Source organism: Oncorhynchus nerka, linkage group LG18, assembly GCF_034236695.1.
Source record: "Oncorhynchus nerka isolate Pitt River linkage group LG18, Oner_Uvic_2.0, whole genome shotgun sequence".
In the NCBI taxonomy this organism is placed as follows: Eukaryota; Metazoa; Chordata; class Actinopteri; order Salmoniformes; family Salmonidae; genus Oncorhynchus; species Oncorhynchus nerka.
Genome location: NC_088413.1, coordinates 84,684,222 through 84,756,310, shown reverse-complemented (window position 1 = coordinate 84,756,310; position 72,089 = coordinate 84,684,222). Strand labels below are relative to the sequence as shown.

Genomic DNA, 72,089 nt, shown 5'->3' with positions numbered 1-72,089 from the left:
TCTGTTTAAACTGGTAGAGGGGGTTCTACTGTATCTCTGTTTAAACTGGTAGAGGGGGTTCTACTGTATCTCTGTTTAAACTGGTAGAGGGGGTTCTACTGTATCTCTGTTTAAACTGGTAGAGGGGTTCTACTGTATCTCTGTTTAAACTGGTAGAGGGGGTTCTACTGTACCTCTGTTTAAACTGGTAGAGGGTTCTACTGTATCTCTGTTTAAACTGGTAGAGGGGTTCTACTGTACTCTGTTTAAACTGTAGAGGGGTTCTACTTAAACTGGTAGAGGGGTTCTACTGTATCTCTGTTTAAACTGGTAGAGGGGTTCTACTGTACCTCTGTTTAAACTGGTAAACTGGTAGGGGGTTCTACTGTCTCTCTGTTTAAACTGGTAGAGGGGTTCTACTGTACCTCTGTTTAAACTGGTAGAGGGGTTCTACTGTACCTCTGTTTAAACTGGTTTCTACTGTATCTCTGTTTAAACTGGTAGAGGGGTTTTACTGTACCTCTGTTTAAACTGGTAGAGGGGGTTCTACTGTATCTCTGTTTAAACTGGTAGAGGGGGTTCTACTGTACCTATGTTTAAACTGGTAGAGGGGGTTCTACTGTACCTCTGTTTAAACTGGTAGAGGGGGTTCTACTGTACCTCTGTTTAAACTGGTAGAGGGGGTTCTACTGTACCTCTGTTTAAACTGGTAGAGGGGTTCTACTGTCTCTCTGTTTAAACTGGTAGAGGGGGTTCTACTGTATCTCTGTTTAAACTGGTAGAGGGGTTCTACTGTATCTCTGTTTAAACTGGTAGAGGGGTTCTACTGTACCTCTGTTTAAACTGGTAGAGGGGGTTCTACTCTACCTCTGTTTAAACTGTTAGAGTGGGTTCTACTGTACCTCTGTTTAAACTGGTAGAGGGGGTTCTACTGTATCTCTGTTTAAACTGGTAGAGGGGGTTCTACTGTATCTCTGTTTAAACTGGTAGAGGGGGTTCTACTGTATCTCTGTTTAAACTGGTAGAGGGGTTCTACTGTACCTCTGTTTAAACTGGTAGAGGGGTTCTACTGTACTCTGTTTAAACTGGTAGAGGGGTTCTACTGTACCTCTGTTTAAACTGTAGAGGGGTTCTACTGTATCTCTGTTTAAACTGGTAGAGGGGTTCTACTGTACCTCTGTTTAAACTGGTAGAGGGGTTCTACTGTACCTCTGTTTAAACTGGTAGAGGGGTTCTACTGTCTCTCTGTTTAAACTGGTAGAGGGGTTCTACTGTACCTCTGTTTAAACTGGTAGAGGGGTTCTACTGTCCTCTGTTTAAACTGGTAGAGGGGTTCTACTGTACCTCTGTTTAAACTGGTAGAGGGGTTCTACTGTCTCTCTGTTTAAACTGGTAGAGGGGTTCTACTGTATCTCTGTTTAAACTGGTAGAGGGGGTTCTACTGTACCTCTGTTTAAACTGGTAGAGGGGGTTCTACTGTCTCTCTGTTTAAACTGGTAGAGGGGGTTCTACTGTACTGGTAGAGGGGTTCTACTGTACCTCTGTTTAAACTGGTAGAGGGGGTTCTACTGTATCTCTGTTTAAACTGGTAGAGGGGGTTCTACTGTACCTCTGTTTAAACTGGTAGAGGGTTCTGTACCTAAACTGGTAGAGGGGTTCTACTGTATCTCTGTTTAAACTGGTAGAGGGGTTCTACTGTACCTCTGTTTAAACTGGTAGAGGGTTCTACTGTCTCTCTGTTTAAACTGGTAGAGGGGTTCTATTGTATCTCTGTTTAAACTGGTAGAGGGGGTTCTACTGTATCTCTGTTTAAACTGGTAGAGGGGTTCTACTGTACCTCTGTTTAAACTGGTAGAGGGGTTCTACTGTATCTCTGTTTAAACTGGTAGAGGGGGTTCTACTGTCCTCTGTTTAAACTGGTAGAGGGGTTCTACTGTACCTCTGTTTAAACTGGTAGAGGGGGTTCTACTGTATCTCTGTTTAAACTGGTAGAGGGGTTCTACTGTATCTCTGTTTAAACTGGTAGAGGGGTTCTACTGTACCTCTGTTTAAACTGGTAGAGGGAGTTCTACTGTATCTCTGTTTAAACTGGTAGAGGGGTTCTACTGTATCTCTGTTTAAACTGGTAGAGGGGTTCTACTGTATCTCTGTTTAAACTGGTAGAGGGGGTTCTGTTTAAACTGGTAGAGGGGTTCTACTGTTTAAACTGGTAGAGGGGTTCTACTGTCCTCTGTTTAAACTGGTAGAGGGGTTCTACTGTACCTCTGTTTAAACTGGTAGAGGGGTTCTACTGTTCTGTTTAAACTGGTATAGGGGGTTTTACTGTCTCTCTGTTTAAACTGGTAGAGGGGTTCTACTGTACCTCTGTTTAAACTGGTAGAGGGGTTCTACTGTACTCTGTTTAAACTGGTAGAGGGGGTTCTACTGTATCTCTGTTTAAACTGGTAGAGGGGGTTCTACTGTATCTCTGTTTAAACTGGTAGAGGGGGTTCTACTGTACCTCTGTTTAAACTGGTAGAGGGGGTTCTACTGTACCTCTGTTTAAACTGGTAGAGGGGGTTCTACTGTACCCATGTTTAAACTGGTAGAGGGGGTTCTACTGTATCTCTGTTTAAACTGGTAGAGGGGTTCTACTGTCTCTCTGTTTAAACTGGTAGAGGGGTTCTACTGTCTCTGTTTAAACTGGTAGAGGGGTTCTACTGTACCTCTGTTTAAACTGGTAGAGGGGTTCTACTGTTCTGTTTAAACTGGTAGAGGGGTTCTACTGTACTCTGTTTAAACTGGTAGAGGGGGTTCTACTGTATCTCTGTTTAAACTGGTAGAGGGGTTCTACTGTACCTCTGTTTAAACTGGTAGAGGGGGTTCTACTGTACCTCTGTTTAAACTGGTAGAGGGGTTCTACTGTCTCTCTGTTTAAACTGGTAGAGGGGTTTTACTGTCTCTCTGTTTATATTGGTAGAGGGGGTTCTACTGTACCTCTGTTTAAATTGGTAGAGGGGTTCTACTGTATCTCTGTTTAAACTGGTAGAGGGGGTTCTACTGTACCTCTGTTTAAACTGGTAGAGGGGTTCTACTGTATCTCTGTTTAAACTGGTAGAGGGGTTCTACTGTATCTCTGTTTAAACTGGTAGAGGGGTTCTACTGTACCTCTGTTTAAACTGGTAGAGGGGTTCTACTGTCTCTCTGTTTAAACTGGTTTCTACTGTACTCTGTTTAAAAACTGGTAGAGGGGGTTCTACTGTATCTCTGTTTAAACTGGTAGAGGGGTTCTACTGTACCTATGTTTAAACTGGTAGAGGGGTTCTACTGTCTCTGTTTAAACTGGTAGAGGGGTTCTACTGTATCTCTGTTTAAACTGGTAGAGGGGTTCTACTGTACCTCTGTTTAAACTGGTAGAGGGGTTCTACTGTCTCTCTGTTTAAACTGGTAGAGGGGTTCTACTGTATCTCTGTTTAAACTGGTAGAGGGGGTTCTACTGTACCTCTGTTTAAACTGGTAGAGGGGTCTGTTTAAACTGGTAGAGGGGGTTCTACTGTACTCTGTTTAAACTGGTAGAGGGGTTTTACTGTCTCTCTGTTTAAACTGGTAGAGGGGTTCTACTGTATCTCTGTTTAAACTGGTAGAGGGGTTCTACTGTACCTCTGTTTAAACTGGTAGAGGGGGTTCTACTGTACCTCTGTGTAAACTGGTAGAGGGGGTTCTACTGTACCTAAAACTGGTAGAGGGGGTCTACTGTCTCTCTGTTTAAACTGGTAGAGGGGGTTCTACTGTATCTCTGTTTAAACTGGTAGAGGGGGTTCTACTGTATCTCTGTTTAAACTGGTAGAGGGGTTCTACTGTACCTCTGTTTAAACTGGTAGAGGGGTTCTACTGTACCTCTGTTTAAACTGGTAGAGGGGTTCTACTGTACCTATGTTTAAACTGGTAGAGGGGGTTCTACTGTATCTCTGTTTAAACTGGTAAACTGTTTAAATTAGTAGAGGGGTTCTACTGTCTCTCTGTTTAAACTGGTTTATATTGGTAGAGGGGTTCTACTGTACCTCTGTTTAAACTGGTAGAGGGGTTCTACTGTACCTATGTTTAAACTGGTAGAGGGGGTTCTACTGTATCTCTGTTTAAACTGGTGGAGGGGTTCTACTGTATCTCTGTTTAAACTGGTAGAGGGGGTTCTACTGTCTCTCTGTTTAAACTGGTAGAGGGGGTTCTACTGTACCTCTGTTTAAACTGGTAGAGGGGTTCTACTGTACCTCTGTTTAAACTGGTAGAGGGGTTCTACTGTACCTCTGTTTAAACTGGTAGAGGGGTTCTACTGTACCTCTGTTTAAACTGGTAGAGGGGTTCTACTGTACCTCTGTTTAAACTGGTAGAGGGGTTCTACTGTCTCTCTGTTTAAACTGGTAGAGTGGGTTCTACTGTACTCTCTGTTTAAACTGGTAGAGGGGTTCTACTGTCTCTCTGTTTAAACTGGTAGAGGGGGTTCTACTGTACCTCTGTTTAAACTGGTAGAGGGGGTTCTACTGTCTCTCTGTTTAAACTGGTAGAGGGGTTCTACTGTACCTCTGTTTAAACTGGTAGAGGGGGTTCTACTGTACCTCTGTTTAAACTGGTAGAGGGGGTTCTACTGTACCTCTGTTTAAACTGGTAGAGGGGGTTCTACTGTACCTCTGTTTAAACTGGTAGAGGGTGTTCTACTGTACCTCTGTTTAAACTGGTAGAGGGGGTTCTACTGGTTCTCTGTTTAAATTGGTAGAGGGGTTCTACTGTACCTATGTTTTAACTGGTAGAGGGGGTTCTACTGTCTCTCTGTTTAAACTGGTAGAGGGGGTTATATTGTATCTCTGCTTAAACTGGTAGAGGGGTTCTACTGTATCTCTGTTTAAACTGGTAGAGGGGTTCTACTGTACCTCTGTTTAAACTGGTAGAGGGGTTCTACTGTATCTCTGTTTAAACTGGTAGAGGGGTTCTACTGTATCTCTGTTTAAACTGGTAGAGGGGTTCTACTGTACCTCTGTTTAAACTGGTAGAGGGGTTCTACTGTCTTTCTGTTTAAACTGGTAGAGGGTTTTACTGTCTCTCTGTTTATATTGGTAGAGGGGTTCTACTGTACCTCTGTTTAAACTTCTACTGTATCTCTGTTTAAACTGGTAGAGGGGGTTCTACTGTATCTCTGTTTAAACTGGTAGAGGGGGTTCTACTGTATCTCTGTTTAAACTGGTAGAGGGGGTTCTACTGTACCTCTGTTTAAACTGGTAGAGGGGGTTCTACTGTCTTTCTGTTTAAACTGGTAGAGGGGTTTTACTGTCTCTCTGTTTATATTGGTAGAGGGGGTTCTACTGTACCTCTGTTTAAATTGGTAGAGGGGTTCTACTGTCTTTCTGTTTAAACTGGTATAGGGGGGTTTTACTGTCTCTCTGTTTATATTGGTAGAGGGGGTTCTACTGTACCTCTGTTTAAACTGGTAGAGGGGGTTCTACTGTCTCTCTGTTTAAACTGGTAGAGGGGGTTCTACTGTATCTCTGTTTAAACTGGTAGAGGGGGTTCTACTGTACCTCTGTTTAAACTGGTAGAGGGGGTTCTACTGTCTTTCTGTTTAAACTGGTAGAGGGGTTTTACTGTATCTCTGTTTAAACTTGGTAGAGGGGGTTCTACTGTACCTCTGTTTAAATTGGTAGAGGGGTTCTACTGTACCTCTGTTTAAATTGGTAGAGGGAGTTCTACTGTATCTCTGTTTAAACTGGTAGAGGGGGTTTTACTGTCTCTCTGTTTAAACTGGTAGAGGGGGTTCTACTGTATCTCTGTTTAAACTGGTAGAGGGGGTTCTACTGTACCTATGTTTAAACTGGTAGAGGGGTTCTACTGTACCTCTGTTTAAACTGGTAGAGGGGGTTCTACTGTTCTGTTTAAACTGGTAGAGGGGGTTCTACTGTACTGTTTAAACTGGTAGAGGGGTTCTACTGTTCTCTGTTTAAACTGGTAGAGGGGGTTCTACTGTATCTCTGTTTAAACTGGTAGAGGGGGTTCTACTGTATCTCTGTTTAAACTGGTAGAGGGAGTTCTACTGTACCTCTGTTTAAACTGGTAGAGGGGGTTCTACTGTACCTCTGTTTAAACTGGTAGAGGGGGTTCTACTGTACCCTTGTTTAAACTGGTAGAGGGGGTTCTACTGTATCTCTGTTTAAACTGGTAGAGGGGGTTCTACCGTCTCTCTGTTTAAATTAGTAGAGGGGTTCTACTGTCTCTGTTTAAATTGGTAGAGGGGGTTCTACTGTACCTCTGTTTAAACTGGTAGAGGGGGTTCTACTGTCTTTCTGTTTAAACTGGTAGAGGGGTTTTACTGTCTCTCTGTTTATATTGGTAGAGGGGTTCTACTCTGTTTAAATTGGTAGAGGGGTTCTACTGTACCTCTGTTTAAATTGGTAGAGGGAGTTCTACTGTATCTCTGTTTAAACTGGTAGAGGGGGTTTTACTGTCTCTCTGTTTAAACTGGTAGAGGGGGTTCTACTGTATCTCTGTGTAAACTGGTAGAGGGGGTTCTACTGTACCTATGTTTAAACTGGTAGAGGGGTTCTACTGTACCTCTGTTTAAACTGGTAGAGGGGGTTCTACTGTACCTCTGTGTAAACTGGTAGAGGGGGTTCTACTGTACCTATGTTTAAACTGGTAGAGGGGGTTCTACTGTCTCTCTGTTTAAACTGGTAGAGGGGGTTCTACTGTATCTCTGTTTAAACTGGTAGAGGGGGTTCTACTGTATCTCTGTTTAAACTGGTAGAGGGGTTCTACTGTACCTCTGTTTAAACTGGTAGAGGGGTTCTACTGTACCTCTGTTTAAACTGGTAGAGGGGTTCTACTGTACCTCTGTTTAAACTGGTAGAGGGGGTTCTACTGTGTCTCTGTTTAAACTGGTAGAGGGGGTTCTACTGTTTAAATTAGTAGAGGGGTTCTCTGTTTTAAACTGGTAGAGGGGGTTCTACTGTACCTCTGTTTAAACTGGTAGAGGGGGTTCTACTGTCTTTCTGTTTAAACTGGTAGAGGGGTTTTACTGTCTCTCTGTTTATATTGGTAGAGGGGTTCTACTGTACCTTAAATTGGTAGAGGGGTTCTACTGTACCTGTTTAAATTGGTAGAGGGAGTTCTACTGTATCTCTGTTTAAACTGGTAGAGGGGTTTTACTGTCTCTCTGTTTAAACTGGTAGAGGGGGTTCTACTGTATCTCTGTGTAAACTGGTAAACTGTTTAAACTGTAGAGGGGGTTCTACTGTACCTCTGTTTAAACTGGTAGAGGGGGTTCTACTGTACCTCTGTTTAAACTGGTAGAGGGGGTTCTACTGTACCTATGTTTAAACTGGTAGAGGGGGTTCTACTGTCTCTCTGTTTAAACTGGTAGAGGGGGTTCTACTGTATCTCTGTTTAAACTGGTAGAGGGGGTTCTACTGTATCTCTGTTTAAACTGGTAGAGGGGTTCTACTGTACCTCTGTTTAAACTGGTAGAGGGGGTTCTACTGTACCTCTGTTTAAACTGGTAGAGGGGGTTCTACTGTACCTATGTTTAAACTGGTAGAGGGGGTTCTACTGTGTCTCTGTTTAAACTGGTAGAGGGGGTTCTACCGTCTCTCTGTTTAAATTAGTAGAGGGGTTCTACTGTCTCTGTTTAAATTGGTAGAGGGGGTTCTACTGTACCTCTGTTTAAACTGGTAGAGGGGGTTCTACTGTCTTTCTGTTTAAACTGGTAGAGGGGTTTTACTGTCTCTCTGTTTATATTGGTAGAGGGGGTTCTACTGTACCTCTGTTTAAATTGGTAGAGGGGTTCTACTGTACCTCTGTTTAAATTGGTAGAGGGAGTTCTACTGTATCTCTGTTTAAACTGGTAGAGGGGGTTTTACTGTCTCTCTGTTTAAACTGGTAGAGGGGGTTCTACTGTACCTCTGTTTAAACTGGTAGAGGGGGTTCTACTGTACCCTTGTTTAAACTGGTAGAGGGGGTTCTACTGTATCTCTGTTTAAACTGGTAGAGGGGGTTCTACCGTCTCTCTGTTTAAATTAGTAGAGGGGTTCTACTGTCTCTGTTTAAATTGGTAGAGGGGTTTTACTGTACCTCTGTTTATATTGGTAGAGGGGGTTCTATTGTACCTCTGTTTAAACTGGTAGAGGGGGTTCTACTGTACCTATGTTTAAACTGGTAGAGGGGGTTCTACTGTATCTCTGTTTAAACTGGTAGAGGGGGTTCTACTGTACCTCTGTTTAAACTGGTAGAGGGGGTTCTACTGTACCTCTGTTTAAACTGGTAGAGGGGGTTCTACTGTCTTTCTGTTTAAACTGGTAGAGGGGTTTTACTGTCTCTCTGTTTATATTGGTAGAGGGGGTTCTACTGTACCTCTGTTTAAATTGGTAGAGGGAGTTCTACTGTATCTCTGTTTAAACTGGTAGAGGGGGTTCTACTGTATCTCTGTTTAAACTGGTAGAGGGGGTTCTACTGTATCTCTGTTTAAACTGGTAGAGGGGGTTCTACTGTATCTCTGTTTAAACTGGTAGAGGGGGTTCTACTGTACCTCTGTGTAAACTGGTAGAGGGGGTTCTACTGTCTCTCTGTTTAAACTGGTAGAGGGGGTTCTACTGTATCTCTGTTTAAACTGGTAGAGGGGTTCTACTGTATCTCTGTTTAAACTGGTAGAGGGGGTTCTACTGTACCTATGTTTAAACTGGTAGAGGGGGTTCTACTGTCTCTCTGTTTAAACTGGTAGAGGGGGTTCTACTGTATCTCTGTTTAAACTGGTAGAGGGGGTTCTACTGTACCTCTGTTTAAACTGGTAGAGGGGGTTCTACTGTCTTTCTGTTTATATTGGTAGAGGGGTTCTACTGTACCTCTGTTTAAATTGGTAGAGGGGTTCTACTGTACCTCTGTTTAAATTGGTAGAGGGAGTTCTACTGTATCTCTGTTTAAACTGGTAGAGGGGGTTTTACTGTCTCTCTGTTTAAACTGGTAGAGGGGGTTCTACTGTATCTCTGTGTAAACTGGTAGAGGGGGTTCTACTGTACCTATGTTTAAACTGGTAGAGGGGGTTCTACTGTACCTCTGTGTAAACTGGTAGAGGGGGTTCTACTGTACCTATGTTTAAACTGGTAGAGGGGGTTCTACTGTCTCTCTGTTTAAACTGGTAGAGGGGGTTCTACTGTATCTCTGTTTAAACTGGTAGAGGGGGTTCTACTGTATCTCTGTTTAAACTGGTAGAGGGAGTTCTACTGTACCTCTGTTTAAACTGGTAGAGGGGGTTCTACTGTACCTCTGTTTAAACTGGTAGAGGGGGTTCTACTGTACCCTTGTTTAAACTGGTAGAGGGGGTTCTACTGTATCTCTGTTTAAACTGGTAGAGGGGGTTCTACCGTCTCTCTGTTTAAATTAGTAGAGGGGTTCTACTGTCTCTCTGTTTAAATTGGTAGAGGGGTTTTACTGTACCTCTGTTTAAACTGGTAGAGGGGGTTCTACTGTACCTCTGTTTAAACTGGTAGAGGGGGTTCTACTGTACCTCTGTTTAAACTGGTAGAGGGGGTTCTACTGTATCTCTGTTTAAACTGGTGGAGGGGTTCTACTGTCTCTCTGTTTAAACTGGTAGAGGGGGTTCTACTGTCTTTCTGTTTAAACGGGTAGAGGGGGTTCTACTGTACCTCTGTTTAAACTGGTAGAGGGGGTTCTACTGTACCTCTGTTTAAACTGGTAGAGGGGGTTCTACTTCTACCTCTGTTTAAACTGGTAGAGGGGTTCTACTGTACCTCTGTTTAAACTGGTAGAGGGGTTCTACTGTACCTCTGTTTAAACTGGTAGAGGGGGTTCTACTGTCTCTCTGTTTAAACTGGTAGAGTGGGTTCTGCTGTCTCTCTGTTTAAACTGGTAGAGGGGGTTCTACTGTCTCTCTGTTTAAACTGGTAGAGTGGGTTCTGCTGTAACTGGTAGAGGGGTTCTACTGTACTCTGTTTAAACTGGTAGAGGGGGTTCTACTGTACCTCTGTTTAAACTGGTAGAGTGGGTTCTGCTGTACCTCTGTTTAAACTGGTAGAGGGGGTTCTACTGTCTCTCTGTTTAAACTGGTAGAGGGGGTTCTACTGTACCTCTGTTTAAACTGGTAGAGTGGGTTCTGCTGTACCTCTGTTTAAACTGGTAGAGGGGGTTCTACTGGTTCTCTGTTTAAACTAGTAGAGGGTGTTCTGCTGTACCTCTGTTTAAACTGGTAGAGGGTGTTCTACTGTACCTCTGTTTAAACTGGTAGAGGGGGTTCTACTGGTTCTCTGTTTAAATTGGTAGAGGGGTTCTACTGTACCTCTGTTTAAACTGGTAGAGGGTGTTCTGCTGTACCTCTGTTTAAACTGGTAGAGGGGGTTCTGCTGTACCTCTGTTTAAACTGGTAGAGGGTGTTCTACTGTCTCTCTGTTTAAACTGGTAGAGGGGGTTCTGCTGTACCTATGTTTAAACTGGTAGAGGGTGTTCTACTGTATCTCTGTTTAAACTGGTGGAGGGGGTTCTACTGTCTCTCTGTTTAAACTGGTAGAGGGGGTTCTACTGTATCTCTGTTTAAACTGGTAGAACTGTACCTAGTTTAAACTGGTATAGGGGGTTCTACTGTACCTCTGTTTAAACTGGTAGAGGGGTTCTACTGTACCTCTGTTTAAACTGTTGGAGGGGTTCTACTGCATCTCTGTTTAAACTGGTAGAGGGGTTCTACTGTCTCTCTGTTTAAACTGGTAGAGGGGGTTCTACTGTATCTCTGTTTAAACTGGTAGAGGGGTTCTACTGTATCTCTGTTTAAACTGGTAGAGGGGTTCTACTGTACCTCTGTGTAAACTGGTAGAGGGGTTCTACTGTACCTATGTTTAAACTGGTAGAGGGGGTTCTACTGTACCTCTGTTTAAACTGGTAGAGGGGTTCTACTGTACCTATGTTTTAACTGGTAGAGGGGTTCTACTGTCTCTCTGTTTAAACTGGTAGAGGGGTTATATTGTATCTCTGCTTAAACTGGTAGAGGGGTTCTACTGTACCTCTGTTTAAACTGGTAGAGGGGTTCTACTGTATCTCTGTTTAAACTGGTAGAGGGGGTTCTACTGTCTCTCTGTTTAAACTGGTAGAGGGGGTTCTACTGTATCTCTGTTTAAACTGGTAGAGGGGTTCTACTGTATATCTGTTTAAACTGGTAGAGGGGTTCTACTGTATCTCTGTTTAAACTGGTGGAGGGGGTTCTACTGTACCTCTGTTTGGTAGAACTGTACCTATGTTTTAACTGGTAGAGGGGTTCTACTGTCTCTCTGTTTAAACTGGTAGAGGGGGTTCTACTGTATCTCTGTTTAAACTGGTAGAGGGGTTCTACTGTATCTCTGTTTAAACTGGTAGAGGGGTTCTACTGTATCTCTGTTTAAACTGGTAGAGGGGTTCTACTGTACCTCTGTTTAAACTGGTAGAGGGGTTCTACTGGTTCTCTGTTTAAACTGGTAGAGGGTGTTCTGCTGTACCTCTGTTTAAACTGGTAGAGGGTGTTCTACTGTACCTCTGTTTAAACTGGTAGAGGGGGTTCTACTGTTCTCTGTTTAAACTGGTAGAGGGGTTCTACTGTACCTCTGTTTAAACTGGTAGAGGGGTTCTACTGTACCTCTGTTTAAACTGGTAGAGGGGGTTCTACTGTACCTCTGTTTAAACTGGTAGAGGGTGTTCTACTGTCTCTCTGTTTAAACTGGTAGAGGGGGTTCTGCTGTACCTATGTTTAAACTGGTAGAGGGTGTTCTACTGTATCTCTGTTTAAACTGGTGGAGGGGGTTCTACTGTCTCTCTGTTTAAACTGGTAGAGGGGGTTCTACTGTATCTCTGTTTAAACTGGTAGAGGGGGTTATACTGTACCTATGTTTAAACTGGTATAGGGGGTTCTACTGTACCTATGTTTAAACTGGTAGAGGGGGTTCTACTGTACCTCTGTGTAAACTGTTGGAGGGGGTTCTACTGCATCTCTGTTTAAACTGGTAGAGGGGGTTCTACTGTCTCTCTGTTTAAACTGGTAGAGGGGGTTCTACTGTATCTCTGTTTAAACTGGTAGAGGGGGTTCTACTGTATCTCTGTTTAAACTGGTAGAGGGGTTCTACTGTACCTCTGTGTAAACTGGTAGAGGGGGTTCTACTGTACCTATGTTTAAACTGGTAGAGGGGGTTCTACTGTACCTCTGTGTAAACTGGTAGAGGGGGTTCTACTGTACCTATGTTTTAACTGGTAGAGGGGGTTCTACTGTCTCTCTGTTTAAACTGGTAGAGGGGGTTATATTGTATCTCTGCTTAAACTGGTAGAGGGGTTCTACTGTACCTCTGTTTAAACTGGTAGAGGGGGTTCTACTGTATCTCTGTTTAAACTGGTAGAGGGGGTTCTACTGTATCTCTGTTTAAACTGGTAGAGGGGGTTCTACTGTATCTCTGTTTAAACTGGTAGAGGGGGTTCTACTGTATATCTGTTTAAACTGGTAGAGGGGTTCTGTATCTCTGTTTAAACTGGTGGAGGGGGTTCTACTGTACCTCTGTTAAACTGGTAGAGGGGTTCTACTGTACCTATGTTTTAACTGGTAGAGGGGGTTCTACTGTCTCTCTGTTTAAACTGGTAGAGGGGTTCTATATGTATCTCTGCTTAAACTGGTAGAGGGGGTTCTACTGTATCTCTGTTTAAACTGGTAGAGGGGTTCTACTGTATCTCTGTTTAAACTGGTAGAGGGGTTCTACTGTACCTCTGTTTAAACTGGTAGAGGGGGTTCTACTGTCTCTCTGTTTAAACTGGTAGAGGGGGTTCTACTGTATCTCTGTTTAAACTGGTGGAGGGGTTCTACTGCATCTCTGTTTAAACTGGTAGAGGGGGTTCTACTGTCTCTCTGTTTAAACTGGTAGAGGGGGTTCTACTGTATCTCTGTTTAAACTGGTAGAGGGGGTTCTACTGTATCTCTGTTTAAACTGGTAGAGGGGGTTCTACTGTACCTCTGTGTAAACTGGTAGAGGGGGTTCTACTGTACCTCTGTGTAAACTGGTAGAGGGGGTTCTACTGTCCCTATGTTTTAACTGGTAGAGGGGGTTCTACTGTCTCTCTGTTTAAACTGGTAGAGGGGGTTATATTGTATCTCTGCTTAAACTGGTAGCGGGGGTTCTACTGTATCTCTGTTTAAACTGGTAGAGGGGGTTCTACTGTACCTCTGTTTAAACTGGTAGAGGGGGTTCTACTGTACCTCTGTTTAAACTGGTAGAGGGGGTTCTACTGTACCTCTGTTTAAACTGGTAGAGGGGTTTACTCTCTCTCTGTTTATATTGGTAGAGGGGTTCTACTGTACCTCTGTTTAAATTGGTAGAGGGGTTCTACTGTATCTCTGTTTAAACTGGTAGAGGGGGTTCTACTGTATCTCTGTTTAAACTGGTAGAGGGGGTTCTACTGTATCTCTGTTTAAACTGGTAGAGGGGGTTCTACTGTATCTCTGTTTAAACTGGTAGAGGGGGTTCTACTGTACCTCTGTTTAAACTGGTAGAGGGGTTCTACTGTATCTCTGTTTAAACTGGTAGAGGGGTTCCACTGTATCTCTGTTTAAACTGGTAGAGGGGTTCTACTGTATCTCTGTTTAAACTGGTAGAGGGGTTCTACTGTATCTCTGTTTAAACTGGTAGAGGGGGTTCTACTGTACCTATGTTTAAACTGGTAGAGGGGTTCTACTGTCTCTCTGTTTAAACTGGTAGAGGGGTTCTACTGTATCTCTGTTTAAACTGGTAGAGGGGGTTCTACTGTACCTCTGTTTAAACTGGTAGAGGGGGTTCTACTGTCTCTCTGTTTAAACTGGTAGAGGGGGTTCTACTGTCTCTCTGTTTATATTGGTAGAGGGGGTTCTACTGTACCTCTGTTTAAATTGGTAGAGGGGTTCTACTGTACCTCTGTTTAAATTGGTAGAGGGAGTTCTACTGTATCTCTGTTTAAACTGGTAGAGGGGGTTTTACTGTCTCTCTGTTTAAACTGGTAGAGGGGGTTCTACTGTATCTCTGTGTAAACTGGTAGAGGGGGTTCTACTGTACCTATGTTTAAACTGGTAGAGGGGGTTCTACTGTACCTCTGTGTAAACTGGTAGAGGGGGTTCTACTGTACCTATGTTTAAACTGGTAGAGGGGGTTCTACTGTCTCTCTGTTTAAACTGGTAGAGGGGGTTCTACTGTATCTCTGTTTAAACTGGTAGAGGGGGTTCTACTGTATCTCTGTTTAAACTGGTAGAGGGGTTCTACTGTACCTCTGTTTAAACTGGTAGAGGGGGTTCTACTGTACCTCTGTTTAAACTGGTAGAGGGGTTCTACTGTACCCTTGTTTAAACTGGTAGAGGGGGTTCTACTGTATCTCTGTTTAAACTGGTTTCTACTGTCTCTCTGTTTAAACTGGTAGAGGGGGTTCTACTGTATCTCTGTTTAAACTGGTAGAGGGGGTTATACTGTACCTATGTTTAAACTGGTAGAGGGGGTTCTACTGTACCTATGTTTAAACTGGTAGAGGGGGTTCTACTGGTTCTCTGTTTAAACTGGTAGAGTGGGTTCTGCTGTCTCTCTGTTTAAACTGGTAGAGGGGGTTCTACTGTCTCTCTGTTTAAACTGGTAGAGTGGGTTCTGCTGTACCTCTGTGTAAACTGGTAGAGGGGGTTCTACTGTCTCTCTGTTTAAACTGGTAGAGGGGGTTCTACTGTACCTCTGTTTAAACTGGTAGAGTGGGTTCTGCTGTACCTCTGTTTAAACTGGTAGAGGGGGTTCTACTGTCTCTCTGTTTAAACTGGTAGAGGGGTTCTACTGTACCTCTGTTTAAACTGGTAGAGGGGTTCTGCTGTACCTCTGTTTAAACTGGTAGAGGGGTTCTACTGTTCTCTGTTTAAACTGGTAGAGGGGTTCTGCTGTACCTCTGTTTAAACTGGTAGAGGGGGTTCTACTGTACCTCTGTTTAAACTGGTAGAGGGGTTCTACTGTTCTCTGTTTAAACTGGTAGAGGGGTTCTACTGTACCTCTGTTTAAACTGGTAGAGGGTGTTCTGCTGTACCTCTGTTTAAACTGGTAGAGGGGGTTCTGCTGTACCTCTGTTTAAACTGGTAGAGGGTGTTCTACTGTATCTCTGTTTAAACTGGTAGAGGGGGTTCTACTGTCTCTCTGTTTAAACTGGTAGAGGGGTTCTGCTGTACCTATGTTTAAACTGGTAGAGGGTTCTACTGTATCTCTGTTTAAACTGGTGGAGGGGGTTCTACTGTCTCTCTGTTTAAACTGGTAGAGGGGGTTCTACTGTATCTCTGTTTAAACTGGTAGAGGGGGTTATACTGTACCTATGTTTAAACTGGTATAGGGGGTTCTACTGTACCTATGTTTAAACTGGTAGAGGGGGTTCTACTGTACCTCTGTTTAAACTGGTGGAGGGGTTCTACTGCATCTCTGTTTAAACTGGTAGAGGGGTTCTACTGTCTCTCTGTTTAAACTGGTAGAGGGGGTTCTACTGTATCTCTGTTTAAACTGGTAGAGGGGGTTCTACTGTATCTCTGTTTAAACTGGTAGAGGGGGTTCTACTGTACCTCTGTTTAAACTGGTAGAGGGGTTCTACTGTACCTATGTTTAAACTGGTAGAGGGGGTTCTACTGTACCTCTGTGTAAACTGGTAAACTGTACCTATGTTTTAACTGGTAGAGGGGTTCTACTGTCTCTCTGTTTAAACTGGTAGAGGGGGTTATATTGTTCTCTGCTTAAACTGGTAGAGGGGTTCTACTGTATCTCTGTTTAAACTGGTAGAGGGGTTCTACTGTACCTCTGTTTAAACTGGTAGAGGGGTTCTACTGTATCTCTGTTTAAACTGGTGGAGAGGGGTTCTACTGCATCTCTGTTTAAACTGGTAGAGGGGTTCTACTGTCTCTCTGTTTAAACTGGTAGAGGGGGTTCTACTGTATCTCTGTTTAAACTGGTAGAGGGGTTCTACTGTATATCTGTTTAAACTGGTAGAGGGGTTCTACTGTACCTCTGTAAACTGGTAGAGGGGTTCTACTGTACCTCTGTGTAAACTGGTAGAGGGGTTCTACTGTCCCTATGTTTTAACTGGTAGAGGGGGTTCTACTGTCTCTCTGTTTAAACTGGTAGAGGGGTTATATTGTATCTCTGCTTAAACTGGTAGCGGGGTTCTACTGTATCTCTGTTTAAACTGGTAGAGGGGTTCTACTGTACCTCTGTTTAAACTGGTAGAGGGGTTCTACTGTACCTCTGTTTAAACTGGTAGAGGGGTTCTACTGTCTTTCTGTTTAAACTGGTAGAGGGTTTTACTCTCTCTCTGTTTATATTGGTTTCTACTGTACCTCTGTTTAAACTGGTAGAGGGAGTTCTACTGTATCTCTGTTTAAACTGGTAGAGGGGGTTCTACTGTATCTCTGTTTAAACTGGTAGAGGGGGTTCTACTGTATCTCTGTTTAAACTGGTAGAGGGGGTTCTACTGTATCTCTGTTTAAACTGGTAGAGGGGGTTCTACTGTACCTATGTTTAAACTGGTAGAGGGGGTTCTACTGTACCTCTGTTTAAACTGGTAGAGGGGGTTCTACTGTATCTCTGTTTAAACTGGTAGAGGGGGTTCTACTGTACCTCTGTTTAAACTGGTAGAGGGGGTTCTACTGTCTTTCTGTTTAAACTGGTAGAGGGGTTTTACTGTCTCTCTGTTTATATTGGTAGAGGGGTTCTACTGTACCTCTGTTTAAATTGGTAGAGGGAGTTCTACTGTACCTCTGTGTAAACTGGTAGAGGGGGTTCTACTGTACCTATGTTTAAACTGGTAGAGGGGGTTCTACTGTACCTCTGTGTAAACTGGTAGAGGGGGTTCTACTGTATCTATGTGTAAACTGGTAGAGGGGTTCTACTGTACCTGTTTAAACTGGTAGAGGGGTTCTACTGTACCTCTGTTTAAACTGGTAGAGGGGTTCTACTGTACCTATGTTTAAACTGGTAGAGGGGTTCTACTGTCTCTCTGTTTAAACTGGTAGAGGGGGTTCTACTGTATCTCTGTTTAAACTGGTAGAGGGGGTTCTACTGTATCTCTGTTTAAACTGGTAGAGGGAGTTCTACTGTACCTCTGTTTAAACTGGTAGAGGGGGTTCTACTGTATCTCTGTTTAAACTGGTAGAGGGGGTTCTACTGTACCTCTGTTTAAACTTTAGAGGGGGTTCTACTGTACCTCTGTTTAAACTGGTAGAGGGGTTCTACTGTACCTCTGTTTAAACTGGTAGAGGGGTTCTACTGTATCTCTGTTTAAACTGGTAGAGGGGTTATATTGTATCTCTGCTTAAACTGGTAGAGGGGTTCTACTGTATCTCTGTTTAAACTGGTAGAGGGGTTATATTGTATCTCTGTTAAACTGGTAGAGGGGGTTCTACTGTACCTATGTTTAAACTGGTAGAGGGGTTCTACTGTATCTCTGTTTAAACTGGTAGAGGGGGTTATATTGTATCTCTGCTTAAACTGGTAGAGGGGGTTCTACTGTATCTCTGTTTAAACTGGTAGAGGGGTTCTGGTAGAGGGGTTCTACTGTATCTCTGTTTAAACTGGTGGAGGGGGTTCTACTGCATCTCTGTTTAAACTGGTAGAGGGGGTTCTACTGTCTCTCTGTGTTCTACTGTATCTCTGTTTAAACTGGTGGAGGGGGTTCTACTGCATCTCTGTTTAAACTGGTAGAGGGGGTTCTACTGTCTCTCTGTTTAAACTGGTAGAGGGGGTTCTACTGTATCTCTGTTTAAACTGGTAGAGGGGGTTCTACTGTATCTCTGTTTAAACTGGTAGAGGGGGTTCTACTGTACCTCTCTGTAAACTTTTAGAGGGGGTTCTACTGTACCTCTGTGTAAACTGGTAGAGGGGGTTCTACTGTACCTATGTTTTAACTGGTAGAGGGGGTTCTACTGTCTCTCTGTTTAAACTGGTAGAGGGGGTTATATTGTATCTCTGCTTAAACTGGTAGAGGGGGTTCTACTGTATCTCTGTTTAAACTGGTAGAGGGGTTCTACTGTACCTCTGTTTAAACTGGTAGAGGGGGTTCTACTGTATCTCTGTTTAAACTGGTGGAGGGGTTCTACTGCATCTCTGTTTAAACTGGTAGAGGGGGTTCTACTGTCTCTCTGTTTAAACTTGTAGAGGGGTTCTACTGTATCTCTGTTTAAACTGGTAGAGGGGGTTCTACTGTATCTCTGTTTAAACTGGTAGAGGGGTTCTACTGTACTCTGTGTAAACTGGTAGAGGGGTTCTACTGCATCTCTGTTTAAACTGGTAGAGGGGTTCTACTGTCTCTCTGTGTAAACTGGTAGAGGGGGTTCTACTGTACCTATGTTTTAACTGGTAGAGGGGGTTCTACTGTCTCTCTGTTTAAACTGGTAGAGGGGATTATATTGTATCTCTGTTTAAACTGGTAGAGGGGGTTCTACTGTATCTCTGTTTAAACTGGTAGAGGGGTTCTACTGTACCTCTGTTTAAACTGGTAGAGGGGGTTCTACTGTATCTCTGTTTAAACTGGTGGAGGGGGTTCTACTGCATCTCTGTTTAAACTGGTAGAGGGGGTTCTACTGTCTCTCTGTTTAAACTGGTAGAGGGGGTTCTACTGTATCTCTGTTTAAACTGTTGGAGGGGGTTCTACTGCATCTCTGTTTAAACTGGTAGAGGGGGTTCTACTGTCTCTCTGTTTAAACTGGTAGAGGGGGTTCTACTGTATCTCTGTTTAAACTGGTAGAGGGGTTCTACTGTATCTCTGTTTAAACTGGTAGAGGGGTTCTACTGTACCTCTGTGTAAACTGGTAGAGGGGGTTCTACTGTACCTCTGTGTAAACTGGTAGAGGGGGTTCTACTGTACCTATGTTTTAACTGGTAGAGGGGGTTCTACTGTCTCTCTGTTTAAACTGGTAGAGGGGGTTATATTGTATCTCTGCTTAAACTGGTAGAGGGGGTTCTACTGTATCTCTGTTTAAACTGGTAGAGGGGTTCTACTGTACCTCTGTTTAAACTGGTAGAGGGGGTTCTACTGTATCTCTGTTTAAACTGGTGGAGGGGGTTCTACTGCATCTCTGTTTAAACTGGTAGAGGGGTTCTACTGTCTCTCTGTTTAAACTGGTAGAGGGGGTTCTACTGTATCTCTGTTTAAACTGGTAGAGGGGGTTCTACTGTATCTCTGTTTAAACTGGTAGAGGGGTTCTACTGTACCTCTGTTTAAACTGGTAGAGGGGGTTCTACTGTATCTCTGTTTAAACTGGTGGAGGGGTTCTACTGCATCTCTGTTTAAACTGGTAGAGGGGGTTCTACTGTCTCTCTGTTTAAACTGGTAGAGGGGGTTCTACTGTATCTCTGTTTAAACTGTTGGAGGGGGTTCTACTGCATCTCTGTTTAAACTGGTAGAGGGGGTTCTACTGTCTCTCTGTTTAAACTGGTAGAGGGGGTTCTACTGTATCTCTGTTTAAACTGGTAGAGGGGGTTCTACTGTATCTCTGTTTAAACTGGTAGAGGGGTTCTACTGTACCTCTGTTTAAACTGGTAGAGGGGGTTCTACTGTACCTCTGTGTAAACTGGTAGAGGGGGTTCTACTGTACCTATGTTTTAACTGGTAGAGGGGGTTCTACTGTCTCTCTGTTTAAACTGGTAGAGGGGGTTATATTGTATCTCTGCTTAAACTGGTAGAGGGGGTTCTACTGTATCTCTGTTTAAACTGGTAGAGGGGTTCTACTGTACCTCTGTTTAAACTGGTAGAGGGGGTTCTACTGTATCTCTGTTTAAACTGGTGGAGGGGGTTCTACTGCATCTCTGTTTAAACTGGTAGAGGGGGTTCTACTGTCTCTCTGTTTAAACTGGTAGAGGGGTTCTACTGTACCTCTGTTTAAACTGGTAGAGGGGGTTCTACTGTACCTCTGTTTAAACTGGTAGAGGGGTTCTACTGTACCTCTGTGTAAACTGGTAGAGGGGGTTCTACTGTATCTCTGTTTAAACTGGTAGAGGGGGTTCTACTGTCTCTCTGTTTAAACTGGTAGAGGGGGTTCTACTGTACCTCTGTGTAAACTGGTAGAGGGGGTTCTACTGTACCTATGTTTTAACTGGTAGAGGGGGTTCTACTGTCTCTCTGTTTAAACTGGTAGAGGGGGTTATATTGTATCTCTGCTTAAACTGGTAGAGGGGGTTCTACTGTATCTCTGTTTAAACTGGTAGAGGGGTTCTACTGTACCTCTGTTTAAACTGGTAGAGGGGGTTCTACTGTATCTCTGTTTAAACTGGTGGAGGGGGTTCTACTGCATCTCTGTTTAAACTGGTAGAGGGGGTTCTACTGTCTCTCTGTTTAAACTGGTAGAGGGGGTTCTACTGTATCTCTGTTTAAACTGGTAGAGGGGGTTCTACTGTATCTCTGTTTAAACTGGTAGAGGGGGTTCTACTGTACCTCTGTGTAAACTGGTAGAGGGGGTTCTACTGTCCCTATGTTTTAACTGGTAGAGGGGGTTCTACTGTCTCTCTGTTTAAACTGGTAGAGGGGGTTCTACTGTATCTCTGTTTAAACTGGTAGCGGGGGTTCTACTGTATCTCTGTTTAAATTAGTAGAGGGGGTTCTACTGTATCTCTGTTTAAACTGGTAGAGGGGGTTCTACTGTCTCTCTGTTTAAACTGGTAGCGGGGGTTCTACTGTATCTCTGTTTAAACTGGTAGCGGGGGTTCTACTGTATCTCTGTTTAAATTAGTAGAGGGGGTTCTACTGTCTCTCTGTTTAAACTGGTAGCGGGGGTTCTACTGTATCTCTGTTTAAATTAGTAGAGGGGTTCTACTGTCTCTCTGTTTAAATTGGTAGAGGGGTTTTACTGTACCTCTGTTTATATTGGTAGAGGGGGTTCTATTGTACCTCTGTTTAAACTGATAGAGGGGGTTCTACTGTACCTATGTTTAAACTGGTAGAGGGGGTTCTACTGTATCTCTGTTTAAACTGGTGGAGGGGGTTCTACTGTATCTCTGTTTAAACTGGTAGAGGGGTTCTACTGTTCTGTTTAAACTGGTAGAGGGGTTCTACTGTACCTCTGTTTAAACTGGTAGAGGGGGTTCTACTGTACCTCTGTTTAAACTGGTAGAGGGGTTCTACTGTATCTCTGTTTAAACTGGTAGAGGGGTTCTACTGTACCTCTGTTTAAACTGGTAGAGGGGGTTCTACTGTACCTCTGTTTAAACTGGTAGAGGGGTTCTACTGTACCTCTGTTTAAACTGGTAGAGGGGTTCTACTGTACCTCTGTTTAAACTGGTAGAGTGGGTTCTGCTGTCTCTCTGTTTAAACTGGTAGAGGGGGTTCTACTGTCTCTCTGTTTAAACTGGTAGAGTGGGTTCTGCTGTACCTCTGTGTACACTGGTAGAGGGGGTTCTACTGTCTCTCTGTTTAAACTGGTAGAGGGGGTTCTACTGTACCTCTGTTTAAACTGGCAGAGGGGTTCTACTGTACCTCTGTTTAAACTGGTAGAGGGGGTTCTACTGTCTCTCTGTTTAAACTGGTAGAGGGGGTTCTACTGTACCTCTGTTTAAACTGGTAGAGTGGGTTCTGCTGTACCTCTGTTTAAACTGGTAGAGGGGGTTCTACTGGTTCTCTGTTTAAACTAGTAGAGGGTGTTCTGCTGTACCTCTGTTTAAACTGGTAGAGGGGTTCTACTGTACCTCTGTTTAAACTGGTAGAGGGGGTTCTACTGTATCTCTGTTTAAACTGGTGGAGGGGGTTCTACTGCATCTCTGTTTAAACTGGTAGAGGGGGTTCTACTGTCTCTCTGTTTAAACTTGTAGAGGGGGTTCTACTGTATCTCTGTTTAAACTGTTGGAGGGGGTTCTACTGCATCTCTGTTTAAACTGGTAGAGGGGTTCTACTGTCTCTCTGTTTAAACTGGTAGAGGGGGTTCTACTGTATCTCTGTTTAAACTGGTAGAGGGGGTTCTACTGTATCTCTGTTTAAACTGGTAGATGGGGTTCTACTGTACCTCTGTGTAAACTGGTAGAGGGGGTTCTACTGTATCTCTGTTTAAACTGGTAGAGGGGGTTCTACTGTATCTCTGTTTAAACTGGTAGATGGGGTTCTACTGTACCTCTGTGTAAACTGGTAGAGGGGGTTCTACTGTCCCTATGTTTTAACTGGTAGAGGGGGTTCTACTGTACCTCTGTTTAAACTGGTAGAGGGGGTTCTACTGTACCTATGTTTAAACTGGTAGAGGGGGTTCTACTGTATCTCTGTTTAAACTGGTGGAGGGGTTCTACTGCATCTCTGTTTAAACTGGTAGAGGGGGTTCTACTGTCTCTCTGTTTAAACTGGTAGAGGGGTTCTACTGTATCTCTGTTTAAACTGGTAGAGGGGGTACTTCTGTTTAAACTGGTAGAGGGGGTTCTACTGTCTTTCTGTTTAAACTGGTAGAGGGGTTTTACTGTCTCTCTGTTTATATTGGTAGACGGGGTTCTACTGTACCTCTGTTTAAATTGGTAGAGGGAGTTCTACTGTATCTGTGTTTAAACTGGTAGAGGGGGTTCTACTGTACCTCTGTTTAAACTGGTAGAGGGGGTTCTACTGTCTCTCTGTTTAAATTGGTAGAGAGGTTGTACTGTCTCTCTGTTTAAATTGGTAGAGGGGTTCTACTGTACCTCTGTTTAAATGGTAGAGGGGGTTCTGCTGCACCTCTGTTTAAACTGGTAGAGGGGTTCTCTGTTTAAATGTAGAGGGGTTCTACTGTCTCTCTGTTTAAATTGGTAGAGGGGTTTTACTGTACCTCTGTTTATATTGGTAGAGGGGGTTCTATTGTACCTCTGTTTAAACTGGTAGAGGGGGTTCTACTGTACCTATGTTTAAACTGGTAGAGGGGGTTCTACTGTATCTCTGTTTAAACTGGTAGAGGGGGTTCTACTGTACCTCTCTGTAAACTGGTAGAGGGGGTTCTACTGTACCTCTGTGTAAACTGGTAGAGGGGTTCTACTGTACCTATGTTTTAACTGGTAGAGGGGGTTCTACTGTCTCTCTGTTTAAACTGGTAGAGGGGGTTATATTGTATCTCTGCTTAAACTGGTAGAGGGGGTTCTACTGTATCTCTGTTTAAACTGGTAGAGGGGTTCTACTGTACCTCTGTTTAAACTGGTAGAGGGGGTTCTACTGTATCTCTGTTTAAACTGGTGGAGGGGGTTCTACTGCATCTCTGTTTAAACTGGTAGAGGGGGTTCTACTGTCTCTCTGTTTAAACTGGTAGAGGGGGTTCTACTGTACCTCTGTGTAAACTGGTAGAGGGGGTTCTACTGTACCTCTCTGTAAACTGGTAGAGGGGGTTCTACTGTACCTCTGTGTAAACTGGTAGAGGGGGTTCTACTGCATCTCTGTTTAAACTGGTAGAGGGGGTTCTACTGTCTCTCTGTTTAAACTGGTAGAGGGGGTTCTACTGTACCTCTGTGTAAACTGGTAGAGGGGGTTCTACTGTACCTATGTTTTAACTGGTAGAGGGGGTTCTACTGTCTCTCTGTTTAAACTGGTAGAGGGGTTATATTGTATCTCTGCTTAAACTGGTAGAGGGGTTCTACTGTATCTCTGTTTAAACTGGTAGAGGGGTTCTACTGTACCTCTGTTTAAACTGGTAGAGGGGTTCTACTGTATCTCTGTTTAAACTGGTGGAGAGGTTCTACTGCATCTCTGTTTAAACTGGTAGAGGGGGTTCTACTGTCTCTCTGTTTAAACTGGTAGAGGGGGTTCTACTGTATCTCTGTTTAAACTGGTAGAGGGGGTTCTACTGTATCTCTGTTTAAACTGGTAGAGGGGGTTCTACTGTACCTCTGTGTAAACTGGTAGAGGGGGTTCTACTGTCCCTATGTTTTAACTGGTAGAGGGGGTTCTACTGTCTCTCTGTTTAAACTGGTAGAGGGGGTTCTACTGTATCTCTGTTTAAACTGGTAGAGGGGGTTCTACTGTACCTCTGTTTAAACTGGTAGAGGGGGTTCTACTGTACCTCTGTTTAAACTGGTAGAGGGGGTTCTACTTTACCTATGTTTAAACTGGTAGAGGGGGTTCTACTGTATCTCTGTTTAAACTGGTGGAGGGGGTTCTACTGCATCTCTGTTTAAACTGGTAGAGGGGGTTCTACTGTCTCTCTGTTTAAACTGGTAGAGGGGGTTCTACTGTATCTTTGTTTAAACTGGTAGAGGGGGTTCTACTGTACCTCTGTTTAAACTGGTAGAGGGGGTTCTACTGTCTTTCTGTTTAAACTGGTAGAGGGGTTTTACTGTCTCTCTGTTTATATTGGTAGAGGGGTTCTACTGTACCTCTGTTTAAATTGGTAGAGGGAGTTCTACTGTATCTCTGTTTAAACTGGTAGAGGGGGTTTCTACTGTCTCTCTGTTTAAACTGGTAGAGGGGGTTCTACTGTATCTCTGTTTAAATTAGTAGAGGGGTTCTACTGTCTCTCTGTTTAAATTGGTAGAGGGGTTTTACTGTACCTCTGTTTATATTGGTAGAGGGGGTTCTATTGTACCTCTGTTTAAACTGGTAGAGGGGGTTCTACTGTACCTATGTTTAAACTGGTAGAGGGGGTTCTACTGTATCTCTGTTTAAACTGGTGGAGGGGGTTCTACTGTATCTCTGTTTAAACTGGTAGAGGGGGTTCTACTGTCGTTCTGTTTAAACGGGTAGAGGGGGTTCTACTGTACCTCTGTTTAAACTGGTAGAGGGGGTTCTACTGTACCTCTGTTTAAACTGGTAGAGGGGGTTCTACTGTATCTCTGTTTAAACTGGTAGAGGGGGTTCTACTGTACCTCTGTTTAAACTGGTAGAGGGGGTTCTACTGTACCTCTGTTTAAACTGGTAGAGGGGTTCTACTGTACCTCTGTTTAAACTGGTAGAGGGGTTCTACTGTACCTCTGTTTAAACTGGTAGAGTGGGTTCTGCTGTCTCTCTGTTTAAACTGGTAGAGGGGGTTCTACTGTCTCTCTGTTTAAACTGGTAGAGTGGGTTCTGCTGTACCTCTGTGTACACTGGTAGAGGGGGTTCTACTGTCTCTCTGTTTAAACTGGTAGAGGGGGTTCTACTGTACCTCTGTTTAAACTGGCAGAGTGGGTTCTGTTGTACCTCTGTTTAAACTGGTAGAGGGGGTTCTACTGTCTCTCTGTTTAAACTGGTAGAGGGGGTTCTACTGTACCTCTGTTTAAACTGGTAGAGTGGGTTCTGCTGTACCTCTGTTTAAACTGGTAGAGGGGGTTCTACTGGTTCTCTGTTTAAACTAGTAGAGGGTGTTCTGCTGTACCTCTGTTTAAACTGGTAGAGGGGTTCTACTGTACCTCTGTTTAAACTGGTAGAGGGGGTTCTACTGTATCTCTGTTTAAACTGGTGGAGGGGGTTCTACTGCATCTCTGTTTAAACTGGTAGAGGGGGTTCTACTGTCTCTCTGTTTAAACTTGTAGAGGGGGTTCTACTGTATCTCTGTTTAAACTGTTGGAGGGGTTCTACTGCATCTCTGTTTAAACTGGTAGAGGGGGTTCTACTGTCTCTCTGTTTAAACTGGTAGAGGGGTTCTACTGTATCTCTGTTTAAACTGGTAGAGGGGTTCTACTGTATCTCTGTTTAAACTGGTAGATGGGGTTCTACTGTACCTCTGTGTAAACTGGTAGAGGGGGTTCTACTGTATCTCTGTTTAAACTGGTAGAGGGGGTTCTACTGTATCTCTGTTTAAACTGGTAGATGGGGTTCTACTGTACCTCTGTGTAAACTGGTAGAGGGGGTTCTACTGTCCCTATGTTTTAACTGGTAGAGGGGGTTCTACTGTACCTCTGTTTAAACTGGTAGAGGGGGTTCTACTTTACCTATGTTTAAACTGGTAGAGGGGGTTCTACTGTATCTCTGTTTAAACTGGTGGAGGGGGTTCTACTGCATCTCTGTTTAAACTGGTAGAGGGGGTTCTACTGTCTCTCTGTTTAAACTGGTAGAGGGGGTTCTACTGTATCTCTGTTTAAACTGGTAGAGGGGGTTCTACTGTACTTCTGTTTAAACTGGTAGAGGGGGTTCTACTGTCTTTCTGTTTAAACTGGTAGAGGGGTTTTACTGTCTCTCTGTTTATATTGGTAGACGGGGTTCTACTGTACCTCTGTTTAAATTGGTAGAGGGAGTTCTACTGTATCTGTGTTTAAACTGGTAGAGGGGGTTCTACTGTACCTCTGTTTAAACTGGTAGAGGGGGTTCTACTGTCTCTCTGTTTAAATTGGTAGAGAGGTTGTACTGTCTCTCTGTTTAAATTGGTAGAGGGGTTCTACTGTACCTCTGTTTAAATTGGTAGAGGGGGTTCTGCTGCACCTCTGTTTAAACTGGTAGAGGGGGTTCTACCGTCTCTCTGTTTAAATTAGTAGAGGGGTTCTACTGTCTCTCTGTTTAAATTGGTAGAGGGGTTTTACTGTACCTCTGTTTATATTGGTAGAGGGGGTTCTATTGTACCTCTGTTTAAACTGGTAGAGGGGGTTCTACTGTACCTATGTTTAAACTGGTAGAGGGGGTTCTACTGTATCTCTGTTTAAACTGGTGGAGGGGGTTCTACTGTATCTCTGTTTAAACTGGTAGAGGGGTTCTACTGTACCTCTGTTTAAACTGGTAGAGGGGGTTCTACTGTACCTCTGTTTAAACTGGTAGAGGGGGTTCTACTGTACCTCTGTTTAAACTGGTAGAGGGGTTCTACTGTACCTCTGTTTAAACTGGTAGAGGGGTTCTACTGTACCTCTGTTTAAACTGGTAGAGGGGGTTCTACTGTCTCTCTGTTTAAACTGGTAGAGTGGGTTCTGCTGTCTCTCTGTTTAAACTGGTAGAGGGGGTTCTACTGTCTCTCTGTTTAAACTGGTAGAGTGGGTTCTGCTGTACCTCTGTGTACACTGGTAGAGGGGGTTCTACTGTCTCTCTGTTTAAACTGGTAGAGGGGGTTCTACTGTACCTCTGTTTAAACTGGCAGAGTGGGTTCTGCTGTACCTCTGTTTAAACTGGTAGAGGGGGTTCTACTGTCTCTCTGTTTAAACTGGTAGAGGGGGTTCTACTGTACCTCTGTTTAAACTGGTAGAGTGGGTTCTGCTGTACCTCTGTTTAAACTGGTAGAGGGGGTTCTACTGGTTCTCTGTTTAAACTAGTAGAGGGTGTTCTGCTGTACCTCTGTTTAAACTGGTAGAGGGTGTTCTACTGTACCTCTGTTTAAACTGGTAGAGGGGGTTCTGCTGTACCTCTGTTTAAACTGGTAGAGGGTGTTCTACTGTATCTCTGTTTAAACTGGTAGAGGGGGTTCTACTGTACCTCTGTTTAAACTGGTAGAGGGGGTTCTACTGTACCTCTGTTTAAACTGGTAGAGGGGGTTCTACTGTACCTCTGTTTAAACTGGTAGAGGGGGTTCTACTGTACCTCTGTTTAAACTGGTAGAGGGTGTTCTACTGTACCTCTGTTTAAACTGGTAGAGGGTGTTCTACTGTACCTCTGTTTAAACTGGTAGAGGGGGTGCTGCTGTACCTCTGTTTAAACTGGTAGAGGGGGTTCTACTGTCTCTCTGTTTAAACTGGTAGAGGGGGTTCTACTGTACCTCTGTTTAAACTGGTAGAGTGGGTTCTGCTGTACCTCTGTTTAAACTGGTAGAGTGGGTTCTGCTGTACCTCTGTTTAAACTGGTAGAGGGTGTTCTGCTGTACCTCTGTTTAAACTGGTAGAGGGGGTTCTACTGTACCTCTGTTTAAACTGGTAGAGGGGGTTCTGCTGTACCTCTGTTTAAACTGGTAGAGGGTGTAGCCCAGCCACAGGGTTCCCAGCATCAGCAGCAGGCACAGGACTGGTCTCTCCCTGGTACACTGGATGAAGGAGTCAGGCAGAGGGAGAGAGCTCCCCATCTCTCCTCCCCGCCCCCGTCCCATTACCCCCCAGTAGGGTCACCCCCCCCTGCTCCTGTAGCCATAGCAATGCCTCCCCACTTCCATTGGTCAGCGTCGGGGCGTGGTAGTATTTATGAAAGACTGAAGGGTGGAGACACAACAGGGAGTAATTAATTATCAACACAACATATCAAATTGGATCATCTCCATGACACCTTGGGCATTGTAGCCTACTGAACGAAAATGGGATATAGTAACCTGAATGGTCTGTATGGTATATGTTCTGTATGGTCTGTATGGTATATGTTCTGAATGGTCTGTATGGTATATGTTCTGTATGGTCTGTATGGTATATAATCATCTGAATGGTCTGTATGGTATATGTTCTGTATGGTCTGTATGGTATATGTTCTGTATGGTCTGTATGGTATATGTTCTGTATGGTCTGTATGGTATATGTTCTGAATGGTCTGTATGGTATATGTTCTGTATGGTCTGTATGGTATATAATCATCTGAATGGTCTGTATGGTATATAATCATCTGAATGGTCTGTATGGTATATCATCATCTGAATGGTCTGTATGGTATATGTTCTGTATGGTCTGTATGGTATATGTTCTGTATGGTCTGTATGGTATATGTTCTGTATGGTCTGTATGGTATATGTTCTGTATGGTCTGTATGGTATATGTTCTGTATGGTCTGTATGGTATATAATCATCTGAATGGTCTGTATGGTATGTAATCATCTGAATGGTCTGTATGGTATATGTTCTGTATGGTATATGTTCTGTATGGTCTGTTGGTATATAATCATCTGAATGGTCTGTATGGTATATGTTCTGTATGGTCTGTATGGTATATGTTCTGTATGGTCTGTATGGTATATGTTCTGTATGGTCTGTATGGTATATAATCATCTGAATGGTCTGTATGGTATATAATCATCTGAATGGTCTGTATGGTATATGTTCTGTATGGTCTGTATGGTATATGTTCTGTATGGTCTGTATGGTATATAATCATCTGAATGGTCTGTATGGTATATAATCATCTGAATGGTCTGTATGGTATATGTTCTGTATGGTCTGTATGGTATATAATCATCTGAATGGTCTGTTGGTATGTAATCATCTGAATGGTCTGTATGGTATTTGTTCTGTATAGTCTGTATGGTATATGTTCTGTATGGTCTGTATGGTATATGTTCTGTATGGTCTGTATGGTATATGTTCTGTATGGTATATGTTCTGTATGGTATATGTTCTGTATGGTCTGTATGGTATATGTTCTGTATAGTCTGTATGGTATATGTTCTGTATGGTCTGTATGGTATATGTTCTGTATAGTCTGTATGGTATATGTTCTGTATGGTCTGTATGGTATATGTTCTGTATGGTATATGTTCTGTATGGTCTGTATGGTATATAATCATCTGTATGGTCTGTATGGTATTTGTTCTGTATGGTCTGTATGGTATATGTTCTGTATGGTCTGTATGGTATATGTTCTGTATGGTCTGTATGGTATATAATCATCTGAATGGTCTGTATGGTATATAATCATCTGAATGGTCTGTATGGTATATGTTCTGTATGGTCTGTATGGTATATGTTCTGTATGGTCTGTATGGTATATAATCATCTGAATGGTCTGTATGGTATATAATCATCTGAATGGTCTGTATGGTATATGTTCTGTATGGTCTGTATGGTATATGTTCTGTATGGTCTGTATGGTATATGTTCTGAATGGTCTGTATGGTATATGTTCTGTATAGTCTGTATGGTATATGTTCTGTATAGTCTGTATGGTATATGTTCTGTATGGTATATGTTCTGTATGGTATATGTTCTGTATGGTCTGTATGGTATATGTTCTGTATGGTATATGTTCTGAATGGTCTGTATGGTATATGTTCTGTATGGTCTGTATGGTATATGTTCTGTATAGTCTGTATGGTATATGTTCTGAATGGTCTGTATGGTATATGTTCTGAATGGTCTGTATGGTATATGGTCTGTATGGTATATGTTCTGTATGGTCTGTATGGTATATGTTCTGTATGGTCTGTATGGTATATGTTCTGTATGGTCTGTATGGTATATGTTCTGTATAGTCTGTATGGTATATGTTCTGAATGGTCTGTATGGTATTTGTTCTGTATGGTCTGTATGGTATATGTTCTGTATGGTATATGTTCTGAATGGTATATGTTCTGTATGGTCTGTGTGGTATATGTTCTGAATGGTCTGTATGGTATATGTTCTGAATGGTATATGTTCTGAATGGTCTGTATGGTATATGTTCTGAATGGTATATGGTCTGTATGGTCTGTATGGTATATGTTCTGTATGGTCTGTATGGTATTTGTTCTGTATGGTCTGTATGGTATATGTTCTGAATGGTCTGTATGGTATATGTTCTGTATGGTCTGTATGGTATATGTTCTGTATGGTCTGTATGGTATTTGTTCTGAATGGTCTGTATGGTATATGTTCTGAATGGTCTGTATGGTATATGTTCTGTATGGTATATGTTCTGTATGGTATATGTTCTGAATGGTCTGTATGGTATATGTTCTGAATGGTATATGTTCTGTATGGTATATGTTCTGTATGGTCTGTATGGTATATGTTCTGTATGGTATATGTTCTGAATGGTCTGTATGGTATTTGTTCTGTATGGTCTGTATGGTATATGGTCTGTATGGTATATGTTCTGTATGGTCTGTATGGTATATGTTCTGAATGGTCTGTATGGTATATGTTCTGAATGGTCTGTATGGTATATGTTCTGAATGGTCTGTATGGTATATGTTCTGAATGGTCTGTATGGTATATGTTCTGAATGGTCTGTATGGTATATGTTCTGAATGGTCTGTATGGTATATGTTCTGTATGGTAAATGTTCTGTATGGTCTGTATGGTATATGTTCTGAATAGTCTGTATGGTATATGTTCTGTATAGTCTGTATGGTATATGGTCTGTATGGTATATGTTCTGTATGGTCTGTTGGTATGTAATCATCTGAATGGTCTGTATGGTATATGTTCTGAATGGTCTGTATGGTATATGTTCTGTATGGTCTGTATGGTATATAATCATCTGAATGGTCTGTATGGTATATAATCATCTGAATGGTCTGTATGGTATATGTTCTGTATGGTCTGTATGGTATATGTTCTGTATGGTCTGTATGGTATATAATCATCTGAATGGTCTGTATGGTATATAATCATCTGAATGGTCTGTATGGTATATGTTCTGTATGGTCTGTATGGTATATGTTCTGTATGGTCTGTATGGTATATGTTCTGAATGGTCTGTATGGTATATGTTCTGTATAGTCTGTATGGTATATGTTCTGTATAGTCTGTATGGTATATGTTCTGTATGGTATATGTTCTGTATGGTATATGTTCTGAATGGTCTGTATGGTATATGGTCTGTATGGTATATGTTCTGTATGGTCTGTATGGTATATGTTCTGTATGGTCTGTATGGTATATGTTCTGAATGGTCTGTATGGTATTTGTTCTGTATGGTCTGTATGGTATATGTTCTGTATGGTATTTGTTCTGAATGGTATATGTTCTGTATGGTCTGTATGGTATATGTTCTGAATGGTCTGTATGGTATATGTTCTGAATGGTATATGTTCTGAATGGTCTGTATGGTATATGTTCTGAATGGTATATGGTCTGTATGGTCTGTATGGTATATGTTCTGTATGGTCTGTATGGTATTTGTTCTGTATGGTCTGTATGGTATATGTTCTGAATGGTCTGTATGGTATATGTTCTGTATGGTCTGTATGGTATTTGTTCTGAATGGTCTGTATGGTATATGTTCTGAATGGTCTGTATGGTATATGTTCTGTATGGTATATGTTCTGTATGGTATATGTTCTGAATGGTCTGTATGGTATATGTTCTGAATGGTATATGTTCTGTATGGTATATGTTCTGTATGGTCTGTATGGTATATGTTCTGTATGGTATATGTTCTGTATGGTATATGTTCTGTATGGTCTGTATGGTATATAATCATCTGTATGGTCTGTATGGTATTTGTTCTGTATGGTCTGTATGGTATATGTTCTGTATGGTCTGTATGGTATATGTTCTGTATGGTCTGTATGGTATATAATCATCTGAATGGTCTGTATGGTATATAATCATCTGAATGGTCTGTATGGTATATGTTCTGTATGGTCTGTATGGTATATGTTCTGTATGGTCTGTATGGTATATAATCATCTGAATGGTCTGTATGGTATATAATCATCTGAATGGTCTGTATGGTATATGTTCTGTATGGTCTGTATGGTATATGTTCTGTATGGTCTGTATGGTATATGTTCTGAATGGTCTGTATGGTATATGTTCTGTATAGTCTGTATGGTATATGTTCTGTATAGTCTGTATGGTATATGTTCTGTATGGTATATGTTCTGTATGGTATATGTTCTGTATGGTCTGTATGGTATATGTTCTGTATGGTATATGTTCTGAATGGTCTGTATGGTATATGTTCTGTATGGTCTGTATGGTATATGTTCTGTATAGTCTGTATGGTATATGTTCTGAATGGTCTGTATGGTATATGTTCTGAATGGTCTGTATGGTATATGGTCTGTATGGTATATGTTCTGTATGGTCTGTATGGTATATGTTCTGTATGGTCTGTATGGTATATGTTCTGAATGGTCTGTATGGTATATGGTCTGTATGGTATATGTTCTGTATGGTCTGTATGGTATATGTTCTGTGTAGTCTGTATGGTATATGTTCTGAATGGTCTGTATGGTATTTGTTCTGTATGGTCTGTATGGTATATGGTCTGTATGGTATATGTTCTGTATGGTCTGTATGGTATATGTTCTGAATGGTCTGTATGGTATATGGTCTGTATGGTATATGTTCTGTATGGTCTGTATGGTATATGTTCTGTATAGTCTGTATGGTATATGTTCTGAATGGTCTGTATGGTATTTGTTCTGTATGGTCTGTATGGTATATGTTCTGTATGGTATATGTTCTGAATGGTATATGTTCTGTATGGTCTGTGTGGTATATGTTCTGAATGGTCTGTATGGTATATGTTCTGAATGGTATATGTTCTGAATGGTCTGTATGGTATATGTTCTGAATGGTATATGGTCTGTATGGTCTGTATGGTATATGTTCTGTATGGTCTGTATGGTATTTGTTCTGTATGGTCTGTATGGTATATGTTCTGAATGGTCTGTATGGTATATGTTCTGTATGGTCTGTATGGTATATGTTCTGAATGGTCTGTATGGTATATGTTCTGTATGGTCTGTATGGTATTTGTTCTGAATGGTCTGTATGGTATATGTTCTGAATGGTCTGTATGGTATATGTTCTGTATGGTATATGTTCTGTATGGTATATGTTCTGAATGGTCTGTATGGTATATGTTCTGAATGGTATATGTTCTGTATGGTATATGTTCTGTATGGTCTGTATGGTATATGTTCTGTATGGTATATGTTCTGAATGGTCTGTATGGTATTTGTTCTGTATGGTCTGTATGGTATATGGTCTGTATGGTATATGTTCTGTATGGTCTGTATGGTATATGTTCTGAATGGTCTGTATGGTATATGTTCTGAATGGTCTGTATGGTATATGTTCTGAATGGTCTGTATGGTATATGTTCTGAATGGTCTGTATGGTATATGTTCTGAATGGTCTGTATGGTATATGTTCTGAATGGTCTGTATGGTATATGTTCTGTATGGTATATGTTCTGTATGGTCTGTATGGTATATGTTCTGAATAGTCTGTATGGTATATGTTCTGTATAGTCTGTATGGTATATGGTCTGTATGGTATATGTTCTGTATGGTCTGTTGGTATGTAATCATCTGAATGGTCTGTATGGTATATGTTCTGAATGGTCTGTATGGTATATGTTCTGTATGGTCTGTATGGTATATAATCATCTGAATGGTCTGTATGGTATATGTTCTGAATGGTCTGTATGGTATATGTTCTGAATGGTCTGTATGGTTTTATGTTCTGTATGGTCTGTATGGTATATGTTCTGAATGGTCTGTATGGTATATGTTCTGTATGGTATATGTTCTGTATGGTATATGTTCTGAATGGTCTGTATGGTATATGTTCTGTATGGTATATGTTCTGAATGGTCTGTATGGTATATGTTCTGTATGTTCTGAATGGTATATGTTCTGTATGGTCTGTATGGTATATGTTCTGTATGGTATATGTTCTGTATGGTATATGTTCTGAATGGTCTGTATGGTATATGTTCTGTATGGTATATGTTCTGTATGGTATATGTTCTGTATGGTCTGTATGGTATATGTTCTGAATGGTCTGTATGGTATATGTTCTGTATGGTATATGTTCTGTATGGTATATGTTCTGAATGGTCTGTATGGTATATATTCTGAATGGTATATGTTCTGAATGGTCTGTATGGTATATGTTCTGTATAGTCTGTATGGTATATGTTCTGTATGGTCTGTATGGTATATGTTCTGAATGGTCTGTATGGTATATGTTCTGTATAGTCTGAATGGTATATGTTCTGTATGGTATATGTTCTGTATGGTCTGTATGGTATATGTTCTGTATGGTCTGTATGGTATATGTTCTGTATGGTCTGCATGGTATATAATCATCTGAATGGTCTGTTGGTATGTAATCATCTGAATGGTCTGTATGGTATTTGTTCTGTATAGTCTGTATGGTATATGTTCTGTATGGTCTGTATGGTATATGTTCTGTATGGTCTGTATGGTATATGGTCTGTATAGTCTGTACGGTATATGTTCTGAATGGTCTGTATGGTATATGTTCTGTATGGTATATGTTCTGTATGGTATATGTTCTGAATGGTCTGTATGGTATATGTTCTGTATGGTATATGTTCTGAATGGTCTGTATGGTATATGTTCTGTATGTTCTGAATGGTATATGTTCTGTATGGTCTGTATGGTATATGTTCTGTATGGTATATGTTCTGTATGGTATATGTTCTGAATGGTCTGTATGGTATATGTTCTGTATGGTATATGTTCTGTATGGTATATGTTCTGTATGGTCTGTATGGTATATGTTCTGAATGGTCTGTATGGTATATGTTCTGTATGGTATATGTTCTGTATGGTATATGTTCTGAATGGTCTGTATGGTATATATTCTGAATGGTATATGTTCTGAATGGTCTGTATGGTATATGTTCTGTATAGTCTGTATGGTATATGTTCTGTATGGTCTGTATGGTATATGTTCTGTATAGTCTGAATGGTATATGTTCTGTATGGTATATGTTCTGTATGGTCTGTATGGTATATGTTCTGTATGGTCTGTATGGTATATGTTCTGTATGGTCTGCATGGTATATAATCATCTGAATGGTCTGTTGGTATGTAATCATCTGAATGGTCTGTATGGTATTTGTTCTGTATAGTCTGTATGGTATATGTTCTGTATGGTCTGTATGGTATATGTTCTGTATGGTCTGTATGGTATATGGTCTGTATGGTATATGTTCTGTATAGTCTGTATGGTATATGTTCTGTATGGTCTGTATGGTATATGTTCTGAATAGTCTGTATGGTATATGTTCTGTATGGTCTGTATGGTATATGTTCTGTATAGTCTGTATGGTATATGTTCTGTATGGTCTGTATGGTATATGTTCTGAATGGTCTGTATGGTATATGTTCTGTATGGTCTGTATGGTATATAATCATCTGTATGGTCTGTATGGTATTTGTTCTGTATGGTCTGTATGGTATATGTTCTGTATGGTCTGTATGGTATATGTTCTGTATGGTCTGTATGGTATATAATCATCTGAATGGTCTGTATGGTATATAATCATCTGAATGGTCTGTATGGTATATGTTCTGTATGGTCTGTATGGTATATGTTCTGTATGGTCTGTATGGTATATAATCATCTGAATGGTCTGTATGGTATATAATCATCTGAATGGTCTGTATGGTATATGTTCTGTATGGTCTGTATGGTATATGTTCTGTATGGTCTGTATGGTATATGTTCTGAATGGTCTGTATGGTATATGTTCTGTATAGTCTGTATGGTATATGTTCTGTATAGTCTGTATGGTATATGTTCTGTATGGTATATGTTCTGTATGGTATATGTTCTGTATGGTCTGTATGGTATATGTTCTGTATGGTATATGTTCTGAATGGTCTGTATAGTATATGTTCTGTATGGTCTGTATGGTATATGTTCTGTATAGTCTGTATGGTATATGTTCTGAATGGTCTGTATGGTATATGTTCTGAATGGTCTGTATGGTTATGGTCTGTATGGTATATGTTCTGTATGGTCTGTATGGTATATGTTCTGTATGGTCTGTATGGTATATGTTCTGAATGGTCTGTATGGTATATGTTCTGAATTGTATATGTTCTGAATGGTCTGTATGGTATATGTTCTGAATGGTATATGGTCTGTATGGTCTGTATGGTATATGTTCTGTATGGTCTGTATGGTATTTGTTCTGTATGGTCTGTATGGTATATGTTCTGAATGGTCTGTATGGTATATGTTCTGTATGGTCTGTATGGTATTTGTTCTGAATGGTCTGTATGGTATATGTTCTGAATGGTCTGTATGGTATATGTTCTGTATGGTATATGTTCTGTATGGTATATGTTCTGAATGGTCTGTATGGTATATGTTCTGAATGGTATATGTTCTGTATGGTCTGTATGGTATATGTTCTGTATGGTATATGTTCTGAATGGTCTGTATGGTATTTGTTCTGTATGGTCTGTATGGTATATGGTCTGTATGGTATATGTTCTGTATGGTCTGTATGGTATATGTTCTGAATGGTCTGTATGGTATATGTTCTGAATGGTCTGTATGGTATATGTTCTGAATGGTCTGTATGGTATATGTTCTGAATGGTCTGTATGGTATATGTTCTGTATGGTATATGTTCTGTATGGTCTGTATGGTATATGTTCTGAATAGTCTGTATGGTATATGTTCTGTATAGTCTGTATGGTATATGGTCTGTATGGTATATGTTCTGTATGGTCTGTTGGTATGTAATCATCTGAATGGTCTGTATGGTATATGTTCTGAATGGTCTGTATGGTATATGTTCTGTATGGTCTGTATGGTATATAATCATCTGAATGGTCTGTATGGTATATGTTCTGAATGGTCTATATGGTATATGTTCTGAATGGTCTGTATGGTATATGTTCTGTATGGTCTGTATGGTATATGTTCTGAATGGTCTGTATGGTATATGTTCTGTATGGTATATGTTCTGTATGGTATATGTTCTGAATGGTCTGTATGGTATATGTTCTGTATGGTATATGTTCTGAATGGTCTGTATGGTATATGTTCTGTATGGTCTGTAATGGTATATGTTCTGTATGGTCTGTATGGTATATGTTCTGTATGGTCTATGTTCTGTATGGTATATGTTCTGAATGGTCTGTATGGTATATGTTCTGTATGGTATATGTTCTGTATGGTATATGTTCTGTATGGTCTGTATGGTATATGTTCTGAATGGTCTGTATGGTATATGTTCTGTATGGTCTGTATGGTATATGTTCTGAATGGTCTGTATGGTATATATTCTGAATGGTATATGTTCTGAATGGTCTGTATGGTATATGTTCTGTATAGTCTGTATGGTATATGTTCTGTATGGTCTGTATGGTATATGTTCTGAATGGTCTGTATGGTATATGTTCTGTATAGTCTGAATGGTATATGTTCTGTATGGTATATGTTCTGTATGGTCTGTATGGTATATGTTCTGTATGGTCTGTATGGTATATGTTCTGTATGGTCTGTATGGTATATAATCATCTGAATGGTCTGTTGGTATGTAATCATCTGAATGGTCTGTATGGTATATGTTCTGTATGGTATATGTTCTGTATGGTATATGTTCTGTATGGTCTGTATGGTATATGTTCTGTATGGTCTGTATGGTATATGTTCTGTATGGTATATGTTCTGTATGGTATATGTTCTGTATGGTCTGTATGGTATATGTTCTGTATGGTCTGTATGGTATATGTTCTGTATGGTCTGTATGGTATATGTTCTGAATGGTCTGTATGGTATATGTTCTGTATGGTCTGTATGGTATATGTTCTGTATGGTCTGTATGGTATATGTTCTGTATAGTCTGTATGGTATATGTTCTGTATGGTATATGTTCTGTATAGTCTGTATGGTATATGTTCTGTATGGTATATGTTCTGTATGGTCTGTATGGTATATGTTCTGTATGGTCTGTATGGTATATGTTCTGTATGGTCTGTATGGTATATGTTCTGTATGGTCTGTATGGTATATGTTCTGTATGGTCTGTATGGTATATAATCATCTGAATGGTCTGTATGGTATATCATCATCTGAATGGTCTGTATGGTATATGTTCTGTATGGTCTGTATGGTATATGTTCTGAATGGTCTGTATGGTATATAATTCTGAATGGTCTGTATGGTATATGTTCTGTATGGTCTGTATGGTATATGTTCTGTATGGTCTGTATGGTATATGTTCTGAATGGTCTGTATGGTATATGTTCTGTATAGTCTGTATGGTATATGTTCTGTATAGTCTGTATGGTATATGTTCTGTATGGTATATGTTCTGTATGGTATATGTTCTGAATGGTCTGTATGGTATATGGTCTGTATGGTATATGTTCTGTATGGTCTGTATGGTATATGTTCTGTATGGTCTGTATGGTATATGTTCTGAATGGTCTGTATGGTATATGTTCTGTATGGTCTGTATGGTATATGTTCTGTATGGTATTTGTTCTGAATGGTATATGTTCTGTATGGTCTGTATGGTATATGTTCTGAATGGTCTGTATGGTATATGTTCTGAATGGTATATGTTCTGTATGGTCTGTATGGTATATGTTCTGAATGGTATATGGTCTGTATGGTCTGTATGGTATATGTTCTGTATGGTCTGTATGGTATTTGTTCTGTATGGTCTGTATGGTATATGTTCTGAATGGTCTGTATGGTATATGTTCTGTATGGTCTGTATGGTATATGTTCTGAATGGTCTGTATGGTATATGTTCTGAATGGTCTGTATGGTATATGTTCTGTATGGTCTGTATGGTATATGTTCTGAATGGTCTGTATGGTATATGTTCTGAATGGTATATGTTCTGTATGGTATATGTTCTGTATGGTCTGTATGGTATATGTTCTGTATGGTATATGTTCTGTATGGTCTGTTGGTATGTAATCATCTGAATGGTCTGTATGGTATATGTTCTGAATGGTCTGTATGGTATATGTTCTGTATGGTCTGTATGGTATATAATCATCTGAATTCTGTATGGTATATAATCATCTGAATGGTCTGTATGGTATATGTTCTGTATGGTCTGTATGGTATATGTTCTGTATGGTCTGTATGGTATATAATCATCTGAATGGTCTGTATGGTATATAATCATCTGAATGGTCTGTATGGTATATGTTCTGTATGGTCTGTATGGTATATGTTCTGTATGGTCTGTATGGTATATGTTCTGAATGGTCTGTATGGTATATGTTCTGTATAGTCTGTATGGTATATGTTCTGTATGGTATATGTTCTGTATGGTATATGTTCTGTATGGTATATGTTCTGAATGGTCTGTATGGTATATGGTCTGTATGGTATATGTTCTGTATGGTCTGTATGGTATATGTTCTGTATGGTCTGTATGGTATATGTTCTGAATGGTCTGTATGGTATTTGTTCTGTATGGTCTGTATGGTATATGTTCTGTATGGTATTTGTTCTGTATGGTATATGTTCTGTATGGTCTGTATGGTATATGTTCTGAATGGTCTGTATGGTATATGTTCTGTATGGTATATGTTCTGAATGGTCTGTATGGTATATGTTCTGAATGGTATATGGTCTGTATGGTCTGTATGGTATATGTTCTGTATGGTCTGTATGGTATATGTTCTGTATGGTCTGTATGGTATATGTTCTGAATGGTCTGTATGGTATATGTTCTGTATGGTCTGTATGGTATTTGTTCTGAATGGTCTGTATGGTATATGTTCTGAATGGTCTGTATGGTATATGTTCTGTATGGTATATGTTCTGTATGGTATATGTTCTGAATGGTCTGTATGGTATATGTTCTGAATGGTATGTTCTGTATGGTATATGTTCTGTATGGTATATGTTCTGTATGGTATATGTTCTGAATGGTCTGTATGGTATATGTTCTGTATGGTCTGTATGGTATATGGTCTGTATGGTATATGTTCTGTATGGTCTGTATGGTATATGTTCTGAATGGTCTGTATGGTATATGTTCTGAATGGTCTGTATGGTATATGTTCTGAATGGTCTGTATGGTATATGTTCTGAATGGTCTGTATGGTATATGTTCTGAATGGTCTGTATGGTATATGTTCTGAATATGGTATATGTTCTGTATGGTATATGTTCTGTATGGTCTGTATGGTATATGTTCTGAATAGTCTGTATGGTATATGTTCTGTATAGTCTGTATATGGTCTGTATGGTATATGTTCTGTATGGTCTGTATGGTATATAATCATCTGTATGGTCTGTATGGTATATGTTCTGAATGGTCTGTATGGTATATGTTCTGTATGGTCTGTATGGTATATAATCATCTGAATGGTCTGTATGGTATATGTTCTGAATGGTCTGTATGGTATATGTTCTGAATGGTCTGTATGGTATATGTTCTGTATGGTCTGTATGGTATATGTTCTGAATGGTCTGTATGGTATATGTTCTGTATGGTATATGTTCTGTATGGTATATGTTCTGAATGGTCTGTATGGTATATATTCTGAATGGTATATGTTCTGAATGGTCTGTATGGTATATGTTCTGTATAGTCTGTATGGTATATGTTCTGTATGGTCTGTATGGTATATGTTCTGAATGGTCTGTATGGTATATGTTCTGTATGGTCTGTATGGTATATGTTCTGAATGGTCTGTATGGTATATGTTCTGTATGGTCTGTATGGTATATGTTCTGTATGGTCTGTATGGTATATAATCATCTGAATGGTCTGTTGGTATGTAATCATCTGAATGGTCTGTATGGTATTTGTTCTGTATAGTCTGTATGGTATATGTTCTGTATGGTCTGTATGGTATATGTTCTGTATGGTCTGTATGGTATATGTTCTGTATGGTATATGTTCTGTATGGTATATGTTCTGTATGGTCTGTATGGTATATGTTCTGTATAGTCTGTATGGTATATGTTCTGTATGGTCTGTATGGTATATGTTCTGAATGGTCTGTATGGTATATGTTCTGTATGGTCTGTATGGTATATGTTCTGTATAGTCTGTATGGTATATGTTCTGTATGGTCTGTATGGTATATGTTCTGTATGGTATATGTTCTGTATGGTCTGTATGGTATATGTTCTGTATGGTATATGTTCTGTATGGTCTGTATGGTATATAATCATCTGTATGGTCTGTATGGTATTTGTTCTGTATGGTCTGTATGGTATATGTTCTGTATGGTCTGTATGGTATATGTTCTGTATGGTCTGTATGGTATATAATTCTGAATGGTCTGTATGGTATATAATCATCTGAATGGTCTGTATGGTATATGTTCTGAATGGTCTGTATGGTATATGTTCTGTATGGTCTGTATGGTATATAATCATCTGAATGGTCTGTATGGTATATAATCATCTGAATGGTCTGTATGGTATATGTTCTGTATGGTCTGTATGGTATATGTTCTGTATGGTCTGTATGGTATATGTTCTGAATGGTCTGTATGGTATATGTTCTGTATGGTCTGTATGGTATATGTTCTGTATAGTCTGTATGGTATATGTTCTGTATGGTCTGTATGGTATATGTTGTATGGTCTGTATGGTATATGTTCTGTATGGTATATGTCTGTATGGTATATGTTCTGTATGGTCTGTATGGTATATGTTCTGTATGGTCTGTATGGTATATGTTCTGAATGGTCTGTATGGTATATGTTCTGTATGGTCTGTATGGTATATGTTCTGTATGGTATTTGTTCTGAATGGTATATGTTCTGTATGGTCTGTATATATGTTCTGAATGGTCTGTATGGTATATGTTCTGATGGTATATGTTCTGAATGGTCTGTATGGTATATGTTCTGAATGGTATATGTTCTGTATGGTCTGTATGGTATATGTTCTGTATGGTCTGTATGGTATTTGTTCTGTATGGTCTGTATGGTATATGTTCTGTATGGTCTGTATGGTATATGTTCTGTATGGTCTGTATGGTATATGTTCTGAATGGTCTGTATGGTATATGTTCTGAATGGTCTGTATGGTATATGTTCTGAATGGTATATGTTCTGTATGGTATATGTTCTGATGTTCTGTATGGTATATGTTCTGTATGGTCTGTATGGTATATGTTCTGAATTCTGTATGGTCTGTTCTGTATGGTATATGTTCTGTATGTTCTGTATGGTATATGTTCTGAATGGTCTGTATGGTATATGTTCTGTATGGTCTGTATGGTATATGTTCTGTATGGTCTGTATGGTCTGTTCTGTATGGTCTGTATGGTATATGTTCTGAATGGTCTGTATGGTATATGTTCTGTATGGTCTGTATGGTATATGTTCTGTATGGTCTATGTTCTGAATGGTCTGTATGTTCTGAATGGTCTGTATGGTATATGTTCTGTATGGTCTGTATGGTATATGTTCTGAATGGTCTGTATGGTATATGTTCTGTATGGTCTGTATGGTATATGTTCTGTATGGTATATATTTCTGTATGGTATGGTATATGTTCTGAATAGTCTGTATGGTATATGTTCTGTATGGTATATATGTTCTGTATGGTCTGTATGGTATATGTTCTGTATGGTCTGTATGGTATATGTTCTGAATGGTCTGTATGGTATATGTTCTGAATGGTCTGTATGGTATATGTTCTGTATGGTCTGTATGGTATATGTTCTGTATGGTCTGTATGGTATATGTTCTGAATGGTCTGTATGGTATATGTTCTGTATGGTCTGTATGGTATATGTTCTGTATGGTCTGTATGGTATATGTTCTGTATGGTCTGTATGGTATATGTTCTGTATGGTCTGTATGGTATATGTTGTATGGTCTGTATGGTATATGTTCTGTATGGTCTGTATGGTATATGTTCTGTATGTCTGTCTGTATGGTATATGTTCTGAATGGTCTGTATGGTATATGTTCTGTATGGTCTGTATGGTATATGTTCTGTATGGTCTGTATGGTATATGTTCTGTATGGTCTGTATGGTATATGTTCTGTATGGTCTGTATGGTATTCTGTATGGTCTGTTCTGTATGGTCTGTATGGTATATGTTCTGTATGGTCTGTATGGTATATGTTCTGTATGGTCTGTATATATGTTCTGAATGGTCTGTATGGTATATGGTCTGTATGGTATATGTCTGTATGGTATATGTTCTGAATGGTCTGTATGGTATATGTTCTGTATGGTCTGTATGGTATATAATCATCTGAATGGTCTGTATGGTATATGTTCTGTATGGTCTGTATGGTATATGTTCTGTATGGTCTGTATGGTATATGTTCTGTATGGTCTGTATGGTATATGTTCTGTATGGTCTGTATGGTATATGTTCTGAATGGTCTGTATGGTATATGTTCTGTATGGTCTGTATGGTATATCATCATCTGAATGGTCTGTATGGTATATGTTCTGTATGGTCTGTATGGTATATGTTCTGTATGGTATATGTTCTGTATGGTCTGTATGGTATATCATCATCTGAATGGTCTGTATGGTATATGTTCTGTATGGTCTGTATATGTTCTGTATGGTCTGTATGGTATATAATCATCTGAATGGTCTGTATGGTATATCATCATCTGAATGGTCTGTATGGTATATGTTCTGTATGTTCTGTATGGTATATGTTCTGTATGGTCTGTATGGTATATGTTCTGTATGGTCTGTATGGTATATGTTCTGTATGGTCTGTATGGTATATGTTCTGAATGGTCTGTATGGTATATGTTCTGTATGGTCTGTATGGTATATGTTCTGTATGGTATATGTTCTGTATGGTATATGTTCTGTATGGTCTGTATGGTATATGTTATGAATGGTCTGTATGGTATATGTTCTGTATGGTCTGTATGGTATATGTTCTGATCTGTATGGTCTGTATGGTATATGTTCTGTATAGTCTGTATGGTATATGTTCTGTATGGTCTGTATGGTATATGTTCTGTATGGTCTGTATGGTATATGTTCTGTATGGTCTGTATGGTATATGTTCTGTATGGTCTGTATGGTATATGTTCTGTATGGTCTGTATGGTATATGTTCTGTATAGTCTGTATGGTATATGTTCTGTATGGTCTGTATGGTATATGTTCTGAATGGTCTGTATGGTATATGTTCTGATGGTCTGTATGGTATATGTTCTGTATGGTCTGTATGGTATATGTTCTGTATGGTCTGTATGGTATATGTTCTGAATGGTCTGTATGGTATATGTTCTGTATGGTCTGTATGGTATATGTTCTGTATGGTCTGTATGGTATATAATCATCTGAATGGTCTGTATGGTATATCATCATCTGAATGGTATGTATGGTATATGTTCTGTATGGTATATGTTCTGTATGGTATATGTTCTGTATGGTCTGTATGGTATATGTTCTGTATGGTATATGTTCTGTATGGTCTGTATGGTATATGTTCTGTATGGTATATGTTCTGTATGGTATATGTTCTGTATAGTCTGTATGGTATATGTTCTGTATGGTATATGTTCTGTATGGTCTGTATGGTATATGTTCTGTATGGTCTGTATGGTATATGTTCTGTATGGTCTGTATGGTATATAATCATCTGAATGGTCTGTTGGTATGTAATCATCTGAATGGTCTTTATGGTATATGTTCTGAATGGTCTGTATGGTATATGTTCTGTATGGTCTGTATGGTATATAATCATCTGAATGGACTGTTGGTATGTAATCATCTGAATGGTCTGTATGGTATATGTTCTGTATGGTCTGTATGGTATAGGGTCTGTATGGTCTGTATGGTATATGTTCTGTATGGTCTGTATGGTATATGTTCTGTATGTTCTGTATGGTATATGGTCTGTATGGTCTGTATGGTATATGTTCTGTATGGTCTGTATGGTATATGTTCTGTATGGTCTGTATGGTATATGGTCTGTATGGTCTGTATGGTATATGTTCTGTATAGTCTGTATGGTATATGTTCTGTATGGTCTGTATGGTATATGTTCTGTATGGTCTGTATGGTATATGTTCTGTATGGTCTGTATGGTATATGTTCTGTATGGTATATGTTCTGTATAGTCTGTATGGTATATGTTCTGTATGGTCTGTATGGTATATGTTCTGTATGGTCTGTATGGTCTGTATGGTCTGTATGGTATATGTTCTGTATGGTCTGTATGGTATATATTCTGTATGGTCTGTATGGTATATGTTCTGTATGGTATATGTTCTGTATGGTATATGTTCTGTATGGTATATGTTCTGTATGGTCTGTATGGTCTATGTTCTGAATGGTCTGTATGGTATATGTTCTGTATGGTCTGTATGGTATATGTTCTGTATGGTCTGTATGGTATATGTTCTGTATGGTCTGTATGGTATATGTTCTGTATGTTCTGTATGGTATATGTTCTGTATGGTATATGTTCTGTATAGTCTGTATGGTATATGTTCTGTATGGTCTGTATGGTATATGTTCTGTATGGTCTGTATGGTCTGTATGGTCTGTATGGTATATGTTCTGTATGGTCTGTATGGTATATATTCTGTATGGTCTGTATGGTATATGTTCTGTATGGTATATGTTCTGTATGGTATATGTTCTGTATGGTATATGTTCTGTATGGTCTGTATGGTCTATGTTCTGAATGGTCTGTATGGTATATGTTCTGTATGGTCTGTATGGTATATGTTCTGTATGGTCTGTATGGTATATGTTCTGTATGGTCTGTATGGTATATGTTCTGTATGGTCTGTATGGTATATGTTCTGTATGGTCTGTATGGTATATGTTCTGTATGTTCTGTATGGCATATGTTCTGAATGGTCTGTATGGTATATGTTCTGTATGGTCTGTATGGTATATGTTCTGTATGTTCTGTATGGTATATGTTCTGTATGGTCTGTATGGTATATGTTCTGTATGGTCTGTATGGTATATGTTCTGTATGGTCTGTATGGTCTATGTTCTGTATGGTATATGTTCTGAATGGTCTGTATGGTATATGTTCTGTATGGTCTGTATGGTCTATGGTCTGTATGGTATATGTTCTGTATGGTATATGTTCTGAATGGTCTGTATGGTATATGTTCTGTATGGTCTGTATGGTATATAATCATCTGAATGGTCTGTATGGTATATGTTCTGTATGGTCTGTATGGTATATGTTCTGTATAGTCTGTATGGTATATGTTCTGTATGGTCTGTATGGTATATGTTCTGTATGGTCTGTATGGTATATGTTCTGTATGGTCTGTATGGTATATCATCATCTGAATGGTCTGTATGGTATATGTTCTGTATGGTCTGTATGGTATATGTTCTGTATGGTATATGTTCTGTATAGTCTGTATGGTATATCATCATCTGTATGGTCTGTATGGTATATGTTCTGTATGGTCTGTATGGTATATGTTCTGAATGGTCTGTATGGTATATGTTCTGTATGGTCTGTATGGTATATGTTCTGTATGGTATATGTTCTGTATGGTATATGTTCTGTATGGTCTGTATGGTATATGTTATGAATGGTCTGTATGGTATATGTTCTGTATAGTCTGTATGGTATATGTTCTGTATGGTCTGTATGGTATATGTTCTGTATGGTCTGTATGGTATATGTTCTGTATAGTCTGTATGGTATATGTTCTGTATGGTCTGTATGGTATATGTTCTGTATGGTCTGTATGGTATATGTTCTGTATGGTATATGTTCTGTATGTTCTGTATGGTCTATGTTCTGTATGGTATATGTTCTGTATGTTCTGTATGGTATATGTTCTGTATGGTCTGTATGGTATATGTTCTGTATGGTCTGTATGGTATATGTTCTGTATGGTCTGTATGGTATATGTTCTGTATAGTCTGTATGGTATATGTTCTGTATAGTCTGTATGGTATATGTTCTGTATGGTATATGTTCTGTATGTTCTGTATGGTATATGTTCTGTATGGTCTGTATGGTATATGTTCTGTATGGTCTGTATGGTATATCATCATCTGAATGGTCTGTATGGTATATGTTCTGTATGGTCTGTATGGTATATGTTCTGTATGGTATATGTTCTGTATAGTCTGTATGGTATATCATCATCTGAATGGTCTGTATGGTATATGTTCTGTATGGTATATGTTCTGTATGGTCTGTATGGTATATAATCATCTGAATGGTCTGTATGGTATATCATCATCTGAATGGTCTGTATGGTATATGTTCTGTATGTTCTGTATGGTATATGTTCTGTATGGTCTGTATGGTATATGTTCTGTATGGTCTGTATGGTATATGTTCTGTATGGTCTGTATGGTATATGTTCTGAATGGTCTGTATGGTATATGTTCTGTATGGTCTGTATGGTATATGTTCTGTATGGTATATGTTCTGTATGGTATATGTTCTGTATGGTCTGTATGGTATATGTTATGAATGGTCTGTATGGTATATGTTCTGTATAGTCTGTATGGTATATGTTCTGTATGGTCTGTATGGTATATGTTCTGTATGGTCTGTATGGTATATGTTCTGTATAGTCTGTATGGTATATGTTCTGTATGGTCTGTATGGTATATGTTCTGTATGGTCTGTATGGTATATGTTCTGTATGGTATATGTTCTGTATGTTCTGTATGGTATATGTTCTGTATGGTATATGTTCTGTATGTTCTGTATGGTATATGTTCTGTATGGTCTGTATGGTATATGTTCTGTATGGTCTGTATGGTATATGTTCTGTATGGTCTGTATGGTATATGTTCTGTATAGTCTGTATGGTATATGTTCTGTATAGTCTGTATGGTATATGTTCTGTATGGTCTGTATGGTCTGTATGGTCTGTATGGTATATGTTCTGTATGGTCTGTCTGGTATATATTCTGTATGGTCTGTATGGTATATGTTCTGTATGGTATATGTTCTGTATGGTATATGTTCTGTATGGTATATGTTCTGTATGGTCTGTATGGTCTATGTTCTGAATGGTCTGTATGGTATATGTTCTGTATGGTCTGTATGGTATATGTTCTGTATGGTCTGTATGGTCTGTATGGTCTGTATGGTCTGTATGGTATATGTTCTGTATGGTCTGTATGGTATATGTTCTGTATGGTCTGTATGGTCTGTATGGTCTGTATGGTATATGTTCTGTATGGTATATGTTCTGTATGGTATATGTTCTGTATGGTATATGTTCTGTATGGTCTGTATGGTCTATGTTCTGAATGGTCTGTATGGTATATGTTCTGTATGGTCTGTATGGTATATGTTCTGTATGGTCTGTATGGTATATGTTCTGTATGGTCTGTATGGTATATGTTCTGTATGGTCTGTATGGTATATGTTCTGTATGGTCTGTATGGTATATGTTCTGTATGTTCTGTATGGCATATGTTCTGAATGGTCTGTATGGTATATGTTCTGTATGGTCTGTATGGTATATGTTCTGTATGTTCTGTATGGTATATGTTCTGTATGGTCTGTATGGTATATGTTCTGTATGGTCTGTATGGTATATGTTCTGTATGGTCTGTATGGTCTATGTTCTGTATGGTATATGTTCTGAATGGTCTGTATGGTATATGTTCTGTATGGTCTGTATGGTCTATGGTCTGTATGGTATATGTTCTGTATGGTATATGTTCTGAATGGTCTGTATGGTATATGTTCTGTATGGTCTGTATGGTATATAATCATCTGAATGGTCTGTATGGTATATGTTCTGTATGGTCTGTATGGTATATGTTCTGTATAGTCTGTATGGTATATGTTCTGTATGGTCTGTATGGTATATGTTCTGTATGGTCTGTATGGTATATGTTCTGTATGGTCTGTATGGTATATGTTCTGTATGGTCTGTATGGTATATCATCATCTGAATGGTCTGTATGGTATATGTTCTGTATGGTCTGTATGGTATATGTTCTGTATGGTATATGTTCTGTATAGTCTGTATGGTATATCATCATCTGAATGGTCTGTATGGTATATGTTCTGTATGGTATATGTTCTGTATGGTCTGTATGGTATATAATCATCTGAATGGTCTGTATGGTATATCATCATCTGAATGGTCTGTATGGTATATGTTCTGTATGTTCTGTATGGTATATGTTCTGTATGGTCTGTATGGTATATGTTCTGTATGGTCTGTATGGTATATGTTCTGTATGGTCTGTATGGTATATGTTCTGAATGGTCTGTATGGTATATGTTCTGTATGGTCTGTATGGTATATGTTCTGTATGGTATATGTTCTGTATGGTATATGTTCTGTATGGTCTGTATGGTATATGTTATGAATGGTCTGTATGGTATATGTTCTGTATAGTCTGTATGGTATATGTTCTGTATGGTCTGTATGGTATATGTTCTGTATGGTCTGTATGGTATATGTTCTGTATAGTCTGTATGGTATATGTTCTGTATGGTCTGTATGGTATATGTTCTGTATGGTCTGTATGGTATATGTTCTGTATGGTATATGTTCTGTATGTTCTGTATGGTATATGTTCTGTATGGTATATGTTCTGTATGTTCTGTATGGTATATGTTCTGTATGGTCTGTATGGTATATGTTCTGTATGGTCTGTATGGTATATGTTCTGTATAGTCTGTATGGTATATGTTCTGTATAGTCTGTATGGTATATGTTCTGTATGGTATATGTTCTGTATGTTCTGTATGGTATATGTTCTGTATGGTCTGTATGGTATATGTTCTGTATGGTCTGTATGGTATATGTTCTGTATGGTATATGTTCTGTATAGTCTGTATGGTATATGTTCTGTATAGTCTGTATGGTATATGTTCTGTATAGTCTGTATGGTATATGTTCTGTATGGTATATGTTCTGTATGTTCTGTATGGTATATGTTCTGTATGGTCTGTATGGTATATGTTCTGTATGGTCTGTATGGTATATGTTCTGTATGGTATATGTTCTGTATGGTATATGTTCTGTATGGTATATGTTCTGTATGTTCTGTATGGTATATGTTCTGTATGGTATATGTTCTGTATGGTCTGTATGGTATATGTTCTGTATGTTCTGTATGGTATATAATCACCTGAATGGTCTGTATGGTATATGTTCTGTATGTTCTGTATGGTATATGTTCTGTATGGTCTGTATGGTATATGTTCCGTATAGTCTGTATGGTATATGTTCTGTATGGTCTGTATGGTATATGTTCTGTATGGTCTGTATGGTATATGTTCTGTATTATATATGTTCTGTATGGTATATGTTCTGTATGGTATATGTTCTGTATGTTCTGTATGGTATATGTTCTGTATGGTATATGTTCTGTATGGTCTGTATGGTATATGTTCTGTATGTTCTGTATGGTATATGTTCTGTATGGTATATGTTCTGTATGGTCTGTATGGTATATGTTCTGTATGTTCTGTATGGTATATGTTCTGTATGGTATATGTTCTGTATGTTATATGTTCTGTATGTTATATGTTCTGTATGTTATATGTTCTGTATGGTATATGTTCTGTATGTTATATGTTCTGTATGGTATATGTTCTGTATGTTCTGTATGGTATATGTTCTGTATGGTATATGTTCTGTATGGTCTGTATGGTATATGTTCTGTATGTTCTGTATGGTATATGTTCTGTATGGTATATGTTCTGTATGGTATATGTTCTGTATGGTCTGTATGGTATATGTTCTGTATGTTCTGTATGGTATATGTTCTGTATGGTATATGTTCTGTATGTTCTGTATGGTATATGTTCTGTATGGTCTGTATGGTATATGTTCTGTATGTTCTGTATGGTATATGTTCTGTATGTTCTGTATGGTATATGTTCTGTATGGTCTGTATGGTATATGTTCTGTATGTTCTGTATGGTATATGTTCTGTATGGTCTGTATGGTATATGTTCTGAATGGTCTGTATGGTATATGTTCTGTATGGTATATGTTCTGTATGGTCTGTATGGTATATGTTCTGTATAGTCTGAATGGTATATGTTCTGTATGGTATATGTTCTGTATGGTCTGTATGGTATATGTTCTGAATGGTCTGTATGGTATATGTTCTGTATAGTCTGTATGGTATATGTTCTGAATGGTCTGTATGGTATATGTTCTGAATGGTCTGTATGGTATATGTTCTGTATGGTCTGTATGGTATATGTTCTGTATGTTCTGTATGGTATATGTCCTGTATGGTATATGTTCTGTATGGTCTGTATGGTATATGTCCTGTATAGTCTGTATGGTATATGTTCTGTATAGTCTGTATGGTATATGTTCTGTATAGTCTGTATGGTATATGGTCTGTATGGTATATGTTCTGTATGTTCTGTATGGTATATGTTCTGAATGGTCTGTATGGTATATGTTCTGTATGGTCTGTATGGTATATGTTCTGTATGGTCTGTATGGTATATGTTCTGTATGGTCTGTATGGTATTAGTTCAGTATGGTCTGTATGACCTATATTGAGTTTTCCTCCTCCTTACTTTTGATGGTTCCTTTCAGAGCGTCCACTACGAAGGCTATAGAGATGAACAGAGCTATGACCTCCTCTGTTGACCTGGGAGACGACAAGAACAACAAGAGAACCAACAATAGACAAGGCATCAGTAGACATGTTGTCCCACACCAACGATGCAGCACTTCCCTTGGGCCAAATGAGATATCACATTTGACTAACACATTTCAGTTAATTACAACAGCTCCCGACTTGGGCCTATCGCTGTCATTTTGTAAATGTCGGATCTCTATGGCAAGATGCATCATTCAACCAAGTTTTGTCAAAATCGGGCCATTGCTGTCTGAGTGACTAACGTACGGACGAACAGAGACATATCCACAGTCCCCTCCCCAATGACAACATCAGTGAAATGATGGCTTGTACCCCATGTCCATGTGTCTATGATGTAGGTGACCAGACCTTTAAAACAGCTTCATGACATTGTAGATGTTACTGTACGTTATACCATGGCATTGTTGAATACGTGTTTCTGATTGGCTTGACGGCCATTCTAGAGCGTGCACTGTTTAAGGAATAAGGCCAGAGGGGGTGTGGTATATGACCAATCTACCACGGCTAAGTCTGTTCTTCACACGACGCAACGCAGACAGCCTGGATACAGCCTTTAGCCGTGGTATCTTGGCCATATACCACAACCCCCCGAGGTGCCTTATTGCTATTATAAACTGGTTACTGATAAGAGAATTTATATGCTTAAAGGTAATGACTAAACAATTCCACCCTTAAACGTAATTATGACATTATGTAACAGATATAATGAATAATTAGACAAACGTAACTATTAGTAATCATTCGATTCTGTAACATGTATAATTCATTAGAACGATAAACGTAAGTCCAATAAGGTTCGGTAGAGACAAGTGAGGGAGAGAAATGTGTGTGTGACTAAGAAAATACCGAGAACAATTAAACTGTGTATGACCTGACCTGGTTAGAACTCTGGGAAACTTATGACAGGACAGGGAGTCCAGTCAAGGTTCCTCTAATCTCAGGAGGAGGGAACTGCTAGCTTGGTAGTGATAAACAGTGGTGAGAACCATAGGGAAGGATACATCCCACCTACTGTTCGTGTGGAGGTATGTGGGTAGGTTAACTACTGTTCCTGTGGAGGTATGTGGGTAGGTTATCTACTGTTTGTGTGGAGGTATGTGGGTAGGTTATCTACTGTTTGTGTGGAGGTATGTGGGTAGGTTATCTACTGTTTGTGTGGAGGTATGTGGGTAGGTTATCTACTGTTTGTGTGGAGGTATGTGGGTAGGTTATCTACTGTTTGTGTGGAGGTATGTGGGTAGGTTATCTACTGTTTGTGTGGAGGTATGTGGGTAGGTTATCTACTGTTTGTGTGGAGGTATGTGGGTAGGTTATCTACTGTTCCTGTGGAGGTATGTGGGTAGGTTATCTACTGTTTGTGTGGAGGTATGTGGGTAGGTTATCTACTGTTTGTGTGGAGGTATGTGGGTAGGTTATCTACTGTTTGTGTGGAGGTATGTGGGTAGGTTATCTACTGTTTGTGTGGAGGTATGTGGGTAGGTTAACTACTGTTTGTGTGGAGGTATGTGGGTAGGTTATCTACTGTTCCTGTGTAGGTATGTGGGTAGGTTACCTACTGTTTGTGTGGAGGTATGTGGGTAGGTTAACTACTGTTTGTGTGGAGGTATGTGGGTAGGTTATCTACTGTTTGTGTGGAGGTATGTGGGTAGGTTATCTACTGTTCCTGTGTAGGTATGTGGGTAGGTTATCTACTGTTCCTGTGTAGGTATGTGGGTAGGTTAACTACTGTTTGTGTGGAGGTATGTGGGTAGGTTAACTACTGTTTGTGTGGAGGTATGTGGGTAGGTTATCTACTGTTTGTGTGGAGGTATGTGGGTAGGTTATCTACTGTTTGTGTGGAGGTATGTGGGTAGGTTATCTACTGTTTGTGTGGAGGTATGTGGGTAGGTTATCTACTGTTCCTGTGTAGGTATGTGGGTAGGTTATCTACTGTTCCTGTGTAGGTATGTGGGTAGGTTAACTACTGTTTGTGTGGAGGTATGTGGGTAGGTTATCTACTGTTCCTGTGTAGGTATGTGGGTAGGTTATCTACTGTTTGTGTGGAGGTATGTGGGTAGGTTATCTACTGTTTGTGTGGAGGTATGTGGGTAGGTTATCTACCGTTTGTGTGGAGGTATGTGGGTAGGTTATCTACTGTTGGTGTGGAGGTATGTGGGTAGGTTATCTACTGTTTGTGTGGAGGTATGTGGGTAGGTTATCTACTGTTTGTGTGGAGGTATGTGGGTAGGTTATCTACTGTTCCTGTGGAGGTATGTGGGTAGGTTATCTACTGTTTGTGTGGAGGTATGTGGGTAGGTTATCTACTGTTCCTGTGGAGGTATGTGGGTAGGTTAACTACTGTTTGTGTGGAGGTATGTGGGTAGGTTATCTACTGTTCCTGTGGAGGTATGTGGGTAGGTAGGGAGTGGGATATAAAATGGCATGTCTTTGTATTATGGACTTTAGAACGTTCTCTGAATAAACTGTACTAGCCTTTTGCATTAGCTGAGTCTTTGCCTAATTATTATTAAACCCAGGGTCTTACAAACCTCTGGGATTGGTCAAATCTTATTGATTGTTAGTTATTATCATTGGGATTGAAAATTCTCGTGACAGTTACCAACGTAATTAGAGCAGAAAAAAATATACGTTTTGTAATACCCGGGGTGATATACCACGGCTGCCAGCCAATTAGCATTCAGGGCTTAAACCACTCAGTTTATATTTCCCTATAACACACAGTGTATCAGCACGGTAGAATTCAATGGCTATAGTTCTTACATGTTCTATGTCTGAGCTGCTTTTGAAAGCAGAAGTTGAACTGAAAACATTTTTGCCGTTGCGATTGTTGATTTTAATAATACCAAGCTAGAACTGATGGTTTAATTAGCTAAACTAGCAAGTCTGTTTGTTTGGTTACCACAGAAACTACTGTAGATTTCTACTAATCTTTCAAGCTACTTCAGTGGATGTTTTAGCATTTCTAGCTTCATACGTGGTAAATTATAGGCATTGTATGAAAGGGATAATCAACTCGGGGCTCTATGCGGTCTCTGGAAAATAATGCAACTCTGTGGAAGGGTGTGTGTTCCACTCTGCTAGCACGTCGTGGAAAACACCTTCCATGTCATTCATTAGAACTATAGAACTCATAGCCCTTCATTGATATAAACACTGGAACATAGTATACTATTCAATACATACAGAGTACCTTTTGAACAGCTTCATGAGCAGGGAGACGTTGAAGATGCCTCCCAGGATGAGGAAGAGGGAGTTCCAGAGACCGATGCAGGCGTAGAACGCTGGAAAGTCCAGATCATAGTCGTCACAGAGACCACGGATCACTGTAGACACACAGAGAATTCTATTTGTTAATGATCAGGGAGAAGAAGACTTTATTAGTCAACACAAGACAGAAATATGTCCAAACCCTGTGATATACACGCATTAGTTGAAGAGAGGAAAGGGCAGCTGTAGTGCAACACCCAATGAGAAGTTTAACGGTGAAAGTTGCTTGTTCAAGCAGGTGCTGGCCAACTTCCTTAACCTTGATAGACAGTTTGTTTCGGGCAATGCATCAGTGCTCCTGCTTACGCTGCTCCGCGGTCGGGGATATCTAACACCATATCCTTGAGACTACTGCAGTGCCCTGTCAGTCTGGGTAGACAGACAGGAAAGTGAAGACAGTGGGACAGACTACAGTAGGATTCAACTAGCCGTGAGACCAAACCCCAGGCTCAGCTACAGACATGTCTGATGGTGCCAGACAAATATAACTCCAGTGTTACCAACATTATACAGCAACAAAAACACCATGGGTTTCCTCAGACAAACAACTGTTTTACCACCATGGGCTTCCTCAGACAAACAACTGTTTTACCACCATGGGCTTCCTCAGACAAACAACTGTTTTACCACCATGGGCTTCCTCAGACAAACAATTGTTTTACCACCATGGGCTTCCTCAGACAAACAACTGTTTTACCACCATGGGCTTCCTCAGACAAACAACTGTTTTACCACCATGGGCTTCCTCAGACAAACAACTGTTTTACCACTAGGTGATCCACCTCTACACAGATGACACCATTCTGTATACTTTGGACACTGTGTTAACTAACCTCCAGATGAGCTTCAATGCCATACAACTCTCCTTCCGTGGCCTCCAACTGCTCTTAAATGCAAGTAAAACTAAATGCATGCTCTTCAACCGATCGCTGCCCACACCTGCCCGCCTGTTCAACATCACTACTCTGGACGGTTCTGACTTAGACTATGTGGTCAACTACAAATACCTAGATGTCTGGTGAGACTGTAAACTCTCCTTCCAGACCCACATCAAACATCTCCCTACTCAACAAATTGGATGCAGTCTATCACAGTGCCATCCGTTTTGTCACCAAAGCCCCATATACTACCCACCATTGCGAACTGTACGCTCTTGTTGGCTGGCCCTCGCTTCATACTCGTCGCCAAACCCACCGGCTCCATGTCATCTACAAGACCCTGCTAGGTAAAGTCCCCCCTTATCTCAGCTCGCTGGTCACCATAGCATCACCCACCAGTAGCACGCGCTCCGGCAGGTATATCTCTCTGGTCACCCCCAAAACCAATTCTCTCCTTCCAGTTCTCTGCTGCCAATGACTGGAACGAACTACAAAAATCGCTGAAACTGGAAACACTCTCCCTCACTAGCTTTAAGCACCAGCTGTCAGAGCATCTTACAGATTACTGCACCTGTACATAGCCCACTTATAATTTACCCCAAACAACAACGTCTTCCCTACTGTATTTATTTTATTTATTTATTTTGCTCCTTTGCACCCCATTATTTTTATTTCTACTTTGCACATTCTTCCACTGCAAATCTACCATTCCAGTGTTTTACTTGCTATATTGTACTTACTTTGCCACCATGGCCTTTTTTTTGCCTTTACTTCCCGTCTCACCTCATTTGCTCACATCATATATAGACTTGTTTCTACTGTATTATTGACTGTATGTTTGCTTTACTCCATGTGTAACTCTGTGTCGTTGTATGTGTCGAACTGCTTTGATTTGTTTTGGACAGGTCGCAATTGTAAATGAGAACTTGTTCTCAACTTGCCTACCTGGTTAAATAAAGGTGAAATAAATAAAAACATTTTTTTTAAAACATGGGTTTCCTCAGACAAACAACTGATGAGAAAGACCTACTACTGATGAAGAAGAAGAGAGACCTACCACTGATGAAGAAGAAGAGAGACCTACCACTGATGAAGAAGAAGAGAGAGACCTACTACTGATGAAGAAGAGAAAGACCTACTACTGATGAAGAAGAGAGACCTACTACTGATGAAGAAGAGAGAGACCTACCACTGATGAAGAAGAAGAGAAAGACCTACCACTGATGAAGAAGAAGAGAGAGACCTACTACTGATGAAGAAGAGAAATACCTACCACTGATGAAGAAGAAGAGAAAGACCTACCACTGATGAAGAAGAAGAGAAAGACCTACTACTGATGAAGAAGAGAGAGACCTACCACTGATGAAGAAGAAGAGAGACCTACCACTGATGAAGAAGAAGAGAGAGACCTACCACTGATGAAGAAGAGAAAGACCTACTACTGATGAAGAAGAAGAGAGACCTACCACTGATGAAGAAGAAGAGAAAGACCTACTACTGATGAAGAAGAAGAGAGAGACCTACTACTGATGAAGAAGAGAGAGACCTACCACTGATGAAGAAGAGAAAGACCTACTACTGATGAAGAAGAAGAGAGACCTACCACTGATGAAGAAGAAGAGAAAGACCTACTACTGATGAAGAAGAGAGAGACCTACCACTGATGAAGAAGAGAAAGACCTACCACTGATGAAGAAGAAGAGAAAGACCTACTACTGATGAAGAAGAAGAGAGAGACCTACTACTGATGAAGAAGAAGAGAAAGACCTACTACTGATGAAGAAGAAGAGAGAGACCTACTACTGATGAAGAAGAAGAGAGAGACCTACTACTGATGAAGAAGAAGAGAGAGACCTACTACTGATGAAGAAGAAGAGAGAGACCTACTACTGATGAAGAAGAAGAGAGTGACCTACTACTGATGAAGAAGAAGAGAGAGACCTACTACTGATGAAGAAGAAGAGAGAGACCTACTACTGATGAAGAAGAAGAGAGAGACCTACTACTGATGAAGAAGAAGAGAGAGACCTACTACTGATGAAGAAGAAGAGAGTGACCTACTACTGATGAAGAAGAAGAGAGACCTACTACTGATGAAGAAGAAGAGAGAGACCTACCACTGATGAAGAAGAAGAGTGACCTACCACTGATGAAGAAGAAGAGAAAGACCTACCACTGATGAAGAAGAAGAGTGACCTACCACTGATGAAGAAGAAGAGAAAGACCTACTACTGATGAAGAAGAAGAGAGAGACCTACTACTGATGAAGAAGAGAGAGACCTACCACTGATGAAGAAGAAGAGAAAGACCTACTACTGATGAAGAAGAGAGAGACCTACCACTGATGAAGAAGAAGAGAGTGACCTACTACTGATGAAGAAGAAGAGAGACCTACCACTGATGAAGAAGAAGAGAGAGACCTACCACTGATGAAGAAGAGATACCTACTACTGATGAAGAAGAAGAGAAAGACCTACTACTGATGAAGAAGAAGAGAGAGACCTACCACTGATGATGAAGAAGAGAAAGACCTACCACTGAAGAAGAAGAAGAGAGAGACCTACTACTGATGAAGAAGAAGAGAGAGACCTACTACTGATGAAGAAGAAGAGAGTGACCTACTACTGATGAAGAAGAAGAGAGTGACCTACTACTGATGAAGAAGAAGAGAGAGACCTACTACTGATGAAGAAGAAGAGAGAGACCTACTACTGATGAAGAAGAAGAGAGAAGAGATGAAGAAGAAGAGAGAGACCTACTACTGATGAAGAAGAAGAGAGACCTACTACTGATGAAGAAGAGAGAGACCTACTACTGATGAAGAAGAAGAGAGAGACCTACTACTGATGAAGAAGAAGAGAGAGACCTACCACTGATGAAGAAGAAGAGAAAGACCTACTACTGAAGAAGAAGACCTACCACTGATGAAGAAGAGAAAGACCTACCACTGATGAAGAAGAAGAGAAAGACCTACTACTGATGAAGAAGAAGAGAGAGACCTACTACTGATGAAGAAGAAGAGAAAGACCTACTACTGATGAAGAAAGAAGACCTACTACTGATGAAGAGAAGAGAGAGACCTACTACTGATGAAGAAGAAGAGAGAGACCTACTACTGATGAAGAAGAAGAGAGAGACCTACTACTGATGAAGAAGAAGAGAGTGACCTACTACTGATGAAGAAGAAGAGAGAGACCTACTACTGATGAAGAAGAAGAGAGACCGACTACTGATGAAGAAGAAGAGAGAGACCTACTACTGATGAAGAAGAAGAGAGAGACCTACTACTGATGAAGAAGAAGAGAGTGACCTACTACTGATGAAGAAGAAGAGAGACCTACTACTGATGAAGAAGAAGAGAGAGACCTACCACTGATGAAGAAGAAGAGTGACCTACCACTGATGAAGAAGAAGAGAAAGACCTACCACTGATGAAGAAGAAGAGTGACCTACCACTGATGAAGAAGAAGAGAAAGACCTACTACTGATGAAGAAGAAGAGAGAGACCTACTACTGATGAAGAAGAGAGAGACCTACCACTGATGAAGAAGAAGAGAAAGACCTACTACTGATGAAGAAGAGAGAGACCTACCACTGATGAAGAAGAAGAGAGTGACCTACTACTGATGAAGAAGAAGAGAGACCTACCACTGATGAAGAAGAAGAGAGAGACCTACCACTGATGAAGAAGAGATACCTACTACTGATGAAGAAGAAGAGAAAGACCTACTACTGATGAAGAAGAAGAGAGAGACCTACCACTGATGATGAAGAAGAGAAAGACCTACCACTGAAGAAGAAGAAGAGAGAGACCTACTACTGATGAAGAAGAAGAGAGAGACCTACTACTGATGAAGAAGAAGAGAGTGACCTACTACTGATGAAGAAGAAGAGAGTGACCTACTACTGATGAAGAAGAAGAGAGAGACCTACTACTGATGAAGAAGAAGAGAGAGACCTACTACTGATGAAGAAGAAGAGAGTGACCTACTACTGATGAAGAAGAAGAGAGAGACCTACTACTGATGAAGAAGAAGAGAGACCTACTACTGATTTAGAAGAAGACAGAGACCTACCACTGATGAAGAAGAAGAGAAAGCCCTACTACTGATGAAGAAGAAGAGAGACCTACCCCTGATGAAGAAGAAGAGAGATACCTACTACTGATGAAGAAGAAGAGAGACCTACCACTGATGAAGAAGAAGAGAGTGACCTACTACTGATGAAGAAGAAGAGAAAGACCTACCACTGATGAAGAATAAGAGAAAGACCTACTACTGATGAAGAAGAAGAGAAAGACCTACTACTGATGAAGATGAAGAGAGAGACCTACTACTGATGAAGAATAAGAGAAAGACCTACTACTGATGAAGATGAAGAGAGAGACCTACCACTGATGAAGAAGAAGATAGTGACCTACTACTGATGAAGAAGAAGAGATAGACCTACCACTGATGAAGAAGAAGAGAGAGACCTACTACTGATGAAGAAGAAGAGAGAGACCTACCACTGATGAAGAAGAAGAGAGTGACCTTCCACTGATGAAGAAGAGAAAGACCCACCACTGATGAAGAAGAAGAGAGAGACCTACTACTGATGAAGAAGAGAGAGACCCACCACTGATGAAGAAGAAGAGAGAGACCTACTACTGATGAAGAAGAGATAGACCTACCACTGATGAAGAAGAAGAGAGAGACCTACTACTGATGAAGAAGAAGAGAGAGACCTACCACTGATGAAGAAGAAGAGAGTGACCTTCCACTGATGAAGAAGAGAAAGACTGATGAAGAAGAAGAGAGAGACCTACTACTGATGAAGAAGAAGAGAGATGAAGAAGAAGAAGAGACCTACTACTGATGAAGAAGAAGAGAGACCTACTACTGATGAAGAGAAGACCTACTACTGATGAAGAAGAAGAGAAAGACCTACCACTGATGAAGAAGAAGAGAAAGACCTACCACTGATGAAGAAGAAGAAAGAGACCTACTAATGAAAGAAGAGAAAGACCTACCACTGATGAAGAAGAAGAGAGACCTACTACTGATGAAGAAGAAGAGAGACCTACTACTGATGAAGAAGAAGAGAAGAAAAGACCTACTACTGATGAAGAAGAAGAGAGACCTACTACTGATGAAGAAGAGAGAGAGACCTACTACTGATGAAGAAGAAGAGAAAGACCTACTACTGATGAAGAAGAAGAGAGACCTACTACTGATGAAGAAGAAGAGAGACCTACTACTGATGAAGAAGAAGAAGAAGAAGAAGAGAGACCTACCACTGATGAAGAAGAAGAGAGACCTACCACTGATGAAGAAGAAGAGAAGAGACCTACTACTGATGAAGAAGAAGAGAGACCTACTACTGATGAAGAAGAAGAGAGACCTACTACTGATGAAGAAGAAGAGAGATGAAGAAGAGAAAGACCTACTACTGATGAAGAAGAAGAGAGACCTACCACTGATGAAGAAGAAGAGAAGACCTACTACTGAAAGAAGAGAGAGACCTACCACTGATGAAGAAGAGAAAGACCTACCACTGATGAAGAGAAGAGAAAGACCTACTACTGATGAAGAAGAAGAGAGACCTACTACTGATGAAGAAGAAGAGAAGACCTACTACTGATGAAGAAGAAGAGACCTACTACTGATGAAGAAGAAGACCTACCACTGATGAAGAAGAAGAGAGAGACCTACTACTGATGAAGAAGAAGAGAAGAAGAAGAGTGACCTACTACTGATGAAGAAGAAGAGAGACACTGATGAAGAAGAAGAGAGAGACCTACTACTGATGAAGAAGAAGAGAGAGACCTACTACTGATGAAGAAGAAGAGAAGACCTACTACTGATGAAGAAGAAGAGAAAGACCTACTACTGATGAAGAAGAAGAGAGACCTACTACTGATGAAGAAGAAGAGAGACCTACCACTGATGAAGAAGAAGAGTGACCTACCACTGAAGAAGAAGAGAGAAGACCTACCACTGATGAAGAAGAAGAGAGACCTACCACTGATGAAGAAGAAGAGAAAGACCTACTACTGATGAAGAAGAAGAGAGACCTACTACTGATGAAGAAGAGAGACCTACCACTGATGAAGAAGAAGAGAAGACCTACTACTGATGAAGAAGAGAGAGACCTACCACTGATGAAGAAGAAGAGAAGAAGAAGAAGACCTACCACTGATGAAGAAGAAGATGAAGAAGAGATACCTACTACTGATGAAGAAGAAGAGAAAGACCTACCACTGATGAAGAAGAAGAGAGACCTACCACTGATGAAGAAGAAGAGAAAGACCTACTACTGAAGAAGAAGAGAAAGACCTACTACTGATGAAGAAGAAGAGAGAGACCTACTACTGATGAAGAAGAAGAGAAAGACCTACTACTGATGAAGAAGAAGAGAGAGACCTACTACTGATGAAGAAGAAGAGAGACCTACTACTGATGAAGAAGAAGAGAGAGACCTACTACTGATGAAGAAGAAGAGAGTGACCTACTACTGATGAAGAAGAAGAGAGAGACCTACTACTGATGAAGAAGAAGAGAGACCTACTACTGATTTAGAAGAAGACAGAGACCTACCACTGATGAAGAAGAAGAGAAAGCCCTACTACTGATGAAGAAGAAGAGAGACCTACCCCTGATGAAGAAGAAGAGAGATACCTACTACTGATGAAGAAGAAGAGAGACCTACCACTGATGAAGAAGAAGAGAGTGACCTACTACTGATGAAGAAGAAGAGAAAGACCTACCACTGATGAAGAATAAGAGAAAGACCTACTACTGATGAAGAAGAAGAGAAAGACCTACTACTGATGAAGATGAAGAGAGAGACCTACTACTGATGAAGAATAAGAGAAAGACCTACTACTGATGAAGATGAAGAGAGAGACCTACCACTGATGAAGAAGAAGATAGTGACCTACTACTGATGAAGAAGAAGAGATAGACCTACCACTGATGAAGAAGAAGAGAGAGACCTACTACTGATGAAGAAGAAGAGAGAGACCTACCACTGATGAAGAAGAAGAGAGTGACCTTCCACTGATGAAGAAGAGAAAGACCCACCACTGATGAAGAAGAAGAGAGAGACCTACTACTGATGAAGAAGAGAGAGACCCACCACTGATGAAGAAGAAGAGAGAGACCTACTACTGATGAAGAAGAGATAGACCTACCACTGATGAAGAAGAAGAGAGAGACCTACTACTGATGAAGAAGAAGAGAGAGACCTACCACTGATGAAGAAGAAGAGAGTGACCTTCCACTGATGAAGAAGAGAAAGACCCACCACTGATGAAGAAGAAGAGAGAGACCTACTACTGATGAAGAAGAGAGAGACCTACCACTGATGAAGAAGAAGAAGAGAAAGACCTACTACTGATGAAGAAGAAGAGAGACCTACTACTGATGAAGAAGAAGAGAAAGACCTACTACTGATGAAGAAGAAGAGAAAGACCTACCACTGATGAAGAAGAAGAGAAAGACCTACCACTGATGAAGAAGAAGAGAGAGACCTACTACTGATGGAGAAGAAGAGAAAGACCTACCACTGATGAAGAAGAAGAGAGAGACCTACTACTGATGAAGAAGAAGAGAGACCTACTACTGATGAAGAAGAAGAGAAAGACCTACTACTGATGAAGAAGAAGAGAGATACCTACTACTGATGAAGAAGAAGAGAGAGACCTACTACTGATGAAGAAGAAGAGAGAGACCTACTACTGATGAAGAAGAAGAGAAAGACCTACTACTGATGAAGAAGAAGAGAGACCTACTACTGATGAAGAAGAAGAGAGAGACCTACTACTGATGAAGAAGAAGAGAAAGACCTACTACTGATGAAGAAGAAGAGAGAGACCTACTACTGATGAAGAAGAAGAGAAAGACCTACCACTGATGAAGAAGAAGAGAGACCTACTACTGATGAAGAAGAAGATAGAGAGCTACCACTGATGAAGAAGAAGAGAAAGACCTACTACTGATGAAGAAGAAGAGAAAGACCTACCACTGATGAAGAAGAAGAGAGACCTACCACTGATGAAGAAGAGAAGACCTACTACTGATGAAGAAGAAGAGAAAGACCTACCACTGATGAAGAAGAAGAGAGAGACCTACTACTGATGAAGAAGAAGAGAAAGACCTACCACTGATGAAGAAGAAGAGAAGACCTACTACTGATGAAGAAGAAGAGAGACCTACCACTGATGAAGAAGAAGAGAGAGACCTACTACTGATGAAGAAGAAGAGAAAGACCTACTACTGATGAAGAAGAAGAGAGAGACCTACCACTGATGAAGAAGAAGAAAGACCTACCACTGATGAAGAAGAAGAGAGACCTACTACTGATGAAGAAGAAGAGAAAGACCTACTACTGATGAAGAAGAAGAGAGAGACCTACCATACTGATGAAGAAGAAGAGAGACCTACCTGATGAAGAAGAAGAGAGACCTACCACTGATGAAGAAGAAGAGAAACCACTGAAAGACCTACACTGATGAAGAAGAGAGAAATGAAGAAGAAGAGAGACCTACCACTGATGAAGAAGAAGAGAAAGACCTACCACTGATGAAGAAGAAGAGAGTGACCTACCACTGATGAAGAAGAAGAGAAAGACCTACCTGATGAAGAAGAAGAGAAAGACCTACTGATGAAGAAGAAGAGAAAGACCTACCACTGATGAAGAAGAAGAGAAAGACCTACTACTGATGAAGAAGAAGAGAGAGACCTACCACTGATGAAGAAGAAGAGAGAGACCTACCACTGATGAAGAAGAAGAAAGACCTACTACTGATGAAGAAGAGAGAGACCTACCACTGATGAAGAAGAAGAAGAGAGAGACCTACTACTGATGAAGAAGAAGAGAGACCTACCACTGATGAAGAAGAAGAGAGATGAAGACCTACTACTGATGAAGAAGAGAGACCTACCACTGATGAAGAAGAAGAGACCTACCACTGATGAAGAGAAGAGAGAGACCTACTACTGATGAAGAAGAAGAGAGATGACCCTACCACTGATGAAGAAGAAGAGAAAAGACCTACTACTGATGAAGAAGAAGAGAAAGACCTACTACTGATGAAGAAGAAGACAGACCTACTACTGATGAAGAAGAAGAGAGAGACCTACTACTGATGAAGAAGAAGAGAGAGACCTACTACTGATGAAGAAGAAGAGAGAGACCTACTACTGATGAAGAAGAAGAGAGACCTACCACTGATGAAGAAGAAGATGAGAAGACCTACTACTGATGAAGAAGAGAGAGACCTACTACTGATGAAGAAGAAGAGAGAGACCTACTACTGATGAAGAAGAAGAGAGAGACCTACTACTGATGAAGAAGAAGAGAAAGACCTACTACTGATGAAGAAGAAGAGAAAGACCTACTACTGATGAAGAAGAAGAGAAAGACCTACTACTGATGAAGAAGAAGAGAAAGACCTACTACTGATGAAGAAGAAGAAGAGATGAAGAAGAAGATAGACCTACTACTGATGAAGAAGAAGAGAGAGACCTACTACTGATGAAGAAGAAGAGAGAGACCTACTACTGATGAAGAAGAAGAGAGAGACCTACTGATGAAGAAGAAGAGAGACCTACCACTGATGAAGAAGAAGAGAAAGACCTACCACTGATGAAGAAGAAGAGAGAGACCTACTACTGATGAAGAAGAAGAGAAAGACCTACCACTGATGAAGAAGAAGAGAGAGACCTACTACTGATGAAGAAGAAGATGAAGAAGAAGAGAGACCTACTACTGATGAAGAAGAAGAGAGAGACCTACCTGATGAAGAAGAAGAGAGAGACCTTCTGATGAAGAAGAAGAGAGACCCACCACTGATGAAGAAGAAGAGAGAGACCTACCACTGATGAAGAAGAGAGAAAGACCTACCACTGATGAAGAAGAAGAACCTACCCCTGAGAAAGACCTACTACTGATGAAGAAGAAGAGAAGACCTACTACTGATGAAGAAGAAGAGAAACCTACCACTGATGAAGAAGAAGAGAGAAAGACCTACCACTGATGAAGAAGAAGAGAAAGACCTACCACTGATGAAGAAGAAGAGAGACCTACCACTGATGAAGAAGAAGAGAGAGACCTACTACTGATGAAGAAGAAGAGAAGACCTACCACTGATGAAGAAGAAGAGAAAGACCTACTACTGATGAAGAAGAAGAGAAAGACCTACTACTGATGAAGAAGAAGAGAGAGACCTACTACTGATGAAGAAGAAGAGAGAGACCTACTACTGATGAAGAAGAAGAGAAAGACCTACTACTGATGAAGAAGAAGAAAGACCTACTACTGATGAAGAAGAAGAGAAAGATGAAGAAGAAGAGAGAGACCTACCACTGATGAAGAAGAAGAGAAAGACCTACTACTGATGAAGAAGAAGAGAAAGACCTACTACTGATGAAGAAGAAGAGACCTACTACTGATGAAGAAGAAGAGAGAGACCTACTACTGATGAAGAAGAAGAGAGAGAGCTACCACTGATGAAGAAGAAGAGAGAGACCTACTACTGATGAAGAAGAAGAGAGAGACCTACCACTGATGAAGAAGAAGAGAGACCTACTACTGATGAAGAAGAAGAGAAGACCTACCACTGATGAAGAAGAAGAGAGAGACCTACTACTGATGAAGAAGAAGAGAAAGACCTACTACTGATGAAGAAGAAGAGAGAGACCTACCTGATGAAGAAGAAGAGAGACCTACTGATGAAGAAGAAGAGAGAGACCTACCACTGATGAAGAAGAAGAGAGAGACCTACTACTGATGAAGAAGAAGAGAGTGACCTACCACTGATGAAGAAGAAGAGAGACCTACCACTGATGAAGAAGAAGAGAGAGACCTACTACTGATGAAGAAGAAGAGACCTACCACTGATGAAGAAGAAGAGAGAGACCTACTACTGATGAAGAAGAAGAGAAAGACCTACTACTGATGAAGAAGAAGAGAGACCTACCACTGATGAAGAAGAAGAGAGAGACCTACCACTGATGAAGAAGAAGAGAAAGACCTACTACTGATGAAGAAGAAGAGAGACCTACCACTGATGAAGAAGAAGAGAGACCTACCACTGATGAAGAAGAAGAGAGACCTACCACTGATGAAGAAGAAGAGAGACCTACCACTGATGAAGAAGAAGAGAAAGACCTACTACTGATGAAGAAGAAGAGAGAGACCTACCACTGATGAAGAAGAAAGACCTACCACTGATGAAGAAGAAGAGAGACCTACTACTGATGAAGAAGAAGAGAGACCTACTACTGATGAAGAAGAAGAGAAAGACCTACCACTGATGAAGAAGAGAAAGACCTACTACTGATGAAGAAGAAGAGATGAAGAAGAAGACCTACTACTGATGAAGAAGAAGAGAGAGACCTACCACTGATGAAGAAGAAGAGAGATGAAGAAGAAGAGAGAGACCTACTACTGATGAAGAAGAAGAGAAGACCTACCACTGATGAAGAAGAAGAGAGACCTACCACTGATGAAGAAGAAGAGAAGACCTACTACTGATGAAGAAGAAGAGAGAAAGACCTACTACTGATGAAGAAGAAGAGACCTACCACTGATGAAGAAGAAGAGAAAGACCTACTACTGATGAAGAAGAAGAGAGACCTACTACTGATGAAGAAGAAGAGAGACCTACTACTGATGAAGAAGAAGAGAAAGACCTACTACTGATGAAGAAGAAGAGAGAGACCTACCACTGATGAAGAAGAAGAGAAGACCTACTACTGATGAAGAAGAAGAGAAAGACCTACCACTGATGAAGAAGAAGAGAAAGAGACCACTGATGAAGAAGAAGAGAGACCTACCCTGATGAAGAAGAAGAGAAAGACCTACTACTGATGAAGAAGAAGAGAAAGACCTACCACTGATGAAGAAGAAGAGAGAGACCTACCACTGATGAAGAAGAAGAGAAAGACCTACTACTGATGAAGAAGAAGAGAGAGACCTACCACTGATGAAGAAGAAGAGAAAGACCTACTACTGATGAAGAAGAAGAGAGAGACCTACCACTGAAGAAGAAGAAGAAAGACCTACTACTGATGAAGAAGAAGAGAAAGACCTACCACTGATGAAGAAGAAGAGAGACCTACTACTGATGAAGAAGAAGAGAGAGACCTACCACTGATGAAGAAGAGAGAGACCTACCACTGATGAAGAAGAAGAGAAAGACCTACCACTGATGAAGAAGAAGAGAGAGACCTACTACTGATGAAGAAGAAGAGAGAGACCTACCACTGATGAAGAAGAAGAGACCTACTACTGATGAAGAAGAAGAGAAAGACCTACTACTGATGAAGAAGAAGAGAGAGACCTACCACTGATGAAGAAGAAGAGAGAGACCTACCACTGATGAAGAAGAAGAGAAAGACCTACCACTGATGAAGAAGAAGAGAAGACCTACTACTGATGAAGAAGAAGAGAGAGACCTACCACTGATGAAGAAGAAGAGAGAAGACCTACTACTGATGAAGAAGAAGAGAGACCTACTACTGATGAAGAAGAAGAGAGAGACCTACCACTGATGAAGAAGAAGAGAGAGACCTACTACTGATGAAGAAGAAGAGAAAGACCTACCACTGATGAAGAAGAAGAGAGAGACCTACTACTGATGAAGAAGAAGAGAGAGACCTACTACTGATGAAGAAGAAGAGAGAGACCTACTACTGATGAAGAAGAAGAGAGACCTACTACTGATGAAGAAGAAGAGAGACCTACTACTGATGAAGAAGAAGAGAGACCTACTACTGATGAAGAAGAGAGACCTACTACTGATGAAGAAGAAGAGAAAGACCTACTACTGATGAAGAAGAAGAGAGAGACCTACTACTGATGAAGAAGAAGAGAAAGACCTACCACTGATGAAGAAGAAGAGAGACCTACTACTGATGAAGAAGAAGATAGAGAGCTACCACTGATGAAGAAGAAGAGAAAGACCTACTACTGATGAAGAAGAAGAGAGAGACCTACCCCTGATGAAGAAGAAGAGAGACCTACCACTGATGAAGAAGAAGAGAAAGACCTACCACTGATGAAGAAGAAGAGAGAGACCTACCACTGATGAAGAAGAAGAGAAAGACCTACTACTGATGAAGAAAAAGAGAGAGACCTACCCCTGATGAAGAAGAAGAGAGACCTACCACTGATGAAGAAGAAGAGAAAGACCTACCACTGATGAAGAAGAAGAGAGAGACCTACCATTGAAGAAGAAGAAGAGAGTGACCTTCCACTGATGAAGAAGAGAAAGACCTACCACTGAAGAAGAAGAAGAGAAACCACTGATGAAGAAGAAGAGAGTGACCTACTACTGATGAAGAAGAAGAGAGAGACCTACCACTGATGAAGAAGAAGAGAGACCTACCACTGATGAAGAAGAAGAGAAAGACCTACTACTGATGAAGAAGAGAAAGACCTACCACTGATGAAGAAGAAGAGAGAGACCTACCACTGATGAAGAAGAAGAGAAAGACCTACTACTGATGAAGAAGAAGAGAAAGACCTACTACTGAAGAAGAAGAGAAAGACCTACCACTGATGAAGAATAAGAGAAAGACCTACTACTGATGAAGAAGAAGAGAGAGACCTACTACTGATGAAGAAGAAGAGAGAGACCTACCACTGATGAAGAAGAGAAAGACCTACTACTGATGAAGAAGAAGAGAAAGACCTACCACTGATGAAGAAGAAGAGAGAGACCTACTACTGATGAAGAAGAAGAGAGAGACCTACCACTGATGAAGAAGAAGAGAGTGACCTACTACTGATGAAGAAGAAGAGAGAGACCTACTACTGATGAAGAAGAAGAGAGAGACCTACCACTGATGAAGAAGAAGAGAGAGACCTACTACTGATGAAGAAGAAGAGAGAGACCTACCACTGATGAAGAAGAAGAGAGTGACCTACTACTGATGAAGAAGAAGAGAGAGACCTACCACTGATGAAGAAGAAGAGAGTGACCTACTACTGATGAAGAAGAAGTCAGACCTACCACTGATGAAGAAGAAGAGAGAGACCTACTACTGATGAAGAAGAAGAGAAAGACCTACTACTGATGAAGAAGAAGAGAGACCTACCACTGATGAAGAAGATACCTACCACTGATGAAGAAGAAGAGAGAGACCTACTACTGATGAAGAAGAAGAGAGACCTACCACTGATGAAGAAGAAGAGAGTGACCTACTACTGATGAAGAAGAAGACAGACCTACCACTGATGAAGAAGAAGAGAGAGACCTACTACTGATGAAGAAGAAGAGAAAGACCTACTACTGATGAAGAAGAAGAGAGACCTACCACTGATGAAGAAGATACCTACCACTGATGAAGAAGAAGAGAGAGACCTACTACTGATGAAGAAGAAGAGAGACCTACCACTGATGAAGAAGAAGAGAAAGACCTACCACTGATGAAGAAGAAGAGAAAGACCTACTACTGATGAAGAAGAAGAGAGATACCTACTACTGATGAAGAAGAAGAGAGAGACCTACTACTGATGAAGAAGAAGAGAGAGACCTACTACTGATGAAGAAGAAGAGAAAGACCTACTACTGATGAAGAAGAAGAGAGACCTACTACTGATGAAGAAGAAGAGAGAGACCTACTACTGATGAAGAAGAAGAGAAAGACCTACTACTGATGAAGAAGAAGAGAGAGACCTACTACTGATGAAGAAGAAGAGAAAGACCTACCACTGATGAAGAAGAAGAGAGACCTACTACCGATGAAGAAGAAGATAGAGACCTACCACTGATGAAGAAGAAGAGAAAGACCTACTACTGATGAAGAAGAAGAGAGAGACCTACCCCTGATGAAGAAGAAGAGAGACCTACCACTGATGAAGAAGAAGAGAAAGACCTACCACTGATGAAGAAGAAGAGAGAGACCTACCACTGATGAAGAAGAAGAGAAAGACCTACTACTGATGAAGAAGAAGAGAGAAACCTACCCCTGATGAAGAAGAAGAGAGACTTACCACTGATGAAGAAGAAGAGAAAGACCTACCACTGATGAAGAAGAAGAGAGAGACCTACCACTGAAGAAGAAGAAGAGAGTGACCTTCCACTGATGAAGAAGAAGAGAAACCACTGATGAAGAAGAAGAGAGTGACCTACTACTGATGAAGAAGAAGAGAGAGACCTACCACTGATGAAGAAGAAGAGAGACCTACCACTGATGAAGAAGAAGAGAAAGACCTACTACTGATGAAGAAGAGAAAGACCTACCACTGATGAAGAAGAAGAGAGAGACCTACCACTGATGAAGAAGAAGAGAAAGACCTACTACTGATGAAGAAGAAGAGAAAGACCTACTACTGATGAAGAAGAAGAGAAAGACCTACCACTGATGAAGAATAAGAGAAAGACCTACTACTGATGAAGAAGAAGAGAGAGACCTACTACTGATGAAGAAGAAGAGAGATACCTACTACTGATGAAGAAGAAGAGAAAGACCTACTACTGATGAAGAAGAAGAGAAAGACCTACCACTGATGAAGAATAAGAGAAAGACCTACTACTGATGAAGAAGAAGAGAGATACCTACTACTGATGAAGAAGAAGAGAAAGACCTACTACTGATGAAGAATAAGAGAAAGACCTACTACTGATGAAGAAGAAGAGAGATACCTACTACTGATGAAGAAGAAGAGAAAGACCTACTACTGATGAAGAAGAAGAGAAAGACCTACTACTGATGAAGAAGAAGAGAGATACCTACTACTGATGAAGAAGAAGAGAAAGACCTACTACTGATGAAGAAGAAGAGAAAGACCTACCACTGATGAAGAATAAGAGAAAGACCTACTACTGATGAAGAAGAAGAGAGATACCTACTACTGATGAAGAAGAAGAGAAAGACCTACTACTGATGAAGAAGAAGAGAAAGACCTACCACTGATGAAGAATAAGAGAAAGACCTACTACTGATGAAGAAGAAGAGAGAGACCTACTACTGATGAAGAAGAAGAGAGAAACCTACCCCTGATGAAGAAGAAGAGAGACTTACCACTGATGAAGAAGAAGAGAAAGACCTACTACTGATGAAGAAGAAGAGAGAGACCTACCACTGATGAAGAAGAAGAGAAAGACCTACTACTGATGAAGAAGAAGAGAAAGACCTACTACTGATGAAGAAGAAGAGAAAGACCTACCACTGATGAAGAATAAGAGAAAGACCTACTACTGATGAAGAAGAAGAGAGAGA

At 40.3% G+C, this 72,089-nt stretch overlaps 1 long non-coding RNA gene across 1 annotated transcript; it reads right to left on the bottom strand.

The window, feature by feature from the left end:
* Positions 1 to 27,905: 27,905 nt before the first annotated feature.
* On the bottom strand, positions 27,906 to 55,087 carry LOC135561938 (uncharacterized). The gene is made up of 3 exons (XR_010459823.1): positions 54,921 to 55,087; positions 51,645 to 51,718; positions 27,906 to 27,979 (listed from the first exon to the last, which is right to left on the bottom strand). It is a non-coding gene; the product is annotated as an uncharacterized LOC135561938 (long non-coding RNA).
* Between the last annotated feature and the right edge of the window lie 17,002 nt (positions 55,088 to 72,089).